Here is a 72,089-nt window from a genome sequence, read left to right as displayed (position 1 = left end):
CATTGGGCCCAGAGCTGATACCATTTTGGTGGGTTGGAGAGCTGGGGAAGAAGCACACGCTTCAAGCTAATTGGGGAATGTGATTTATGACTGTTTATTGGAGGTGGGACTTGTCCTTTGTTACTTTGTATCCAGGGGAGGGGAATTTAGTTTTTGGGTTCAACTATGTAGTGCCGATACTTTGTTTCCCGAATAAAAGATAATTTAAGGTAAACAATGCCTCGAAGTTCTTTTAAAGGGTTTCATCTGACGGAACCATGACAATCTCCTTGAAAGATTTATTAGATTATTTAAACAATAGCTATATTTTTAAGTAACACATTCAACTGCCCCGGACCTTCGTTCATTTCGCCGGGACCTAAAAACCTGGCTCTTTGAGCTATCTGGTCTGGACTGAGGGGTTTTAATGTTTTTAAATTGTGATTTTAATTTTTTGGGGCTAGACTTAATTTAATTTAATTTTTATTTTATATTGTATTGTTTTTAAATTTTGCCTTGTAAACCGCCCTGAGTCCTTCGGGAGTAGGGCGGTATATAAACCAAATTAATAATAAATAATAAATAATAAATAATAATAAACTTTATTATGCTTTTAATAGATGTTTCATGTAATGTTGCTTGATTCAATATAATATAATGTAATGTAATGTAATGTAATGTAATATAATATAATAATATATTACAGAACAATTCTATATTTGTATATGCATACTTTTTATGTGTCCAATAAAACAATAAACTTTTAAACATTAAACATTTACAGAATCATTTTAAAAAAATAAAATGAAACAATAAATGCAATGAAACAATCACAACAAAAGTCATACCATTCATTATTCCAAAGTAGGCAATTAATTGTTTATCTTAAAACAGTCCTGATTATAGGCTCAGAAATTATAAACAATAGAGAAAGGAAAAGCTAAGAAAGATAAAGCCCTGGCATAAGGTATACATTTTCAGATAGAAGGATGAAGTTATGAATATTGTCGGAAATAAGTCCCATCCACCAATGTTTCTTGTTCCCCAGAAAGGATTGTTACAAATAATCCACCCTAATATATAATTTACAAGGTAGTATTTAAAAGTGTGTTCAGATATACCCAAGAACAATTTATTCGGCAGGGATTACAACAATTAATACTAAGACAATAATCAGTAATTACAGAAGATTAATTATACATATTGTGATCACCCAAGTTAGAAGGCTGTACTCTATATTGCTAATTTGAATGAGGGACATCAGGTACCGTAATCAGAAAAACATGTTAATGGTAACTAGGCCTTTAAAGTTTTTAGTCTGGATCCATAGCAGTAAACTTATACAATGAAAGAAAACAACAAATAAAGCAGACACATAGATGTCATTCTTTATAGAAGTTTTTTGTTTAAATCATCTTAATGCAAGCTTAGAAAAATGCTCTATTTGTGTAACTTTGCCACATAAAACTTTTACACTATATATATTCAAAATGAAAAACACAGATCACCTAGACTAAAAATTTATTTATGCACATTCCACACAGGCGGGGCGAGAGGAGAGAAGCAGAGCGCCAAAATTCAAACAGCTGTCAACAAGCCTGACGGAACAAGAACGGGGCAATTGATTACGGGAAGGCGGGAGCCGAACAGACCCGTAACATGCTCATTAGCTAAACGATTGGCTTTGCAGAGACTATAAGAACGTGCTCCTCAATCCTGGCTTAAACTCTGATAATGTCATCACACACTGACGAAAGCTAAGTTTTAAATAATTTTTTAGAATATACCCAAGACTCATATTTATTTTAAATATCCGAGTCCCAGGTGTATTTATTTGTAAAAAGGAAGACAGATTGATCTCCGGGAGAGAAGATATATTTCACACTAAGCTTTCGTTAGCCGCTGCTAACATTATCAAAGAGTAAGCCAATATTGGAGATACACACACAAACACACACACGTTCTAAAGTTTATGTGGCAAAGTTATACACTTTCTCTATACATATCAATATAACTGGGACTTGGTATAACCTGTATGGGCAAAGATGTGTTTTATTTTATAAAGTATAATTTCTGACAATTGTACCATATTAACAAAAAGACAAACTGCTCTACTTATAAATGTGAAATGACTCATACCAAACATTCTTTAAAGCACAGCAGTGCAGAGCTTCTTTAATTTTACACTACCTTCACTATTTTAAAGATTAAGGTTAGGTCACATATATTCACTTAGCATGGACCCCAGTTCTGAAGCTTCACACGGCTTTCTTATAGTTGCTGGGCTCCAAGCAAGCTGCTAGCAGCTGTGGCTGTCAGCAGATGAAGACAACCATCATCTGTTGGTTGGACGATTCAACAAAAAGCAGTATGTTTTCATCTCCTACCACAAAGATATCCAATTTGCCATGATAAGGGGAAAAATGCTGGATTCAAATGGGCATTGACATTTCCAGCAGTTATTCTTGTTTTAAAATTTAAAATAATATATTAATTACCTGTCTGTTCTGGCTCACTTTTATCTTCATCTTCAATGTCAAATTCAGACTCCCGTTCTTCATATTCTACATTTTCATCCAGCTCTTTAAAATCAGGTGCAAAGGCACTCCAGTTTTCCTAAACCATAAATCCCCCCCACCAAAAAAACATTTCAAACTTGTGATGCCATGTAACAGATAAGCACCATGTAAGCAATGAGCAACAGCTTTTCCATCATACCATGCTATATACTGAGCAGCAAACTCACACTATGGCCCTCCTGGTCCAAAAAAGGTGTTTCCAGTGTCGATTGTGACTCACTACATAAAGGTTCTACTCAAAAGCCAGTTTGGGCCAACCCTTCGATCCTGGTCTTTGCACCAAAAGCCTGAAACCTCCTGCTTCCTGAAACAGTCACTCTCCCATAACCTAATAATGTTGTTACCCTGTGCTTTGGACTCTTGTGATTTGAACTTGTTTGATTAAACTTCTGTATGCTTGCACAAAAACCCTGCCTGCTGGTGCTTGTCTTTTGCTTAAATATGAAGTGAAAGTCTAGCACCTCAACTTCTCTGGGTGTCCCTGATTGTTCTGGAACATAACAGAAGAGGTAATCTAAGTCGGGGGTATCAAACTGCCGGCCGGCAGGCCGGATGCGTCATGCGGAAGCCGCACCCACTCCATTGCCAGCAATGGCAAAACCGTCCCGATACATTGCGCGACGTCACGTGACGTCGTCAGCTTGACAGGTCTGATCTAAGTCATCATGGTCAAGTTCTCCTTCAGTGCAAAAAAATTAAACAAGAAGACAAACAGCTGTCAAGCTTTCACCTTAAGCACATCCAATGAAGGCGAGTCTATCATCTCTCTGTATAATTGGTTCTACTGTCAAATTGCTTTCCATATTAGGATTTTTAAAAACATTTAGAATCTAGATGGTTCTTGCGTTCTTTTATATTATTCTGTATTCTGTATTTATTTAGAATACAAATCCTAGTGACGTTTATGCATATTGTAAAAATATTTAGAATAAATGAAAAACAGTCGCCACCCAAAATCCAAATGTAAAAGACTAACAAAATGCAGCAGAATTCTACCTACCACTTGATTCTGTGCCCATATAGATACCACTCCACTGGAAATAGAAGCAATGATTGGTCGGACAGGATGCCACTAGAATTGCAGTAAGAAAGAGAACAGTGGCACATATATTAAAAAGAATTCAGGTCAATTATTCTGACAAAATAGAATGGAAAGATGGAGCACTTACTGCCACATCCAGCAACAGCTCTCCCCTAGTGCCATGCAGGATTTTCACAAGGTTGCCAATACTTTTCTCCCAAATGTACAGAGCATGCTGACGGGCTGACCCTGCAACAATATATTCCCCGTCACCAGAGAAACAGCATTTTTTCCAAGGTGTCCTACAGAAAAGAAATTAGCAGAAAAAGTTAATTGATTCTTTCAAGAGCAGTAAAAATAAAAGATTCCAACCCCCCCCTAAGTCCCATCCCCCTCTAACAAAGCTTTCTCTGGAGACAATGACATATTATTCCGAAAATGCACATTGCAAATTCTGCTATGTAAATGTAACTATTCGAGTCAAGTTATATTTCCCAAATTGATTAACTGGACCATCAATCCTTGGGTGATTATTTAGAAAAGCTATTGCAAAGTGTAATAGAAAATATAAAAATAAACTGCATCGCTGTACTTTTCCAGACTCTAAAGTTCTGCTCAGGACAGATCTGGGCTTACACAAGATTAATAAAAAGAAGGTTCTGTTTCAACAGAAACAGCCTTTAAAATATACAAATGAAAATGGACATAAAAGCAAACAACTCTGCAAATCTGTCTAAAATCATTTGTTGGCTTATCTTGTCACAGAATTATCTGCATCAATAATTTGAGCTTTTTTTTTTATTAAGAGCCACCCAGAACTTGTTGCAAGGTAGGCACTATATAAATTTTTCAAATAAATCAATAGCTAATAGGAAGACCCAAGTGACTGGCTGATCTCAAAAGGCCTAAGCAGCAATTCCCCCAGTTAGGACTAGGATGGGAGACCAACAGCAAATTCTAGGGCAGACATGTCAAACACAAGGCCCGGGGGCCAGATCCGGCCCGCAAAGTGGTTTCATGTGGCCCGCAAAGCCATCCTGAAAACAGTAAGGGAACGGCCCCCACTGCCTTGGCCCTGGCCCAGAGACCCTCCTTCTGCCAGAGACCCTCAGATCTGTCCCACTCCTGCCCAGGCCCCCATACGCACCCTTGATGCGAACGATGTAGAGCTGGCCACGCCCACCCAGCAGGCCATACGCACTCTAGCCATGCCCACCCAGTAGGCCACGCCCACCCTGGCCATACCCACCCGGCCCCTTGAGGGCAACCGCAATGCTGATGCGGCCCTCAATGAAATTGAGTTTGACACCCCTGTTCTAGGGCTATAAATCAAACCAGTAAGTAGGGGAAAAAAAGACACAACCATTTCATTTTATTGTTAAGAAAACAACATGGATAAATCCATGTAATTACTAGAAGCTGAGCCTGACATTTAGAAATTTGAGTAATCTTCATAGGATTATGTTGTAAAAGTAAGTTTCAGTTTTTGAAAGAGTTACTACTAATAATTATACAATCCTACCCATGTAGATTGAGGTCTTCTTTTTGTAAATGGGGGATCAGTAGTGAGGGATCAATGGTCAGGGAAGCCTGTCATATAGGACAAGTTGAATATTTGAATGAATAATTATTGTTTTGGAAGGTCACAAAGCAAACAGCTATGTAAGAGGCTTAACTATTATTAGCTATTCAATTAAATACTGAATATTACAAAGGAAATATATTCTGATGCCTTAAAATACTTAAGCTACTTTACACATTTACCTGTTCACCAAATCTTGCAGTTTTTGCATTGGTTCTGGTTCCCCATCTCTACCACAGGTCAAGATTTCCCGGCCATCATAAACTCGGATTATGCGATCAGCAGTATTTATGAGAAAGCAACTGGAACATGGAAATATATTAATATGCAACAATGATAGCCTAAAAGCTATACGAACAAACTTAGCTGAAGATCATACAATCTAATGCAAACTCAAAATTCTAAAATTGTCCTTATCTAAAAGATGTCTCAAAACATTTCAAAAGGCAAAAGAAAGCCATTCTGAAAAATAAGCCCAAGTATTAATCCATTGATATAAATGGGCATTGAATTTAAATTAAATTTTAGCTGCAGGTGGTACCAATCAGGACATCTGGGGAACTAACATAGCTAATTAGGGAAGGAACATAGCTTTATTCTACGATATATGAGATGTGTAAAGAAACCTTCAAATTCAAGTCCTTGTTAAAAGATAAAGAACTAAGTGACAGGAAATAATACTATATGAGTTTGACCAGAACGAACAATACCAGCCTAGACAAACAAGATCCTGCATACCAGGCAATTTCCTATGCTTTTCTCATAAATCCAGATACTCTCATAATTTAACCTCATTTTGAAATGAATTATTGTCATCGTTGCAGAACACTCACAGAACGTGTGTTGAGAGGAACAGAATTATATTCAGTAATTCCACTCCATATCACAAGTGGGAACAATTTAAAATTGTCTACACAAATGGAATTTGCGGGGAAAAAAGCTTTTCACCATTATGCTTTCAGTGAATAAATTGTAAAGCTCTGACTGACTTCAACTCACCTTCCTTTTCGAGCAAATTCTATAGATTTAATTGCAGTAGTGTTGCTGGTTCCTGTTGTCACTCTGAAGGAAGCAACAAGGTCCTGAGTGTCTGTCCTTAACACTAAGATCTGAAAAAGAAAGAAAAAATGTGTACCATCTTACTACCTAAAACTTGTACGAAAAATCAATGAATTGCAAAGGTATACAGTTCACCCCAACTATATACCCTTGCAATTTTATTTTACTCCATAACTTATCAAACAGTAAGCAAGGATCTTAAAACATTAAAAATGAAACAAAGCTTTACATTTAACATTGCAATATTACAGCAGGTATTAAAAACTCAACATAGGCTGCCAATAGTATAGATATCATTTTGCACAGTAGTATCTTTCCAAATGAGAATAGCATCATTAAGAAATGTTTTACAGAATTACTATAATTACTATAAGAAATTTCAATTGAATGTTTGAACCCAAAAATTTCTGGCATTTTTACAAGTTCACCCTTCATATTGTCCAATGTCAGTTATCTTTACCAGTCACATGCCAACAAACATCCTCACTCCTGAGTAAGCTAGAATTTTTTCTGTATTATATATTACATGTTATATCATAAAACTCAATTGTTAAAAGCCTCAAGTAACAGACTAATTAACAGTTTTGTGAATTCTCTGGAACAAGCAAGACCTAGATCAGCCCAAACAAAACCAGATGTATGGTTATACAATAGCATTTAAGACAGTAGTCATGTAGAATCCTTGATCAATGTAGTAGGGTAATATACTTTTTCTGCATTTATCTATTGTTCATGAATGTGTGGTATCTCTCTGAGCAATAAAATATTCACTGCATGACATCTAGTGGACATATGGCAAATACAACAACCCTTCAAACAAACTGGTGAATAAGTGTGGCCAAACACATTGAATGATTATGGGTCATCAACTCAATGCTGACTTTTTCCGACAGACAGATCTGTCCCCAGCTTTTCCAATAGTTTATCCATCACTGCTGTAATTAAGTCCAAACAACTTATTGCTTGTGATCCCTTTCTTTTCTCTCCTGCCATCTTTCCCAGCATTATAGACTTCTCCAGAGGGCTATGTCTATGCATAATGTGTCCAAAGTATGATCATTCAGCCTTATCATTAAAGCAGACTCCTCTGTGATTATTGAAAAGCTTCATTGAATTCAATGGGATTAATATGACAAGAGCAAGGACTGCATCCCTATGCTGCAGAACTAATTTTTATTTACCAGATACAAATTCCATTTATGTCCATGGGTTTTACCTTTGAGACAGGTTTAGGGTATAGAACAAACAAAACAATATAATTATTTCTCACCTTCCCTTTAGCATTCCCTGTGTAGATATATTCCCCTCGTCGATCAAAAGAAGCTACCACATTGAGATCAGAATCATCATCTACTGGTAGGACAACATGCTTCGAATCAGACAATGTTAGCATTACTGGGGCAGATTTCATTGGACATACTAATACTCTGTTTCTAAAGAAATAGAAAAACAAGAAACAAAGAAAAATTCCCAAACATCAAGCAACACATCATCAAGAACACGAAAGACACAAGGGAAGTATGTTTTTCCCCTGAAAAAAAATGAGTCATATTTTGTACTCATAAACAAGCGGGATTAATAAATCAATTCAGTATCGTTCATATTCTAGTTAATACAATTGTTATATCTGGTAATTATGTTTTCATTTCCCCATACACAGATACATTCATTTCATTTTTATTCCATATGTCATCTAAGAAATCAATAAAATAAAGGGACAAAGATGACATTCTCTAATGAGGAAACCTTCTGAATAACCTTTCAGGTCAGGCCCTCATGAAATGTAACAGTGATTATTCAGCAGAATTAGTGATCCAGTAAAGGTATTTGATGTGATCTGGCTAGGGGATGAGAAGAATGAGGAGAAATGAAGCTAGAAACAATTAAGTGACAGTATTCCTGTCACTCATGATTCTAACAATATTGGAACTAGTGATCCTATTCTTAAACTCAACAAATTCACAGAATCTCTTGCTTGTATCTGTTGACAATAACTGAAAACCAGAGCTTTAGCTATTTAATCATAGAAAGAATTGCTTAATGAAAATCCAGGACTAGGGATTGAGCTTCACAGAAGTGAGAGACTAGTCAATAGGCATGTAAGTGCTGACAGGAGAACAAACTCTGCAGTGACTCTTTAATGAGTCTCTGCTGTTTACTGAGTTTATTTAATGTGCTCACTCACTTTGGGCAGTGTTAAGAACAATTTGTCAATATCTCTTATAAATATCCGGCATTGCTGCATCTAGGAATTTCTCTAATCTTGTTTTTTGCATCTTCTGTGGATTTACTGCCTAGTGATAACATACTAGTTTCAAACCCTGCTTTCCTGTTTGACCATGAGTTTGACCTCAAAGACATTGCAAAATGATTTTTTCATAGGCTGTATTAATACAGTTTGCTGTTACAGAGTCTGAGCCTATTTATACTGGGCCTAAGGCAGATTCTATGCCTGCTATTTTGCCTCCTGGCAACTTGGCATGCCAGCACAGGAAATAATAATAATAATAATTAATAATTTATACCTTAAATATAATAAACACATAGACAGCTGTGCGACCACCCACAATAATAATGTTTAAATGTATGCTGCCTGACTCTCAACTCTAGATGGCTCACTACAATCAAAGAAATTTCAAAACATTTCATGAAATATAATGATAAAAGATGACAAGCAAACAGACCAAGTGGAATGAAGTAATGGTCTCACTTTCTGTCATCAAGGTCCTAGATAAAGACCCAAATTCTCATGGCTATTCTAAACAACAGCAAAACGGGGATGTGAACCTTGCAGGGAACCTCACATCTTCTCAAACTGCCAGATTAAGAGACTTTGTATTTTGTATATTTGCATTTTGCACATTTGTATTTCCATATGTATTTAGGAAAATACATATGGAAGAAAAATCCCTAGGGAAATTCCACAAAGTTTAGAACAGTATCAAGATTCACAAGCAAGAGTAACACAGATATTGATAGTGGGAATGAAAGGCAAGATTTTTCTCTATCACCTAACATGTATGCTGCATGTGCTTCAAAAAACAATACTGAATTCTGAGAACCTTAGATCTCAATGCTATCAACCTACTGATGCACTGACCCACAGTTTTTCAGATATACTTTCTTATTCCTGGAGCCAATATATTTACAGTGGTGATCACACTGTATGCCCAACCTAGCCAATTTTTGTTTTTGTTGTTAAGCTGCATAGTAAAAAAATTGTTTTGACTACAACCCATGAAAAGGTATTATAACTTGCATATACTTCAAAGGAATTATCTAGATTACTACTGTTTTTTTTAAAAAAGGTGTTAATATTACTTACTGATCACGGGGATGATACTGGACTTTCAAAATAGGAGAAGGAAAACGAAACCTCTGATCACAATCACCAGTCAAAACATCCCACTGAGACACCATATTATCAGTTGATGCACTCACTAACTTATGACCATCTCGACTCCAACTGAAAGAGAAAGATCTAGATAGCCTCTCAGTACAACCTTCACCATCCTGATCAAATATGTTGACAAGCCTTCTGCAGCACTCCCAATCTTTAATTTCCAAAAAACATTTATAGAACCAAATGCCTTGTAAGTTCAATGGAAAAATCATGTATTACAACCTTAATGCATCTTTATGTATCACCTATTACAGTGATGGCGAACCTTTTAGAGACTGCAACCCAAAACCCACTTAATGTATCATTGGGTGCTGGGTAGGCATGGCCCATTGGGTGGGTGTGGCCCATTGGGTGGGCATGGCTGCGGTGGTAATGGCAGACTGGTTGGGACTAAAAAGTTCAATCTATCAATTCCAACTTTGCGAGATCTTTTTTTCCCGTGTGAAGTTGAAATTGACTGATTGATTGAACCTTTTTTTTCTTTTTTTTTTTTTTTGCACACGGCAGTGGAAACCTAAAGCGAAAAGGTTTATATAACCCAGCTGAAGGCCAAGGACTGGGGCGATGGCGCGCGTGCCAACAGAGAGGGCTCTGAGTGCCACCTGTGGCACCCGTGCCATAGGTTCGCCACCACGGACCTATTAGCTGGTATCAAAACAAACTGACTGCATATGTATTTGAGAATCAAATTGACTGAAATTTTTATTGGAACAACTTTCGCTACCCAAAATACTGAACACTTCAACCCAATTCATTTTTTGGTACAGCTGCTAATGTAAAGTTCACCCAAAGTTTTGAGCTGCCTAGCTGTCATCTATGCACATTCCTGAACTGTAGCATCCAGTAATAAAAACTAGTAATATTCTAATAAAATGCCCAAAGTTTAAATGTATGAAAATTGTACAATAAATGCATGCAGAGTTCTTTTTTCTGACCTCATCTGCAGGCACATCATCCATAAAGCAAATTAAATTTGTATTAGCATAATTCCTTACCATAATGAACAAACTGGGTGAATATGGGCACTTATTATTTTTGCAATGCCCCTTGTCAAGAAATCCCAAATGACAATTCGACCATCATTACAACCCACTGCTAGAAGAGTGCCCCATCTGTTAAAAGTACATGTAAGAGCCATACTAATACAGTCCAATGTGCCATCAGCTTCCTGAAAACAAAAAAGGGATAGAAACAATGGAGAGATTTCATGTATAGGTTACATAACCATCTTACTTCACCCCATGAAATGCAAATACAGTAAATAACTTGTCGCAATGTTCATGTAATAAGTTGAAGATTTAAGTCACACAGTCTATTTCATGTGTATGAGCATATACCAAGAATTCTCCTTTCTATTTCAGCAAAATAGTCACAAACAAACAATATTACAAAATATTTATACAAGGGTAAATACATATATATGTATATATATATATACCTCTGGATAGTTCTGCCCAAAGGATTCTGAAAAAAAAGAAGGAAATATGAAGGAAATTCAAAAATGCCTCATTGTTGCATGCTATATTACTGAAAATCTAATGATAGGGGAATGTACTGAAATAATAAATCTGACCTATAAATCAGTAGCAATAGTTACAATATTATATCTGCTATCCAGAAATTGAAGGAATTTTTAGCAATGAGGTTCAAGTAATTTAATATGTTTAAATTGAAAAATTAAAATCTTATTTGCTATACTGGTAAAATTAAACAATATTTACTATTATTGGATGAGCAAAATATAAATTCCTTGCTGCAGGAATCTCAACATTTTATCCAAAATTATCTTTTGGATTCCAACAACTATATAATCATCAAAATTAAAGTACTTCTTAAAGTTAGAAATGTTCAAAAATGGAATATTACCATGCCTGAAGGGGAAGCAATTAGTAAATATGAAACTTTTTTTTAAAAAAAGAAACATACATAGGTTTTCTTTTTGACAGATCACTTTGGAAGTAATTATCTAGTGAGGTCCATTAATTCTCATTTATACTCCAAACCCTTTAACCGTAACTTCACCTCAAGTGAAATAGGCACGTACAGGACTGCCTTAACTGGTCTAGAAAAAGATGCACTCCTGTTCAAAATGCTAGGAAAGCTGGTACTTTTGCCAGATATTCCTTTATCACGTAATTTATACTACTTAAATCATTTGTAACTCATCAACACAATACTTTGAAAGTTAAAATACAGTAGTGAAATAACCTGACCTCAATATTACATTAAAGAGGTTCCTCGCTATATATAATGGATTTTTCTCGGGGGGGGGGGGGAAGACCAGCAAAAGAGAAAAGACCCGGCCCATCTAAAACAATTCTCAAAACCGGGTCCATGGGGGTCCCATGCAGGCGCCCGCGGCATAACTCTGCCTGATATATATTTGAATATCAGTACCTCGGATTGGTAGTTAGTTAGGCTGTTGTTTTGAGCTCCAAGCTTGGCAATTTGGTTGCAAACGTTTCGTCAACCAAGTCGAGGAGACGTCGTCAGGGCGCTTGGAATTGTGCTCGTCTGTCGGAGCGCTGGCCTTGCAATACCTTTTATGTGATGAAAATTGGTACGGATGTTGTTTATTCGGATATTTTTGAGTCACGGTCTGATTTCGGACTGGGGTCTTCAAACTTGGCCCTTTTATGACTTGTGGACTTCAACTCCCAGAATTCCTCAGCCAGGCACACTGACTGAGGAATTCTGGGAGTTGAAGTCCACAAGTCATAAAAGGGCCAAGTTTGAAGACCCCTGGGTCACTAAAATATCCGAATAAACAACATCCATACCAATTTGCCTCACGCAAAAGGTATTGCAAAAAAGGCCAGTGCACCGACAGACGAGCACAATTCCAAGCGCCCTGACGACGTCTCCTCGACTTGGTACGGATGTTGTTCATTCGGATATTTCTGAGTCACGGTCTGATTTCGGACTAAAACAGGGGTCTTCAAACTTGGCCCTTTTATGACTTGTGGACTTCAACTCCCAGAATTCCTCAGCCAGCGTGCCTGGCTGAGGAATTCTGGGAGTTGAAGTCCACAAGTCATAAAAGGGCCAAGTTTGAAGACCCCTGGGTCACTAAAACATCCGAATAAACAACATCCATACCAATTTGCCTCACGCAAAAGGTATTGCAAAAAAAAAAAAAAAAAGGCCAGCGCACCGACAGACGAGCACAATTCCAAGCGCCCTGACGACGTCTCCTCGACTGGTTGACGAAACGTTCGCAACGAAAATTGCCAAGCTCGGAGCTCCAACCAACAGCATTAAATCTGCTTCTCGTCTCCTGGACTCTTTTGCATTTCAACCGCCCCAAATGGTTTTGAAGCGACCGGGAGGGAGGCAGCGTCCCGCCGTTTCCGCATCGCCGGACAGCTGTGCCCGCTTCTGCAAACGGGATGAAGGGAAATGCGCCCCGCCGCCGCCGCTTCCCGCGTTCCGGTCAAAGAAGCAACCCAGGGGCCCTTTCTTCCCCCCCCCCCAGCCAGTTCCAACACCGCGATGCTTTACCGCCCACAAACGCGCCTCCCCGGGTTTATCCCGCAGCTCGTCTGCTCATCGTCCCCGCCGCCTGCCCCGTCCATGCATCCCAGCCGCAAGTAAAGAGCGGCGACCAAAGCGCCTTCTCCCCACGCACCGAGCAACTCCAGGTTCATCTTGCTCACACTCTTCTTCCGTCCGATCCCGCTTCGGACGCAAAGACCCGAAGGCCCCCACCCGAAGGGGATGCCGCCTTAACTGAGCCTGATGAAAACGTTTTTTGCTTTTTTTATTTCCTCACGGCTTCCGTCCTTCTCTGCGTCGTACAAAATAATCGCTCACCGTTTGCGTACCCAAACATTTCCTAAAAGCGGAGAACAACATGGCGAGAGCCATTTTGGCGGGGGTGGAGAAAACAGGCAGCGCCGTGGACAGACCGGCATCAGCACAACCTACTAATATAAACCGTGCTGAAACAAAGCGAGGTGAAAGGAGTTCCGATTACGGATTCGAAAGAGGCAGAGAGGGAAGTGGAAACAAGGGATAATGAAAGGAGAAAGAGAGCAAAGAGGAAGAGAGATGGGGAACTGGCTGGGGAAAGGAGTCAACCGAGGTAGCCGCGGAATCTAAAATTTAAACCAGGGGTCTTCAAACTCGGCCCTTTTATGACTCATGGACTTCAACTCCCACAATTCCTCAGCCAGGCATGCTGGCTGAGGAATTCTGGGAGTTGGAGTCCATGAGTCATAAAAGGGCCGAGTTTGAAGACTCCTGATTTTAAACAGTTCACGATCGTGAATGAATGTCAGGAACTATGTGTACCTCTGAGCTTTGGGGATGCCGCTAACAGTGTGCAAGTAAATCTTTATACAATATTAGAAATCTTGTGCAGAACACTGTTGAGTATGCTTTGATTAAACGTGGGGTTGTGCCACTCTTGTGATTTACTGCCCAAACGGGCCAATAATTTAGACATAGCAGGGAATGCTACATGTGACACAGCTACAGACAATGCTGAAAACCTAGTCTATCTTAATGAAAAGCGCTGTAAGAAAGCTTCATTGAACAAGGCCTTAATGAGCAGTGGAAGTCAGTGTTTATGGACCTAGTATTTGGCTTAAAATATAAGAAGCATAAGTAATGTCTGAATAATAAATCAAATCAAAGCCACTGTGTAGGTACCTAAAACTTTAAAAAAATGGGGAAAGGGTACAACAGATCTAAATGAAAGTTGCCTGATTTTGTAGAATGGAGTTAAATATATGCAATGAAAGAAGGTGTAGGTTTAATTCTGTGTGTTGGGAGGGGGTGTCTGTAAATTTGATAAATACAAAGAAATAATTGTGAAAGAACAACACTGAACTGGTATTGTGGCAGCTTATGATTGCTGATAATTGCATGTTATGCTCTTGTGAAAGTAAATCAAAATTGGTGTGAATGGGATATATAAGTTGTGTGGTAGACCAAGGTGAGATGGGGTCAAGAATGAATGTGGTGAACAAAAACTCAGTAGTCTGAGTTGGAACAAGATATGAGTCACTGTAGCCATGTCCTCTTAGCCTAGGTCAGGGGTCGGCAACCTCGGCTCTTTTATGACTCGTGGACTTCAACTCCCAGAATTCCTGAGCCAGCTATGCTGGCTCAGGAATTCTGGGAGTTGAAGTCCACGAGTCATAAAAGAGCCGAGGTTGCCGACCCCTGGCCTAGGTAATGCCATAATTGTGTACTAGCCAAAGCTGGTCTAACGCTCCTTCTGCCATGATTTCCACCTATGGGCAAACAGGAACCACAAGTCCAGGAAGACACGTTACCTAGAAACTCAGGCAGTTGAGTTTGGTGTGGAACTGATAAAAATCTAATCCCTAAATTTGAAAGACTAGTCTTGTAAAGTGGCTTTTCCACCCTTACCAACAGCACAAATCACAAGTAATTCAGTCAAAGAAACAAAGCATTTATATGGAATTTATTTATTTCTATTTCACATTTTTAAAATATCCATCTTTTGAAATAATACATGCATTTGGTATATGTGATGCAACATAAAGCAGCAAATCAAACAATAGAAGAGATTAGATACGAGCATTAGACAATAGAAACCATTGATCTTAGATAACATTCCACAAGTAGGAACTTTATGGGTTACATCAGGGGTGTCAAACTCCCGGCCCGTGAGCCAGTTTCATCATACTGAAGCCGCGCCCACCCCATTGCTGGCAATGCAAAAAGAGTCGCGATACGTCGCATCATGTGACGTGGCAAGTTTGACACCCTTGGGTTACATCATCCCCTTTCCCAGCCAAGTTTGTATTTTTCTTAATACTTGCAAATGTATTCACGAACTTCCATAAAATACTCACTGTTGTTTAGTTTATAGTCTAGTTTTTGCATGTAAAATGGCTTTGGCTAAAAAGAAAACATGGTTTCCTGAACTTCAAAAGCAGACATGGGTGCCACGCTAAATATACCTTTATTAAAAAGCTAATAATGAAGCTTGAAATTCCAAGTAACAGTCCCACAAATTATAAATCTGTTCCATCAAGGTTAGTGTTTCTAATCACTACTGGAGCCATCAAGGCAAGCAAAACCTGTGTTATTAGGATTTAGTTTAAGCCTGTTCTCTTCTGATGATACATTCACCACTTCCAAACATTGGGGCAGGACCTCAGCAATCTCACTTGAATACAGATAGTTCTCATTTAGTGACCACAACTGGTACCAGCAACTTAGATGATAAGTGAAGTGGTTACTAAGTGAAAACATGATTTTGCTTATGATCATACTTCAGCTTTCCTTTGCATTGCATATCTTTTGAATGTTGTAAATATGAAATATTTCATCACTACAGTATTGTAACTATGAACAATTGCTTAAAAGACAGTTGCTAAATAAGAACTACCTGTATGAATATGGTAGAAAAGAGTGAGGTGAAACAGTTCAAAGATAAGATAACCTTTATTGTCATTTTTTTTACTGTGGGCACAACAGTTCAAAAAGTATGATGATCTAAATTAACTATTTTTGCTGTATCTCCAGAACATTTTCACAGACCCCCAAATAAATTTACTGCTGAAAGCTTAGTTACAGTTGAAAATGTACTAACCCATTTTGTTTTGGTTGTTCCAAGTCTTTCTGAACAAATGACAGTTTTGATGAGGATTTTGAGGCAGGCAGGAATAGAAGCAATTATCAACAAGTCACAGATACAGGTCCTATATCCAAACAAACAGCAAAATCATGAACCACTGTATTATTTATTTTATTTATTTATTTATTTGATTTGTATACCGCCTTTCTCCCCAAGGACTCAGGGCGGTGAACAGGGACATAAATATCAAAATGCACAAATACAGTATTAGTTGTATCCATGGCAGATTATTCAGTAAGAATTGGACAAGATGATATTGTGAGGCTGACCTCTAAATAAGGTAAGAGAGTTGTTAGCCTCTCTGATGTCTAGAAGAACATAATTAAATATTGTGCTAAATTTATTGGCAAAGATATTTGTTACAACTTAAGCTTTCATGGGTAATGATTAAAGTATTTGTAATGAACTCTTTTATACCAAATTCATTAACTTTTCCCCCCAACAATATTCCTCAGATGCTGTAATTTTCAGGGTCAACTAGATGTACTGGAAGCAGAATGATATTGGGACAAGTGGATGCCATTTTTTTTTAAAAAAAAATCATGTTGCTTAATTTAGATCATTGGGAGACTTCAAACAACAGATTAGAGATATAGATAGAAATCTATGTATATGGTCACTAGGGGTCAAAACAATTTGATAACACATAATCAAACTTAGACTGACCAAAAGAAGGACTGAGGAAGGGAATCAAATACAAGGAAATGGTTATCATAGCATGTTTTGAATAAAAAAAATATTATACTCCCTTTTATAAAGTTGTATAACTTGTTCGTTTTTGGATTATACTGTTCTCAGTGTTAAAAATCTTTTCCAGTCCTGTGTAGTTTAAGAATCAGGACTGGTAACTTTTGTATGCAAAATCTATGTATTGTAAGCAAACAGTTCATGCTCCCAGCTCAAATTCCATGTTATACCACTTTGGAAGCAGTTTAGTTAGCTCTTGAATTTAATATGCTAAATCTCTGACTCTCAAAAAGTTAGCCTTTAAAAAAAATGAACCATTGCTTAAGTTAGTCTAAGGAAAATGTTTTATGGGACCTTAGGCTTGTGCCATTCTGTCTCACATTCCTCAGGAGAGTCATAGAACATAGAATCAGGCTGGAAGAGACTTCAGAGGTCTTCTAGTCCAACCCCCTGCTTAAGGCAGGAGACATTATATCATCCTAATCAAATGGTTATCCCAGGGGTCAGCAACCTGAAACAGTGAAAGAGCCACTCGGAACCGGTTCCCTCACAAAATGAAAACCTGGGAGCCGCAAAAAATATGTGCGCACGCACATACATGCACACATGCGCAGAACAGGTTTTGACTGAAGAGTGGAGCCAAGGTGAGATATGCACCTACCCTGCATATTTGAATTGATTGATTGAACTTTTTTAGTCCCACTTTTTTTTTTGACTGCACATGGCAGAGGACTGGGAGCCACAGGAGACGGCTGAAAGAGCCACATGCGGCTCCGGAGCCGCGGGTTGCAGACCTGTGGGTTATCCAATCTATTAACAAAAGTATTGTCTCACTATATTCTTGGTGTTTTACTGTTGTTAATTTTAACACTTTTATATTTGTATGCCTTTGTAAGCTGCCCAGTCTCTCTGGATGGGCAGCATATAGTAAAGCCTCCTCCTCCTCCTTTTCCTCTGACTTATGGAACTGCTTGCCACCTTGCTAGCGGGAGGGGGGAACAAAGAATGGACCACTGCACTCCCACTTCCCATTACAGTATGTCCCAAGGGCCCATCCCTCCAGGGAGTTGTTGCCGGCCAGCCGGCCAACCAAGTTGCTCCTTTGTTTCCTCATTCCATATATGAATGATTCCATATATTCCTCATTCCATATATAGCACTATTTCCCTTCCCCCCCATAATTCCCAGGAGAGCAGCAATGAAGCCGCCTCGTCCTCCTCTGCTTACTCTGCCAGGGAACTGCCTGCCACTTTACTGGGGCGGAGGGTAAACAAAGGGAGGAAAAGCTGCACACCTCCTTCCCATTCCAGTGTGTCCCTAAGGAAAGGGCACATCTGTCAACCAGCAGCCCCCCACCCACCCCAGTCAACTCTACTTTGCCAGCAGGCATCCAAATCTCTCCTTCATTCTTCTCTCACATAACTGCCATTGCTGTTAAGAGATTTCAAATTTGGGTCTTGGTTCCAAAGCAGTTAATGGCCACTCACCTGTTGGGCCTTGCTGCCATCCAACTGTGCACAGGGGGCAGATGGAGGTAGAAAAGAGGGTGGGGATAGGCCCCTTCTATCTTCTTGTCTTGATTTTGGAAACATTCTGTAAATTAGCCCACTTGAGGTATGTTGATTCAAAAATTGTTGCTCTATGATGCACCATTTCACCCAATTGGTTAAGAAGTATCAAACAGATGCAACAGTATTAGTAACCAGCATCTTGAATTGCATTCATAAAGAAACTGGGAGCTAATGCAGGTTGTGCAACAGGGGTATAATAGATGAACCTAGGAGTGCCCAAAATTGTGTGCTGCTGCTACTGCTGTTTTAGTTTCTGGGTTGTCGTCAAGGGGTGCTCCATGTAGACCATGTTGCCGTAATCCAAATGGGAAGCGACCAAGGCATCAGTGACCATGAACAAAACCTCCCAATCAGTGAACAAAACCTCCCAATCCAAGAAAGATGCAACTGGAACACAAGAATAATTTTCCTAGCAATCACTGTCAATTGCTCATTGAGCAGGAGCTGTGAGTGTAGAGGATATAGAAGGAATGTAGAAGGATCCCCAGATTGCACACCAGCTCCATCCAAGGAAGCGTCATCCTGTCCATAGTCAAAGCTGGCATGTCACCAGACCCTGGGACCATAAACCCAAAGACATTCCATTTTGCCAGAGTTGTGTCCAAATAGGCTTCTCCCTATCCAGACCCTCACAGCCTCCAGACACACAGTCTGCACTTCAATAGGATAACTTGCCCAACCAGGGGTGATGTGTAGCTGAGTTATACCTTATACTGACTATACCGTACCATCTGCTGGCAAATGACTTCATCCAGGGTTTCATATAGATGTTAAAGGATGGAGATAGGACGAAAATTGTCTGAATCCAATGGCATATTAAGAACGGGTTGATTCACCTCGTCTTTCAAAGTAAATAGAATCATTTCCTCCTGCCAACAGGCAGTAACCACTTCTTAGACCCATCTACAAGCCACCTCCCAGGAAGCCTCAACTCTTTAAATCTGAGTCTAAAAAACAGATGGCCAAACTACAGCCCCAAAACCTTGTCTACTTCCATGCAACCAACCAATTCAAACTCCTCCCAAATAACAGGGCTTAAACATGTCTCAGTCACTTCCAAAGAATTTGCTCAGTTGGAATCCCACTCTGAGCAAAGTTGACCTACTTTGTCTAGTAGATGCTGAAACTATTCCTCAGAGGAGCCTGTAGGGATTCCCCAGCTCCTCCTTACTCAGGAGGAACCTGGTCTATCTGCAGGTGCAATAAGGATGTAGAAATAAGTGCACTTTTTCCCCACAAAGTAAGTCCTAATGAAGGCTCTTATCTTTGCTCAATTGACTTCATTCTGTCTTCCTGGAAGACACCTCATCATGGAAGGAAGCTTATAATAAAAAAGTGGAAAGAATAAAAAGTAGGATTGATTGATTTAGGGTAGCTACTTTGTTACAGTTATAGGCATAGAAACAAGATATGTCAGTACCAGCTGTCAAGTAGAAAAATGCTATTAATGGAAGCAACAAAACTTAAGTAAATGAAACGTCAATTTAAGTCATCAGTGTTACTACAATTTGTCTCTCTCCTCACCACAGCTGGTGATGTCACAGATTAACACTATAACAATTACTAAAAGAATAAACCACACCAGTAATAAAATGTTAATGAAATCTTTATTATGTAACAGCACTTCAGTGCATTCTATCACCTATTAAAACAGAGCTTCATTTTGGCATTAAATGAAGTCTTAATCAATTCTCACATTGTTTTAAAATACATGTTATGGAGAGGGGCAGCAGTGGAAAAGTAATATTACACAATACAAGGAAAATACTTGTCTTTAAATCTTGAATTTCCATATTATTGCACTTTTCCTATATAATTGGTAAGTTTGTTACCTTGCCTTTAACACTATAATACATCATTTAAAAAAAATAAAAAGTAGTACAAAATCTACAGGCATTACAGTGGAACTATACAACTCTCTCCTGTTTCATCTGCTGCTGATCAAGTGTAACAGTTGACCATCAATTTAACAGACCTAAATGTAGATGTTTGCAGTACTGTTTAAGCCCCTGAGGGAGTTTCATATGCAAATATGCTCTTATTCTCTCCCTGGAGAAAAATAAACCAATAATATTTTTAAAAGGATAACTTCTGACTAAGAGGCAGTGGATATAGACAAAGCATTATATACATCTCTAAAAATGAAAGGAGCTCAGCACAAAAACACGTTAAATAAAGAAGCAGTGCTGATGTTCCTCTCATTAAGTCTATCGCTCTGGAAATAGAAGAAGAAGAAAATGATGATTCAAGTATCTCTCCTGACTTTCCAAATCCTGATAAGAGGAGGGAAAGGAACTAACAAAAAGGAAGTGCTTATAAAAACTGTTACATGGTAGAGTTTGTTTTTTAATTAGAAAAGCTAGAACAGTGCACATTGCATAATCAAGCTATAAGCAATAAAAGGTTGAGGTGATACAAAAAAAAATGTCAGTCCACTTAAATAGGAATGTGACTGGTAGGAGCAATGCACCAGCAAGCTAAGGCTAGGACTTCAGCACTACAACAATGCAGTCTTACCCTGAATTCAAGCCTTGTTTTGTAAGCTAAAATGTAGCTCATGTAACTCCTATGTAGTGTTTGTCCAGAACTTATATGGCCAGTTCCCAAATCAAAACAGACTATCCAAGCAATGAAAACTTCAGATAGTTTCACCTAAGAAGCATCAATTACTAGCACCAATGTAAATAATTTAACCTGCCAGCTGTAATTTCTGCAGTTGTATCTGTTTTGTAAACTAGCTGGATTTCCTTTGATCTGCATACATAGCAGTCTAATCTTCTGGAGCACCTGCTTTAGCCATTCAGTTGGTAGTAATATGTAAACGTTGAGTAGTACAGTTCAATAAATAAAGTATCAGAGTATGGAATAATTGGGATAAAATTAACCATGTTTTAATGGAAATGGAGTAGTTATAGGCTATCATAACTGGAAGATTTTAGAGAGATCTGATAGTATACTTTTGTCAAATCTCTTTGACTTTTTTATACTCATTGACAGTTGTAATCATCCATTACAATATTATGGATAATACCACATTTTGCTCCTATACCTTCACCTTTGAAAATATTTAGTGTTTACAATATATATGCTGCATTTCTTATGCTACAGTAGTAGTAATAACACTAGGAAAACTCATAAACTTTCTAATGTGAAATGGAATGTATCTTTTAAATCCAAACCTAATGTATTTTACTAGTAGCATCTTTAGGAACAAAAACATTCATCTGGTTTTTGCAGGTACATCATCTGTTTGTGGGGGCTGATAACAGCACAAATAAAAATATATTCCCAGCAGAAAAGTGCATGCGTGTTTTATACTGAGAAGTGATACAGCCAATTTTACGTCAACAGGGAAGACAGCCTCAAAAGAGCATGATTAATTTTTAAAGGCACAAGATAAACGGTGAAAAAGTAGCTGATTGGTAAAAGCTATGCACAATGTGTTCAAAAACAGCTTCATTTTATATTACATAAACTATTTCTCTACTTCCAAAAATACTGACCGAGATGCTCCTAATTCTAAACAATATCACTAGCCACCATAGTACAAACAAAAGATATAAAATAAGTAATACTGTCAAGTGACTGGAATGGTACTCCAAAAATACATCTGTGACAATATTTGAACTTCTTATTTGAGAAAAGGTGCTTTTCTGTAAAGTTCACAGCTATGGCTGCCTATTTTGGTAAATTTGCCAAATGCTACAATTGTTGGACAGAAGTGCCAAAACAACTTTAGACTGTAAAAGAACCATAAATGCAACTAAGTAAGAAGCAGTTATTTTAAAAGAATTATATCTGATTTTATGGCGCACACACAAAGGTTTATCTCACTACTGAGTAACACTGAGGGGCTACTTTTGTTTTTAGTGATTTACGTAACTAGGAGAAAGGCCCCATTTCTGCTTTGTACAAAAGGTGCCTCCTAGAAAAAATGATTAGGTTTGCACAGCACACAGGTTGTCCTATGTCAATGGGACCAGTATATGTCTCATGGTATACAGATGAAGTAAAATGTTTTTTCCCATTCTCCAAACAACTGAAGGAATACTGGTACTGGTAGTTCGTCCCATTCTATATCTGTGCCAGAAACACTGCATTTCAGGCTAAACATTCTTAAAATATTATTGTGCTATGAAACTAAATTGTGTATAAACAAATGAAAAGGAATCTTTGTGCTGGAGTATGTAAATTACATGGGAAATATTAAATAATTAAGCCCAAAGAAGAAAATGATGGTCAGACACATCCACAGAAAAGTGGCAGGTTTCTCTTAAATAGTCTTCAAAGGAATGACTTAAAAATACAAAGCTGACAAAATGTTTTAAAATAGCCAGTCAACATTAAGAGTTTAAAACAGTCATTGCCTTTCTTTAGATTCAAAGGGAGAAAAGCAAAGCAAAATCTGCTATGATTAAAAACATTTGGTTGTCCATTGGTTACAGGCAATAGTTGTTACTTGTCTTTTTATTTCAATATATCAACAACCTTTGAGTGAAGTATTGTCTTAAAGTTTGTAAAGTAATGGTAATAATAAAATAAGGCCATTGTAACCTATTTGTCAATTTCCCCAAAAGCAATTTGGTTCATAAATGACAGTGAGCTTATACTTCGGGATATTCTTGCAGTGAGACTTTCCCATTATGAGGTCTGATCCCATTGTGCAAACAATACCACATATCATCAGAAGTCCAAATTAATTCACAGCTCTCTCCACTGCAAAAATTAGAAGTTTACCCTCCCTTTGGAAGGGACACCATCATATTTCTTCCAATCATCCACATTCATACGTATGACATTCAGAAAGGCCGATGTACATGCATCTAGCTAGTAGGGACTGTAGCTTAAGATGCAGTTGTGTTGACTGCCAGACTTCTGAACTTAACAGTGCTTTCTGCCTCTACTGGAACCTGAACAGATAAGTAAAACCCCTTACAGACTGGGGTCTAAGTTCCCAGTCTTCTAATTTATTTTTAAGGAAGAAGGAAGCACTGGCAAGCTGCATTAGTAGTGTGTATTGAAAACAGAAGTCTCTGGCTACTATATAAAGGTGGAGTTTCAATCATCTCACCTGAACCCTCAATTTTTGGCTGATTTGTTCCAGGGAGCCACTGAGTTGCCAGTGGCAAAGTGGAGACCTGGGTTCTCACATAACTGAACAAATTCACAATGTCTTCAAGTGGAATCATCCAGTCCTTTGTTCAACTGTTCAGAGTACAATTTGCAAAGTCTATCCATTATTCTTTGCAACATAGGTTGGACTATGCCCAAGAGAGGGCGCTGAGAAGAGTCCCCATCCCAACAGGCTTCCATCAACTGCCAACATTCCTCATCAAAAATGGGAAGACGTTCAGGGCGAACACCTAAGAGAGAGAGGAGAATGTGGTAATGTAATGAAGGTGCAAAGTTAATCCTTTGGCCTATAAATTGCGGTGGTTTTGTTCTGTTATTTCTGGAAATAAGTTTCATCCAAAGTTTTATAAAGAATAAAAGGTTTTCAGGTAACACATTATCTGTTGGAATCTGGATGGGGAATAAAAGACTTGAGGCTCAATCCTAACAAAACTGAGTGGCTGTGGATTTGGAAGCTACTATGTTCTAGAGAGCTTCCACTATTAATCTGGACTGGGTTGCACTTCCCCAGATAACTAGTGCAGAATGTCAAAGTCTTGTACTCTTAGGGCTCCTGCTTAAAGAGCAGTGGCAGCCATGGTTAGTAGGGCCTTTGCACACATTCATTTTATGTACCAACCGTGCCTATTTCTGGATTGGGAGGCCTGACTGACAATAAGTCAGTTACTAATGTTTCATTCACCTCTCACTTGGCCTATGACATACATGGGGCTGTCCTTGAAGACCTCTAAGAAGCTTCAGTTAGCCAAAAATACAGCAATACAAGTTGTTGAAGATACAGCTTAGGAGGCCTGCATAACACTACTACCTTTGACCTGCATTGTGGTTATCTATAAAGCCCTACATGGCACAGGGCCTAGATATTTGACTGCTCTGTGAATAACATTTCCCTGCTTCCAAGATTTAGATGGCCCTGATCCTATCAGGCTTTAGTTCCCCCCCACCCCCAGGTATTGTGGCAATATATTTTACGTGCCCAATTTAGTGTATGCTATATGAATTATTTTTATTTATTAGATTTGTGTGCCACCCATTGTCATCTATTTACCCAAGTAGCGTCAGTTTTTATTGATTCTTACTTGTGTTTTGCTGTTTTTAATCCTCTATTAGCAGGCCAGATTTGACAAGTGACTAACCATACAAATTGGGAGAAAGAGAGAAACATTATGAATATTTTGAATATTCTCAAATATGTATGAATACTTACGCAAGTAGTCTATTTAAAATTACAGTAACAATTTGCATAGGCAGAATGGAAAAGGAAACAGAATTTTCCTAGTGTGTAGACATTTATAGATAGATTTATACATACAGCTGCTGATGCTCTAATTAAGTAGCTTATTACAGTGTTACAGTGTACATATTAGTGGACCATTTACATGAGTAAACATTAGTGTGATTCACTTTTAATACTGTATATTTAGCGCTAGCTATATCTCTGTCTTCAGAAACATGACACAGTTCCCATCTTAAGTATACAACAGAAGCACGTCCTTCTGACCATAGCAGAGATACACTGGATAGTATTTAGGAATAGCAATTTAAACTCTATCTAATGTCAGGCGCAAGCAACCAGATCCACATGTGTAGGGTTCAAGGTAACAATTTTATTATATTCTGCCTATAACACAGAAATCTCTCCAGACTGTTTGCTTCCCTTGGGAAAACATAAATAAGGTTCCATGGAGCTTGGGGGAGGGGGGGTATTAGTCCTGCATCTTGACTCAAGGCTATAATTCCCTGCTTGATTCTTCCTCCATGCCTAGCTGGCATTTCCCAACACTTCAGAGTGCTTCAGATTCAAAGTTCCTGAGGAATTGGATACCAGTAAGATATAATGAGGTTAGAATTACATTTCCCTCATTTTCTAAAGAGAAACTTATGTGGCTTATCTGAATCATTCCCAGATTTAGGGTCCTGATGGAAGGTTGAAAGACCAACAGGCAGCATTACCAAGAAATGCAAGAACATTCTATTACTCCAACATTGCTTTAAGCTTTTTATAAATTGTTATTGGTATACATTTCTAGAAGAATGATAAAACAATCTACATGATTTGTTCCTGTAAACACATCAAGATACTATAATGAAGTATACACTATTATATGACATATCGATAGTTGCCACCGTATTAAAATGAGTGCTATGGGCCCTTCTATTCCATTCTTCATGTCTGTTAAAATAAGTTTCCACTAAGATAACTTTAGCATAAGTTGATGTAAGAAAAGAGATCCAATACTTAAAATACTTACCCACCAATCTTTTTCTGGTTTGGATTTCATTCACATTCTGAAATACTATGAAGACAGAATCTGACCAGCAAACCTCTGCTTTAGGAAATTCTATGTATTCACCATCATTTCACAATTTGATATAATCTATTTGTGTTGCAGCTATGCCTACCTCTTCGTACATTGTTCCAAAGATGATCTTTGCTTGCACATCTCTCAAAAGCCTCTGGTAATTTCACTTGTCCTGAACAGATGTACCAGAATAGGATGCCAAACGCGTACACATCCACAGAGTTATCATATTTCCCTGTGAAATATGAACAAGAAATATTGGTTAAAATCTACCTACATATATCCATCCTCCATTAGGTAATCTAGTAGGACACGAGCAGCACAATGAATGGAGGCTGGCACAAAATGTTATACCACAAATGTGACAACTTGGGCCACATATACACTTAAGTATTTTTTTATCACTCTCTTGGATCAAGTAATAACCAGCCAAACAGAAATGCTCTTTTTTAGACTAAGGAGCACTGACATGACTGATCATGTAATTTCATAGGTTTGTATACCAAGAATCTACATACCATATTCCAAGAGATAAGACATTTTGGGTATAAAATAGGAAACATTTCCCTCAAAAATGTTCAGTTGAACCAGAAACTAGGAAACACTATAATTGAAGTGCAAATTGGTTTATTTACGGTGCTGGAAGCAAAGACAAGCCTAAAGAGAGATGGAGCTACAGACTATATTTATAGACTTAAGCAAATTATAATTTACATGGGATTGGATTTGGCAGCCAGATATTTCAATGAATATAACCGATCATCCGCCCAGTAAAGTCAGGAAGATTATTAGGGTATAACTATGAGGTAATGGGACAAGACTATAAAGGTGGAGGTGAGTGGTAGTCTGAAAGAACAAAGAGAAGTAACATAGTTTCTTTCTAAGGAGTTACTTTTCTTTCCTAGCATTATGCATTCCTTAGCCTTCTAAATTTACTAAGCAGTGTAGTTTTCCTAAGAAAGTGTTTTCATAATGAGATAGTTGCCCATTTTGGCACCGGATAACCAAGTCAGTGCTTTCCCTTGGAGGATTGCATTTGGGTTAAGGGCTTTTAATTTGCCCTCCCCCCATCTCCTAAACCCACAGTGTTCACAAGCAGCTTCTCGGAACACAGTGATGAAAATTAGATTAACAATACCATTCATGGATTATATTTTCACATTCTGATAAAATGCTAACATTAAGCTAAATCGTTTTGTATTTGTACCAAGGATTACCTAGGTTCGTTCAATTATTTCATTTGTTTCGTAGTTTCAGAGAGCAAAAGAGAGAATCTCTCTAGTGGCCCCAAATTATGAAATTTTGTTGTCCTTGAAATTAACTCCTTTTTTAAAGTTTTGCAAGATTGAGATCTATGTAACAGAGTTCTCAATGTGTTTACTTCTCCTTATCATACACACATGAACTTTCCTGAAAGAAACAGTACTTTTTCTGATTTTCTTGGATATAGAGTATTTTACCAAGATTTTACTTCAGAATTCTTCATTGCTAACAATCAATAAGATTTTCAAGATAAGTTCACCTGTGAAGAGTTCAGGAGCCATGTGTATAGGTGTCCCAACAATGCTTCCAGACATCATTGCTTCAGGTTTACAAAATCCCAGGTCAGTGATTTTAGCTCTATTGTTTTTATCCAGCTGTAAAGAATATAAAATGTAATATACAATGATTGCACAACAAGCAATACGATTATCAAAAACATCCTGCCATCAAATCTCTTTAGCAAGCAGTAACTTCTACAACCAATTCCTATTTTCAAGTGTCTTTGCTGAATAAAGTTAATGAAGTCTCATACTTCGACCAGTGGCATCAGATACATGGTCTTAGAAGTAATTAACTAGTATACAACAAGCCACCCTTGTTGTTCCTATTATAACTCTAGATCATATCAGGTTTGATACTAGAGGTTTTGCTTTTAACTATTACATAGAGTCTCATACCTCATTAAGTTCTTAAAAAAATGTCAAACATGAGGTGATATACAGTTGTAGTCTTAACCACTGACTAGATGGAATTTTCTTATGAAAGAAAAGAAATTCTTTCAAATCCATTCTGTTTTACTGCTAGTACAATAAAAAAGATATAGTGCTTTGGATACTGGAGATCCATGAATACCAACAGTTAAATCTACACTTAGTCATGGAAATTTACTTGGGTGATGTTAGTCTAGTCTCTATCTCTATACCAGATACTGTTATTCTTGGAGAAAAATGAGGGAAGGAGCCCTATGCATCTTCCCTGGGAGAAAAGGGAGAATATAAATAACAAACTAATAAATAAAAGCATCAGGTAAATTTGATATAATTATTTTTATTTTACATGAAAGGGATTATGAGCTGTTAATCTTCCTGAGTAAACTACATATAGTGATAGTTTATCCATTACTTGGTTATATCACATATTGGTTATTGCATCATGCTCTACATAGATTACTCTTAAAGAATTATGTTACAAATTGTATTACAAATTGTAATTGCACTGTTAGCTAGTACAAAATATAGATATTACAAATCTGAAAAGGTTACCAATTGCTTATTGGTCACAACCAATAAGCAACTGGTAAACTTTTCAGATTTGTAATATCTATATTTTGCACTAGCTAACAGTGCAATTACAATTTGTAGTACAATTTGTAACATAATTCTTTAAGAGTAATCTATGTAGAGCATGGTGTGTGTGTGTGTGTGTGTGATTAGCCTTTAAATAATTTACATGCACAAACATATATAGGGGTGTGTGTGTATATTTCTTCAACAGAACAAGAGGACTTTGCTCCATTTTACAATCACTATAATTTCTACTTATTTATTTGTAAAAGCAGAGGCATCGTCTTAGAGAACGATTTAAATAAAACCCTTATTTTACCTACTTATATTTAATTTCACTTGAGCATAGGGATTAAAATTACAGGCACAAAGTTATTCCTTACCAGTACATTTTTAAGTTTGATGTCTCTATGAACAAGCCCCTGGCTATGAAGAAAACGAATCCCTTCAACCACATCCAGTGCAATCTGTAATCTTGTCTCCAGTGTCAAACCAGCCTAAGTGAAAAGAAAACTCTCCTTTAGCAATCTCTTAATGTGATTAGTAGTCCCAACTATTAAGAAGTGATTCTTGTATATGACAAAAGGTTTTCTCAGGAAAAAGTTTCTTAAGAGAATAGTTCCTCTCAGAAGATTAGTTGAAAACGTCATGGCATGGTTCTGCTTGTTCTATTTCATTCTGCTAGGCTGAATATGAGAATTCTAACCGGAATACACACACACATTCTCAGGGAAGTCTATATTTGCAATAAAAGGAGGAAGGAAAAGGTTTCAAGGGCAGCCCAATGAGAACTCAACACTCTCAGCACCATCTGAAGCAACTGAATATTGAGGGTGGCAACTGAATAAGTTAATTGTTCTTTTGGTATCCCTGAGACAATAGTGTGGGGAAAATTATGGTCTCCTCCTTGCACTTAGCAGAAGGTTCCAGAGATAAGAAAGAAAGAAAGAAAGAAAGAAAGAAAGAAAGAAAGAAAGAAAGAAAGAAAGAAAGAAAGAAAGAAAGAAAGAAAAGCATTTTTTCTCTCTTTCCCATTTCTCAATATAATAGTGATATCTATTTATTTAGCAAAATGGGGTGGGGAAATATAGGACCCAGCAAATAAAAATGTTGCTTTTTGACTCCTTGCATGAAACCTAAATAACCCTACTAAATTCCCATTTCCTTATTGGCTGGCATAAGCAGAAAACATGGAGATGCTAACCTAATGTGATCTAATCTAAACTAAATTAAACCATACTATCACAACCACACTTTTGAGTGGAAAGTGGAAAGGATTACACTGAGATTATCGCTATCACACAGGGCCACTAGTCACAAAGGCATTTCATTTTCTTTAAAAACAGTTTTTCCTGTTTTGAAAGAGTTTCTCCTTACCTTTAATCCAGTATAGAGGTCTCTGTGTAACTGTTCCATTATCAGTAAAACAGCAATGCTGGAACCTCCTCCATAGCTATAATCTATCACGGATCCATGAAGGTCTACCAACCGCTCATGTTTTGGCAGTGACCTAGAGGGTATGTCAAAAGTAAGATCCAAGTAATCATTCTACCTATTCAATTTCTTAGGAACAGACAATTACTAGCAAAAGAAGCAAAGCAGTTTTTCTAACCTAGAACATTTCAAGATTATTTTTCTTTAACCTATACTTTCAGAAATATGCACTTTATTTAAACTATTGTTTTTCATCAGTGTTAGGATGAAAAAATTACAGATAAATATTTTAACTATGAAAATCTGCAAATTACAGCAAATCTGCTAAAAGGTTTGACACTTTGCCAAGTTATATTGATTTTGATATATTTTTGAGATGCGAACCTAAGGGGGCTTGCCATTAAAGTCACATGTTATGACAGACGTTAAACGAAATGCGCTTCTTAATGATCCTCACCCCCTGCTTTTCTTGATGCGGCCATTAAATGAAAGACCAGGTCATTAAATGGAGCATAAGGTGAAGGAAGGAAGGCCTTTGTCCGCCTCCCAAAGTCTCCCCCATCCTCCTAGGACACCTCGTCTCCACTTCCCACCAGTTGGGTCCCCACAGGCCTTTTCTCACTCCCCCGGGACCCCATAGGCTTTAGGTCCAATTCCTACCCTACCAGGACAACACTCTCCTCATCACTTACTTTTTCAAGAGCTCCGAGGCATTTCAGAGACTGGAAAGGATTGCTTCATTGCACAGCCATGTGACATAATTCTGGAAGCAGCGACAATATTTACAACTACCAAAATGTAATTCGGCTACTGGAAACATGGTAGCCACCTCCTGAATCATGCAGCAGAGGTACAAAATAACCTTCACTAATGTAGTCTGCTTTTTGGAAATCTCTAGGGCCTTCTGGTATCACTGCCACTTCCAGAATCATGCTATGCGTTCAATGGATAAACTGCTCTGTTTTCCTGCCTTATTAATGCAGTCTGTACAATTGGGATGGGGAGAGGCGGGTGTGTGTGTGTGTGTGTGTGTGTGTGTGTGTGTGTGTGCGTGTGCTGCAGCATCCCTGCAATCAGTCGTAAAAGCAAATGAGTACAGGGCACTGCAGTGGCCATAACTTAGAAACTAGGTTGTATGTAGGGGGTCTGTTGTAACTTCGAACAGCCATTAAGTCACCTTTCTTATTTTAAGGACTACCTGTAGTTTGGCAGGCGTTTCTTGCTATTTCCTGCTCATTAACCCCAAAATGTAATTATACTAACCTCATATAGTGGAATTCCAGTGCAAGATCATTCCAATGCTTCTCATCTGGTGGAACAACAGATTTCAGCGCACATGGGAAGTGTCCCCCCCAGGCATTACATAGGTACACCACTCCATATTGCCCTCGGCCCAATTCACGGCCTAGCTTTGGTTTACCTGAAATAAATATCAACTTTATCAAACTAAAGTATTTTCTATGGTCCTTTCTAATAGTACGTATTTTTCTATTTTTATTAATAAAAGTTAATGACTATACTATTAATTAATTGTATAAGTTCAATTATACAATGAACTTCTTCACGGTATAATTTATATAATTTATAATACCATACTGAATCAGATTTAATCAAATGTTACACTGATATAATGTAAAGGATATCTGCTTCCTGACATTTGCATTATTATTTGGTATGAATTATAAATGTATTCTGTTATCTCCTGTTTCATCAGATCAGGCTGTATTTTTAGATTTATTACATTTTCAATAGCTGCTCTGAAACTTAATAAAACTATACCAAGGTATATGTACAATATTTCAGTTCTTTTTCTATTTTGCTTTCACTATTATTTCCAGGTCTTAGGACAATGAAGTACTGGACAGTATTAGATCTAGAGTTATCCTTTTACAAACTAAAGGGATGCCTCCTACTAAAAGAAGAGGGATTAAGTGATGTTTTTTATTTCTGCCAGTACCCTTCCAGAACTTATTTTCAGATGAAATAGTGGATTCCAGGGGGGAAAAAGGGCAATTTCCCCAATCCCGCAGAAAGAATCCTAGGAGTGAAGTTTCATTAATAAACACTCTAAATTCAAGAATAATATGTTTATATGTTGCTGGATCTACTTATGTCTCTTAGTGCAAATTAAATGAAGTTTGTATTTAAAAGTAAATTCCTAATTTTAATTTCAAATCAATCAATTTTAACTTATAAGATAATTAAAAATGCAAAACATTTTAAACCTTACTGATCACTTGATTTGGGGGAATTATTGTAATAAGAATAAGCTAAGCTATATAATGTCTTCTACCTGCAACTCCCACCAGATCACACAGTCATTGTATTTTTCTTCAATCCATTAAACATTAATTTAAAGAATTGTGTTCTGTTAACGTTGTTTCATACTATGTCTACCGATTTATACTGAAGTTTCAACCCTTTGTCTTTAACTCCAACTCTATAGCTCATCTGAATGCTATATACAGAAAGTCCTCAACTTACGAATGGTCGTTTAGCAACCATTCAAAGTACAGATGGACCTACCTGGGAGTACCTACAACCCGAATTCGAAACCCTGTTCAGGGTCCCATGATCACATTTCAGGCATTCATCAGCCAAGCTGCATTTATGGCTATTAGCAGTGCCTTACAATCATGCAACTGCATTTTACAACTCCATTTTCTTCTAGTTTTTGGCAAACTCATGACCATAGTGAACCAATGGTTTGCTTAATGACTGCCCCCAAAAAAACTGTCATATGACTGACCCATTTTACAACCATCACGAGTTACAACCATGATGGGCAGGCTTCATTACAGTTGTAACTTGAGTCCCTTTATTAAGGGACTTAGTTGCTCAACACAAATAGCTACCACTGGCAAACACAGATGTCAGCAGCTATGCAAGCCATGGGCTCAATTTAGATCACAATTTGATTTATTTAAATATGAGTACTAATTGCATGAATGTCTTACTGTCCAGAGTTAGAATTAAAACATTAGCCTTTTAAGTTATGGTGACCTCTAACTTTTCCAATCATTCCAGTTACTGTGTGTACATAATATAAATAAAGGACCATCTACTTGTAAAATTGAAAATATTGTAGGAGAAAATGAAGCCAAACCATTAATAAATAATAAAAAAAAAGGAATGTGGCAATGCTCACCATATAACAAAACATCTTGCAAGGACCTGCTTTCCAGTGACAGACGGGCAAGGCGAGGGGCATGGTCTTTCCGCACCTTCAACCAAAGATCTTCTGTTTTTTCAAGCCTACCTGAATGGCCAGCCTCTAGCTAATACAAAATTGATCTAATATAAGTACATCTGTGCCATCCTTTGGATAATATTTAGATAGATTACTCACACAATATTCTACTTCCTTCCATTAAAATTAATATTAAAAAAATTGAATAGGACCAGTCATAAATCCTTTCATTCAGTGCCACTATAACTTCAGTCACTGAAAGAATGTTCGTAACTCAAGGACTCTATAATTATCCCTTGAGCAGGAGATAATAAGCAACATCTTCTGCTGTTTCCGGTTCAATTTTCAGTTTCTGCCCATGTTGAAGCTGGTTTATCTACTCTTTTAATGTAACTCTAGATGCAATCCACAATATCAAATGCAAAATGTTTATTCCCCAGTAATTTTTAAGAGTTGGCAAATGAGCTCTACAGTATCGTCACCTCCATTTCACCCATTTTAATGGCTAGAATAGCTGTAACGCAGTACAACCCTCCAGTTCAATGGAATTAGCAGAGTTGTGTTTTTATAGCTGTATCTCCTCTTGTTAAAAGGACTACAAGACATAAGATGGTGTCCAAGTGTTCTTTATGTTGCCAAAGAGAAGAGAGATGAGCAATAGATGTCCTTCATAGTGTTGTGACTCAGGGTCAGCCTGTGGGTCCGACAGCCGGCTCCGATGTATCGGAGGACTCAGATGTGGGGGAGGAGGGAAACGAACCGGCTGATGATGATTTGGAGACTTTGCAGAGTCCTCAGCCGGGAACCTCTGCTCAGCTGTGTGAGCCCGAGAGTGCGGAGGATGATGACCCACAGCTGGCCCTGTTCAAGGACGCCCGACGCAGGAGGCAGTCGAGCAGGGACAAACAAAGAAAGGCTATGGGACTCCTCGGGAGGAGGCACAGGGAGACCACGCCCTGAGCTCTCTATAAAAGGAGTGTTTGGGGAGGGGCTGGTTGCTGAAAGCAACTCTTTTGCTTGAGAAGATTAGCTCTTGTGTGTTTACTATTAAATCTTGGCAGAAGCCTTTTAGCCTTGGACGCTTTCCAGTCTCTTCTTTTGAAATAGGGGTTGAGAGAAGAGGGCTGGTTCAGAACAGTTTGCTTTCAGCCACCCACCCCTTATTACTACGATGGAGCAGCTTCTTGCCGAAAATGCCCAGCTCAACCAGCAACTCACCTTGCTGGCCACTCAGGTGGCACAACTGCAGGCTCAGGTACATGCTGCCCCCCCACCCAGGAGGAAATGTCAGATAGCTATGCCGGATAAATTTGCTGGTAATCCAGAACTGTTTCCTGCCTTCCTGGGACAATGCCAGCTTTATATCAGCGTGAGAGCAGCTGATTTCCCCACTGACCGAGATAAGGTGGGATTTGTGTTGAGCCTTCTGTCGGGAGATGCAGCTCGTTGGGGCACGCCTCTGTTGGCACAGCCTAGTCCTTTGTTGGATAACTTTGGGGGGTTTTGTGACCATATGCGCCTCATGTACGAGGACCCGATTAAGGCACAGACTGCCACCCGACGCCTGAAAGCTTTGAGGCAGGGTCAGCGCCCTCTACAGGCCTATATCAGCGATTTCCGGCTGCTTAGCCAGGATTCCGCCTGGAATGAGGCTGCGCTCGTGGATGCCTTTCAGGATGGCTTGTCAGAGGAGATGTTGGATGAGCTGGCCCGCGTGGACATTCCCTCAGACCTGAATGGGCTGATCCATCTTTGTCTGCGGATCGATGCCCGGCTGCAGCAGCGTAAGAGTCGCCGTGCCACCCCACAGACCCCTGCCGCCCCTGTTGTGCGTGAGCCCCCAGTCCAGAGGGAGGAGCCAATGGAGCTGGGTGCCGCCAGGTCCCGTCTATCGGTGACGGAAATGGACAGACGACGATCGGAGGGGTTGTGTTTTTACTGTGGGGACCCTGGACATTTGGCTGCTTCTTGCCCGAAGAAGCGTCAGCGGGCGTCAGTGACCAAGCCTGCCCCGAGAAAGTCCCCCGCTTTGCTATCGGGAAACGGCCCGAGCCCGATCTAGACGGTGTGAAAGATCGGGCGACCCACAACAACCACACCGAGCGACGCCGTTCCGATGGTGCCTGTGAACCTCCACGGCATTTGATTTTGGAGGCACGTCTGATCCTTCCTGGCAAGCCAGAGGGGATTCCAGTCCATGCCTTAATTGACTCTGGGGCTACCACTAACTTTATGGATTCGGCCTTTGTGGCCAAATGGGCTGTTCCCCAGTGTCCAGTGGATCCGCCCATGCTTGTGGAGACCATCGATGGTCGAGTGCTCCTGTCCGGGCCTATCACGGCCGCCACGCAACCCGTGTGTATGGCCATCAGTACCCATGTGGAGGCCATTCAGTTCTACGTCACTTCGGATCTGCACTTTCCCGTGGTCTTGGGACTGGCGTGGCTCCGGGCGCATGATCCACAGATCTATTGGTCTCAGAACTTGGTCACCTTCCCAAGTTTGCAGTGCGTGGACCACACCCGCCATATCTGTGCCGGCCAGTTGGAGGGTTCCCCAGGGGTTTCCTTGCCTCCCGAACTGTCCGACTTTGCTGACGTGTTCAGCGAGTCAGAGGCGGACCAATTACCCCCGCACAGGCCCTACGACTGCTCCATTGACCTAGTCCCTGATGCGCCTCTCCCAGTGGGGCGTTTGTACTCCATGTCGGAGCCCGAGTTGGCTGCATTGCGGGACTTCCTGACGAAGAACTTGGCTCGTGGTTTCATCCGGCCCTCGTCCTCGCCAGTGTCTGCGCCCGTGCTCTTCGTCAAAAAGAAGTCGGGCGAGTTACGGCTTTGCTGTGACTACCGGAAACTCAACGCTATCACGGTGCGTAACCGCTACCCACTGCCCCTCATCCCCGAGCTCTTGGACCGACTCCGGGAGGCTAAGATCTTCACGAAACTGGACCTGCGTGGAGCTTACAACCTCGTCAGGGTTCGGCCGGGTGATGAGTGGAAGACGGCGTTTGGTACTCGCTATGGACATTTCGAGTACACGGTGATGCCGTTTGGCCTGACCAACGCCCCCGCTGTGTTTCAGCATTTTATGAATGACATCTTTCGGGATCTGTTGGACCAGTTTGTTGTGATTTACCTGGACGACATCCTGATTTACTCCCCGTCGCGTGAAGCGCATCATCAGCATCTCCGTCAGGTCCTGCAGCGCCTCCGGAAACATCGGCTGTTTGCCAAGTTGGAGAAGTGCCAGTTCTACCAGGTGACCATTGATTTCTTGGGTCACCGCATTTCTCCTGAGGGCATCGCCATGGAACCGAGTAAAGTTGAGTCGTTGCAGAGTTGGCAACCCCCGCGTCGCGTGAAGGATATTCAGCGACTTCTTGGATTTGCCAACTACTATCGGACATTCATCCCTGGCTTTGCTGCCTTGACAGCCCCCCTCACCCGGCTCCTGCAGAAGAAGACTCGGTTCCAGTGGAACGCCCCCGAACAACAGGCGTTCCAAGCTTTGAAGGACGCCTTCATGAAGGAGCCCATCTTGAAGCATCCTGACCCGCAACGGCCGTTTGTCGTGGAGGCGGACGCCTCCGACATTGCCATTGGGGCCGTGTTGCTCCAGGCAGCGACGCCCAACGGTACCCTTTTCCCTTGCGCGTATCACTCTCGGAAATTGAATCCCTCGGAGCGCAACTATACCATCTGGGAGAAGGAGCTGCTGGCCATCAAGGCGGCGTTCGAGGCTTGGAGGCATCATCTGGAGGGGGCGCGGCATCAAATCGAGGTCCGGACGGACCACAAGAATCTGGAAAGCCTGCAGACCGCTCGGAATTTGAACCAACGCCAGATCCGGTGGTCCCTCTTCTTTGCGAGGTTTGACTTCCGGGTGCGGTACATACCAAGCGGGCACAACCAGAGAGCGGATGCTCTGTCCAGGAAGCCCGAGTACACCCGAGTGGAAGACAAGCTTCCGCCCAGGACCGTGATCCCCGTCGAGTCTTTTGCTGCGGTGCGGGAGCCGGTGGATATACGGGCTCGGATCCGGGAGGCGCAGCAGCAGGAGGCGTGGGTGGCTCAGCGGAAGGAAGAGGTGGGGCCAGATTCGCCTTGGTCGGTCACGGATGGACTCCTGTATTATCGTGACCGGCTCTATGTTCCAGGAGGGCCACTCAGGGGACTCGTCCTCAGCCAATGTCATGATAACCCGGCTGCGGGGCATTTTGGCCTGTTCAAGACTCTGAACCTGGTCTCCCGTACATTCTGGTGGCCCCGAGTCCGACACGATGTCCAGTCTTATGTCACCTCCTGCGTCCCATGCAGGCAGGCCAAGTCAGCGACAGGGGCCCCGCCTGGTTTACTGCAGCCTTTGCCAACGCCCAAGAGACCCTGGGGGGCTGTGTCCATGGACTTTCTGACGGATCTACCCCCATCCTCCGGCTTCACGACAGTGTTTGTGGTGGTGGACATGTTGACCAAGATGGCGCACTTCATCCCCTGTCGCGGCTTACCGTCAGCTCGCGCCACTAGTCGCATGTTCATCCAACAGGTGTTCCGGCTGCACGGCCTTCCCGATAGAGTCGTCTCCGATAGGGGGGCCCAGTTTACAGCCCGCTTCTGGCAGGAGTTGATGCGGGCGTTGGACATTAAGGTTTGCCTCTCGTCCGCGCATCATCCTCAGACCGACGGGGGTACCGAGAAGGTCATCGGCATCTTAGAGCAGTATCTGCGCTGCTACGTTAACCTGCAGCAGGACAATTGGGTGGACTATTTGGCCATAGCCGAGTTTGCCTTTAACAACTCGCAGCACACCTCCACGCAGATGACACCGTTCTTGGCCAATGTGGGTTATCACCCTCGGTTTTTCCCCCTTTCTCCCGTGGACTCACCGGAGCCGGCAGCGAACGAATTCATGGCGGAGTTACAGGCGATCCATCGGTTGGTGCGACGGCAGCTGGAGAAGGCCAAGGCCGACTACAAGAGGTTCGCCGATCGGTCGAGAAGGGATACGCCTCCACTATCGGTGGGGGATCGGGTCTGGCTGTCCACCAGGAACCTACCATCCACTCGGCCGGCGAGGAAGCTGGACCACCGTTACCTTGGACCGTTCCCAGTCGAGGCCGTCATCAACCCGGTCGCCTATCGTTTAACTCTGCCACGTTCCCTGCGCGTGCACCCCGTCTTCCATCGGTCCTTGTTGGTCCCCGAACAACCGGCTTGTCCACTTCGCCAAGCGGAACCTCCCCCATCAGGACCTCGTGATGGCGACAGCACCCCCGAGTACGAGGTCGCCAGCATCAGGGATTCCCGCTGGCTGAAAGGTCGCTTCCAGTACCTGATCGAGTGGAAAGGGTACGGGCCGGAGGACTTCACATGGGAAGACGCGACCGCCGTTCATGCCCCTGCGTTGGTGACTGCGTTTCACGAACAGTTCCCATCCCGACCGCATCCGGATCGGCAGACCCGGGGGAAGGGCCCTGCGGTGCGGGATAGTGTTGTGACTCAGGGTCAGCCTGTGGGTCCGACAGCCGGCTCCGATGTATCGGAGGACTCAGATGTGGGGGAGGAGGGAAACGAACCGGCTGATGATGATTTGGAGACTTTGCAGAGTCCTCAGCCGGGAACCTCTGCTCAGCTGTGTGAGCCCGAGAGTGCGGAGGATGATGACCCACAGCTGGCCCTGTTCAAGGACGCCCGACGCAGGAGGCAGTCGAGCAGGGACAAACAAAGAAAGGCTATGGGACTCCTCGGGAGGAGGCACAGGGAGACCACGCCCTGAGCTCTCTATAAAAGGAGTGTTTGGGGAGGGGCTGGTTGCTGAAAGCAACTCTTTTGCTTGAGAAGATTAGCTCTTGTGTGTTTACTATTAAATCTTGGCAGAAGCCTTTTAGCCTTGGACGCTTTCCAGTCTCTTCTTTTGAAATAGGGGTTGAGAGAAGAGGGCTGGTTCAGAACACATATTACTTGAAAATCTGAGATTAAATATGCTAAATTTGTTTTCTCTGCGGTTCTTTTCACATCAAACTGACCTGTCGCAAAGAAGCAGCAAAAGCTTCATGAGAACTATTTAGCCTTGTTCGGAACTGGCTGCAGATGCTCTTTGCCAATCTGGATGCACTAAGACTCTCAATGGCATCCTGAGCTACCTTCCTTTTCCACTCCCTGGTGATAGCAGGAGGGCTCACCCAAGTGATCCGTTGTATTATCTAAAGAAGAAAAAATACATGTATCTTACTGTTGGAACTCGAGCATTAAAGTGCTGCTTTCATCTTAGCCAACACTAACTTTGGATCTGGCAAGCACCAATAAATTAAGATAATGGATGAGACTAGATAAATGTGGCTGTTGTTGTTGTTGTTATAGCCAACACACTTGCCCTATTTTATCTCTGCGTTTTTAAAATCAATTGACTTTTATTCCAACATAAGATGCCTCTGAATCTTAATGCATAATAGATGTAGCTATTTTCCACTTATGCAGATGGTGATAATATGAATTAATAGAAGACAATGTACTTAAGATAAATTTCATTACAATGAATCAGTGCTGTTAAAATATTTAATACCTGCTTGATCTGTTCCCACAGCATCCGTGATACTGTTGAACCAGAGTGAAAAGTAACTTCTACGTGGTAGGCTGCATTCAATATCTGCAAAGAGATTAATTATATACCTGCAAATTGAAATAACTGTCCACTATATTTAAACAACTGAGTACCTTGGAAAGAGCTTCATAAATAAATTCCAATACATGGACTCTTTGTGCCAAAAAGCAAACTATTTTGGTCTATGTATGAATTCAGTCCATTCCCAATTTACCCAAGAGGAAGAAGAGTCTGAATTTAAGGCAAACCCATTTCCCAGAGGTCATGTAGATCAAAACAATATACATACATAATCTTGTGCATTGCCGAACTTCTCTAATATGTCAGTTAGAATTGCCAACTCCAATTGAAATCAATTGTGCAGATTAACTGCTCACCCAACTGTGTTATGCTGCAAACATAGCATGCACACAAATACAATGGGAAGAGGCCACACTTTAAAAAAATCAATAGGATTGATTTTAATCAATATTAACTAATTTCTTATAAAATATGATACCCTATATGTAAAATTAATTGGTCACAATCTACACACACATGCATAATTCTCTCACACACAAATGTTCACAAAGTCTGAAGAAATCTGGATTTGGTAAGCAACATCTATACATACTTACTCCGCCTTAGATTCCATTAAGTCTAGTGGTTCATATCCCCAGGTAAGTATGTATAGACTGCTGCTATGCTGATAGAATGATTGGTATAGCTCAGCTTATTTCACATATAATGGAATGAAAATTGAAGAAAAATTAGAATTTTTCTTAAGAATATTAAGGGTTTTTCCCCCCTTTCTTTTTACAGAGATAACAGATCGATACAGGCCTTTGTGCTGGGCTTCCAGCACAAGGAAATCTGTGCACGCTTACTCTATATTAAGTTTTGTTTAGTTCAATGATTGATACTCCTAAGTAAATGCATGTAGGACTTCATTCCTGCTCAGTCACTGTCATTCTATTCCAGATGCTGAGGCCAAGTATCTACTTGGAAATCTCTTATCTATGGAGGTTATCTGCAAAGTGAGGATACTACTATCAAGAGTCCTTATTGCGTTACAAACCCCCAGTTTACAGAGGAGACTTTCTATGGCAAACATGCATCCCCTTACACATGAACAACAAAGGCAGTGGTTTGTCCACAGTAGTCTCTTTCGCTTGAAGGGACAACTCATTCCCTTACTATTCTTCTGCCATTTACTCATTTTCAACAACATAATGCTCCATTAGCATGTTCTCAGCAAACATAGAATGAAGTCTTCCAATACATAGGTGGTTATTAGGAAAAAAAAACTTCTTTCTGTATATGTTACTTCAGTATCTTTGTGTGCGCACTCTTTGTTTATTAAACTTATATTCCATTTTTTCTCTAAGTGTTCAAAGAAGTTGTCTTTTTTTCAAGACATGCACTTTTAATCTCCCAACAAACTTGTGAGGCAGTTATTGGAATAGTGGTTGACCTATAGTCATACCCAAGGGGTTGTGATTCAACCCAAGGTTCTCCAATCCAAATCAAATTGCTTTTGCATCACATTGCCTCTCAATCAGCTAATATCCTAGAAAAAGTTCTGTAAAATGATCTCAGTAATTTGTATTGCTTTACCTGTTTTAAATAATTGCTTGTAATATGTACTGAAACATCCTGCTGAGATTTTTCCAGACTCTTCAGACATCTTTCCAGAGTGCCTACAAAACTCTCTCGCAAGTAGTCCACAGAACTTATCAGTTTATTAGCAACTGCTTGGTTTAACCTTGAGATTATCAATTCCTGAATTTGCTTAATACAGCACTTAATGTCTTTAGAACTTATAGGCTCCCCATTCTCAGGAATAATTATATCTAGGAGAGAGATAAAGAAAAAAAATCAACATTAAAAGAAGTTTAAGCAGCTTCTAAAAACAAATGTAATGTTACATTTTGTGTATGAGTGCAATTAAATATAACATGCTAGCTAAATTGGGTTTTAGTAACATATCCCATAAATTAAGCATTTTGTCCCTTGAAGTTAGAAGAGTTAAATACTTATTTAACTCTCCTAATAGGACTAGTTTAGATATTGTAAAATCAAACTCACCTAAAAATAAGCCCTATCAAGCTTTCTTATGGAGTAGAAATTTTCAAATCTGCACTGGTAAACTGTTCAGATTAATTGGACTCTTTCACTAGATTATTCCCAAAGTAAATAGTGAAACTTCAATTTAGCAACCCTGATTTAATGAACTTTGGATGCAACAAATAACAAATAAGATTTCCATCCAGATATCCCTCAAAAACAATATTCATTATGTTCACAATTAAGAAGGTAATAAATTTGACTTCCGGTGGCGACGCCGTGCCGATGGTGGCTTTCTTCTGGCCGCCAGCCCTGCGATTGTGTGAAAAGCGCGCGGAGACAGCGAAAATCAGCTGTCCCGCGGCCTGAAAACCTCCCCCTCGGGAGAAGAGGTGGAGGAGAGTTCTCAGGTAGAGGTAGAGCTCCCCTTGTCCCCCTTAATTATTTGGGGGTCGGAGGGTGAGAGCTCCCTCGGAGCCCGAGGCTTCCTCCGCACTCCAGGACGCCTTTGCTCCGAGCTTCAGAAGCGAAGCAAGACACCACATCCACATCTGCAATTTAAAGGGACTTGTAATTTAACAGCAGACAGAGCTGACCAGGAGAAGTAAAAATTGCAAGTGCTGGAAACTAACTCAGGGAGAATTAATCTTCTCCATATTTTAAGTTGACTTAAAGGGAAAAAATGGCGCCAGAATGCTGTTTCTTTGTTTGAAAGGACAGTGTCAAGAAAGAGATACATTTGGCAACAAAGTTTAAACAACGTATTAGACTTTGTGTATTTACAGTTTCTTTCTTTCTTTAAAAGAAAGAATTCTTACAGAATATTTTTTTTCTTTTTTCTGGGATTTCACTTTTTTTTCTCTTTAACTGCTGATTTTGTTGAAGGGGAAATTGAAACTTATAAGTGGATTTATATAAGCAGGAAAATGGCTTCAAAGCGTTTGGGAATTTCTGCTGTTTCTAAAAGTACAATCTCTTCTCCTGTAGCACAGCCTGCAGTGCAATCTAAGCCTAAATCCCCTCCACCTTCTCCCCCACCACCTGCATTTACACTTAAAGAAATTCAAGATGCTTTAAAGCAAGCAACACAAGAAATAAAGGAGGAGATGGCCGATCTCCTTGACAGTAAAATGAAAGAGATGGCTGACCTTCTTGAGAATAAAAATAGAGAAATGAGGGAAGACATATTGCTTGCACTTCAAGGGTTAGCTACACATATTGAACGTTTGGATGATCGGGTGGATGAAGTTGTGGAAAATACTGAAAAATTAGAAAACAGAGTTGTCAAAGTTGAAAACAAGATTGATATAACAGAGGATGAAGTGACCATCTCACAATATACAGATATGGAATTTGCATTGCGAGTAAGAGGATTAAAGGAGGATCCACGAGAAGATCTGAAAGAGGAGGTGGCAAAAGCTATAGCTCCTACTCTGGGATTTGAACCTGAGGAGTTATCAAGAGAGATGGATAAGATATTTAGGGTCAATTCCTGGATTGCAAGGCATAAAAATTTACCCAGAGATGTGGTTATTTATTATTCCAGGAGATCACTTCGAAATGCAATTATTCAGGCTTTTTACAAACAGAGATTTCAAACTGCAGACCAAAACATTATAATTTTAAAAGAAATACCTCCAAAAATTCTTAGAAAAAGAAAATATTTCGCCTTTCTGTCTGAGGAGCTCAAAAACCGACAGGTCCAGTTTAGATGGGAGATACCTATTGGAATAGTGGTGAATTATGCAGGGACACGATATAGACTTAATACAATTTCAAAGGCAAAAGATTTTTATACTTATGTCCTGAAAGCAGGTTCACCACCATCTCCACGACTTAAGAGAATAGAAGAAAGGCTGGAAGATAAACAACCAGTTGAAGGTGCAATGTCACTGGTTGTAGGAGATTTACCGCAGGCTGAGCCTATTGGAACAGAGCTTGGAGGTAAAGGATGATCCAAAGGAACAGAGGATAACTTGGGCTGCGTATAGATGTAAAGAAAAGGAGCAGAAGCAGAAGGCTAATTCTGGACCAACAATACAAGGCCCGATTACTACAGAACCTGTGGGAGGGGCATGACCGAAGAGATCAACGGCTGATCTTCAAGCAGTGTTCCAGAGGCTCTAGGCCACTAAGGATGGCAAAGCTTCTGACATGGAATGTTAATGGCCTGAATTCACCACAGAAAAGAAAGAAAGTATTTCACTACTTGAAACAACATAAAAATGATATTGTTTGCTTACAGGAGACTCATATTACTGCGAAAGATCAAAAGTATTTGATTAGTTCTCAGTTGGGATCACATTTTATAGCTTCTGCCCCAGATAAAAAGGGGGAGTGGTTATTTATGTAAGAGGAGATTTATCGGCTAGATTAATTGAATCTGATATACAAGGAAGATATGTTATTATTGAATTAGTGCTACAAGGCAAGAAAGTTCTTCTTATTGGATTATATGCCCTTAATCAACAGCAACAAAAGTTTTATAAGTTTTTACATCACAAACTAACTCAATTGGATTATAAATCTGTTATTATGATGGGTGACTGGAATGGTGTTTTGGATTCAAGTAAAGACAAGAAGGGATCTTTCAAAAATTCTCCTAATCATTCTAAATTGCCTAAAGCTTTTTTTGATTTGAAAGATGATTTCGAATTAAGAGATATTTGGCGAGAACAGAATGTGGAAGATAGAGACTTTACTTTTTTTTCGGATAGGCACCAATCGTTTTCCAGAATTGATTTTTTTTAATTACTATTGATTTTTTCTCCAGGGCCAAGAATGTTAAGATCTTTCCTAGAACATTGTCAGATCATAGCCCTGCATGGTTGGAGTTATTTGCTGAAGATGGGAACAGAAGATCTTGGAGATTGAACAAAAATTTATTTAGATATGAGGTGCTTTTGCAGAAATGTAGAGAACATTTGAAAGAATTTTTTGCTTTGAATATGCATAAAGGCACATCGATGGCAATGGTTTGGGATGCTAGTAAAGCTTATATGAGAGGGGTTTTGATTCATATGAATAATGGATATAGGCGTAAGCAGTTGCAAAAATGTAAAGAGCTTGAAGAAGAGATTAAATCGAAGGAGAAAGCTTTTATTTTGAACCCATCAGATAATAGATTAAGGGTTTCCATAAATATGTTGAAAGAGCAATTTAATATGTTATGGCTGATCAGGTTGCAACTAATTTGCGTTATGCGAAACATAATACGTTTTGTAATGCAAACAAGCCTGGTAGATGGTTGGCTTATCAATTAAGGAAGAAACAGAAATCACGTATTATAGAGAAAATAGAATATAAAGGTAAAGAGGTATATCAACAAAAGTTGATTAAAAAGAGTTTTTTAGATTTTTATACAAAATTATATGCTAGTGAAAATATATAAGCTTTAGATATAGATAAGTACCTACAGGCAGCACATTTCCCTAGACTTTCAAATGAACAACGAAAGGAGATGAATTGTTTAATTACTTCTGAGGAAATTATTTTAGCAATTAAGCAGTTAAAAGTGGGTAAGGCTCCTGGTACAGATGGATTATCAGCAATTTATTATAAAATATTATCTACAGAGATGATAGAACCATTAAAGGAACTTTTTAATAATATCCAGATTGGAGGAAAAGTGCCTTCGTCTTAGAGAAGGGCTTTTATATCGCTGATTCCAAAGGAGGACCAAGACCTTACCCAGCCTAAGAATTATAGACCTATATCGCTTTTGAATACAGATTATAAGATTTTCTCAAAAATATTGGCAAGTAGATTAATGCAAGTTTTGAAGCAAATGATTCATAGTGATCAGTCTGGATTTATAACTAGAAGATATATGAAATATAATGTAAGACAAATTGTTAATTTAACTGAGTATTTGGATAAGAACAACCAAGTCCCTGCGGCATTGATATTTTTGGATGCTGAAAAAGCTTTTGATCAGTTGAATTGGCAATTTTTATTGAAAGTTTTTGATAAAATGAATTTTGGGGACAAATTTTTATATTCTCTTAGGGCTATATATCAACAACAATCGGCACAAATTATAATTAATGGGGGATTAACAGAGACATTTAAAATTGAAAAAGTTAGAAGACGGGGATGTCCACTATCACCATTGTTGTTTGTTTTAACTTTGGAGATTTTACTGATCAAAATTCGCAAATCAACTATAATAAAGGGAATAAAAATAAAACAGAATGATTATAGGTTAAGAGCCTTTGCAGATGACTTGGTTGTGACATTATCTCAACCGACTCAATCGGTTATAGACTTGATGGAAATTATAACTCAATATGGGAAAGTTTCTGGTTTTAAGGTAAATAATAATAAGACTAAAATATTATCTACAAACATGACTATGAAGGAAAAGGAAATGTTAGTTAAATTGACAGGTTTTGAAATATTGAAAAAGTTTAAATATCTGGGAGTATATATTACAGCCTCTAATGTAAAATTATATAAGAATAATTATGAGACATTATGGTTAAAAGTACAAAAGGACTTAAATAATTGGAAAAAATTACAATTATCTTTGTTGGGGAAAATTGCAGCTGTTAAAATGAATGTTCTACCAAAGTTTCTCTTCTTGTTTCAAATGATACCTATTTTGAAAAAAGATGCTAATTTAGCAGAAGGGTATTAATAAATTTATTTGGGCGGGGAAAAAACCAAGAGTTAAACTTAAGATTTTACAAGACGCAAGGGAAAGAGGAGGACTTAAGGCGCGTAATTTGAAATTATATTATGACGCAGTGGTTTTAACACTGGTTAGTGATTGGCTTAATTTAACAAATAAAAGTATACTTCATCTTGAGGGTTGGGACTTATTATATGGGTGGCATGCATATTTGATTTATGATAAAAAAAGTTGACAAGGCTTTTAAATCTCATATTTTAAGAAGTGCTTTATTGCGTGTCTGGAAAAAGTATTATTATAAGTTAAATTATAAAATACCAATTTGGGGGATTCCTGGACACGCGATAGAAGGTGTATCTATGGGTGTGAATTTGGATATGATTTCTTATAAGAAATTACTTAGATTGGTAGGGAATGATTGGCAATTAAAGTCGTTAGCTGAGTTAAAACAAGAAAATATTGTACAGTCCTGGTTTCAGTATACTCAATTGCAAGCTAGGTGGAAGTTAGATCAAAAGGTTGGTATTACATTAATGGATGAAAATTTGGTAAAACAGATTAAAGATCAAAATCGAGCGCACATAAAGAGGATTTATAATGCTTTAATAGAATTGGATTCAGAAACGGAATTAGTTAAAGATTGTATGGTAAAGTGGGCCCAAAATATTCAAGAACCGATCCCATTGGATATATGGGAGGTAATTTGGGTTAGAAATGTAAAATTTACCCAGGCCCAAAATTTAAGAGGAAATTTTTATAAATTGTTTTATAGATGGCATCTGGACCCTAAAAAGTTGTCTTGTATGTATCCTAATTTACAGCCCAAGTGTTGGAGATGTGGCAGTTTGGATGCTACTTATTTTCATATTTGGTGGACTTGTAGAAATATAAAAGCTTTTTGGATTAAAATTTGGTGGAACATTCAAAAGATTTTTAAGAGAAAGATAAAAAGTTTACTCCACAATTATTTTTATTGGGTGTTATTATAGATTGTGATACTAAAGAAACTAACTTGATGTTGAATTTGATAAGAGCTGCAAGGTTATTGGTAGGGCAATATTGGAAGAAGGATTGCTTACCTACTATAGAAGAATGGACGCTTAAAGCAGACATGTCAAACACAAGGCCCGGGGGCCGGATCCGGCCCACGAAGTGGTTTCATGCGGCCCGCGAAGCCATCCTGGAAACAGTGAGGGAATGACCCCACTGCCTTGGCCCTGCCAGAGACCCTCAGATCTGTCCCACTCCTGCCCAGGCCCCCATAGGCACCCTTGATGCCAACGATGTAGAGCTGGCCATGCCCACCCAGTAGGCCAAATGCATTCTAGCCACACCCACCCAGTAGGCCACGCCCACCCTGGCCATACCCACCTGGCCCCTTGAGGGCAACCGCAATGCTGATGCGGCCCTCAATGAAATTGAGTTTGACACCCCTGCCTTAGTGTCAAATTTAGCAGAAATGGCTAAGATTTCTGCTTATTTGAAGGATCATTCACAAGAAAGATACATTTCGGTCTGCAGAAGATGGATAGATTATATTCAGAATAAAAAGTTCCATTTAACCTATGAGTAAATTTTAGATTGTTATTAATAGTTTATTATAGGGGAATTTTTATTTGTTTTAATTATATGGTATTATTATTATTTTTAGTATTAGTATTGTTTAATAACTTGGAGATTGTATTGTTTAATAACTAGGATATTAATTTGTTTATGTTTTTATTATTATGTTTACTTTTAATTTGTTTGTATTTATGTTAAAAGGGAGTTAAAGCACATTATGAACTTGGTTATTTATATAGTTGGTTAATGTTAGTTAGATTATGTTTATTATATTTGTAACCCTGTACTCAGCTCTGGGAAGTAGGGGAGGGAGAAGGGGGTGGTTTAGGGTGGGTTGGTTTTGGGGATTATATTGTAATTTTTATAAAACTTTTCAATAAAAAAGGTAATAAATTTAAAACAAACATGCACACACTTATTTGTGGTGGTATTCATCATTTGTATGATGTTATGTAGTATATCATTACAATGATATACCTTATGATTTAACAGACATTGAGGAAGAATGAATACCCCCTTCCCCCAAATTGTTCATAAAATTAGGCTTAACTCCTTAAAAGTTGTTTGTTACTTACAAGACGGACTAGTGTATTATTGAGGTATATCACATCTAAATATATTGGGGGTTTTTACAATATGCCAATAAATTCAAATTTTTGTATATGTGCTACTGAACAGTATTTGAATGAAGCTGGCTGGTGGCATTTATATATATACTGATAGCAGTTAAAAGGAGATTGGAGGTAAAACAAAAGCATAAAGTTAATTTTAAGATCAAGTACTATTGATTCCATCTTTACATGAAATTTGCTTTTTCAATAAATAAAAAATATAACCATTGCAGAGCCCCTTCAAAAGTGATAAATCACTTCAAACTGCAGTCCTAAGTGGATCTATCAAAAAGTGCTTTGTTCTGAATTAAACATTAAATACGTTAGAATCATTCTACAAATCATTTGTACAAATTAACTTCTGTAATTAAGTCTGCAGAAGTTAACATGTAACTGTACTGTAATAGATTTTCTATTTTTAAAAGTCAATTTTTTACTGCTGTTCTCATAGCTCCTGAAAGCTAAGACAGATTTATCTTTGATTTTTTTCAAAATTAAAGAAGACAGGCCACACTTAATTTTCAGTTTTACTGCTAAGCAATTGAATTCTGCATAGATTATTTAAATCCCTGAATGAAAATATTACTTCTCTATAGCATGTTGATTTTCATATAGTTAAAATTATATTTATCTAAAAGAACCTTGTAATGGAAGCACAGATAAACATAGATCTGGCTCCTAAGTAGTTGTTACCACTGCCCCATCCCAAATAGCAGGTTTGAGAAATGAACAGAATGTAATTCCTGGGGGAAAACTGTCTACTATCTTTTGGATCTTCTCAATTTTTGCCTATTTTGCTACTCAGTGTTACTAGAGCTTCCTGTCGATCTTACCGGGTTGCATTATCTTTTATTACAATGACTGCAACTAAATGCTTCCTATAAGTGAAAACAGTCTCTCGTATATCTGTATGGGAATTCTGACTCACTCCTCCTTTGTAAACTGCTTCAGCCTAGTAACAATTAAGCTTTTCTAGTATGAACTAGGAAAATTAGCATGGGGCCAGGTTATTTGAGGGACTCTTATCTCCCAAATCGTATCTACTCATCCCATCAGGTTTGGTAAAGAAAGAAATATTACAGGAAGGTCATGTAACGGACCAAAGAAGAGAGTCTTTGGACCATTTCCCCAAGAACAGATTGGTCCTGACCTTGCTGGGGCCTTCCAGAAGGGCCTGAAAACTTTGCTTTGCCATCTGGCCTGGACATCCTGTAATGTTAGTATGGAACCTGTGAAGTGCCAAGTGAGTGCGCTCCCCTGCAGATTATGTTTTTTAATAGTTGTTATTGATTTTTGATGACACTTGTTATGGTTTGGGTTATTTTGTAGTATCATTTTTGTATTTTTAACTATGTGAGATGAGCAGCGATATAAATTTATCAAATAAATAAATATGAAATAAACTAGTCATTTCAGATCCTACCACAATTTTTCCTTGAGGTTTAGACTAAACTTTGATTTGGCCATTTCAAAACTCTGAATTTATTGTTCATCCATTCTCTCATAAACCTGCTTGAATGTTTATTACTGTTTTTGTTACATAACCCAAAACTTCAGACAACTGGCCTGATATTCTCTGGTTTAATTTTGATACAAAGCATAATTCATTCTTCCTTCAAAGAAAGCATGTCATCAAATCCCGAGGGCATTTCTTCTGCTACCCACACTAAAAGAATCGGCTTTGTATCTAGTTACTTTTAAGTAAACTTGAGATAACTATTGATATTCTATCACCACTACTATGCTATTTTCCCCTGAATCCAACTTTTACCCTATATTTTCTAATGATGGAATTATGAATGTTTCCCATGTTTAATGAGGGAAGCCTACAGATCTCAGAATGTTTTTCTGAGATTCCTTGAGACTTGTGGCTTAAAATGATTTCACTAGAACAACCATTCAGTATTACCCCAAATCTTTTACATTTCATGACTATTACTCTGATTATGGATCAGCAGAAAGCTTCAAGGCTTTAGAAAAATTTTAAAATCGACTTCTTGGTTGAGGCACCTCAATTCCTCAATTTTATAATGGTGTTCAGAAATATATTCTGAAAAGGGTATGACATTCCTCTACTGTCTTGAAGAGAGCTGAAGTTTGTGAGATTTATATAAGTCAAGTCTGGTCCTAATTATCCTTTAATTTATTTTAATTGACTGCACTAGGAGGGCAATTACTTGCACACACACATGCAAGAAGCAGGATCCTGTATAACATTCAGTACAAAAATGTACAATATATACAATGTAGAATACTTTTACAGAACATTATCTTAGTTAGAAAGCTGTATCTCTTTCAGTCATAGACAGCCATCACACTAGTCATTTCCCAATGTGAGCACACTTCAGACAATGTAGGTTTCAGCTCCCAGAATTCTTAGAAATATCTATACTACCTGGAGAGTATTCAGCTGGATGAAACTACATTAATAAATTACTCATGCTGATCCAATGTGTATGAAATTTCTATCAATTGTGTTTCAATCCTGATGGTATATTCACTTGACTTGTAAGATTTAAAAGCAAAACATATGAATGAACATTTTTACCTGGACCAACATGGGAATCTCTAACTAGGAGGTTTTCCAGAATCAATATAAAATGCAAAATAGAATACTCTTTGCAGGTCATTATTTTTTATGGTATGACTTGCTTTACCTTTGAATTCCATATTAGCAGCATCTTCCAGGAGCTCTTCTTTCATGTTATTGAGAGTTTCAATTATCATATCTTTCATTTCTTCTTGTTTGCGGTTGGCTATACTCATCAGAGATTTGTACAGCTCATCCTCTTTTTTCTGTGTATATTCTAAACGCTTTGGAGTGATTTGTAGGTCTCGTTGCATGTCAAAGGCTTGGTTGATGAAGATGTCTAAGCAACGGTAGTGTACAATGTTCAAAATGGCGGCAGCGTCTACCAAACGCTGTTGCAGCACTTGTTTGGAGAAAGTGCTAAGCAGACGAATCTTATCAGACTGTTCTACCAACATGCTTTGGGCTTTGGCATCAGGGCTAGGAGCTCCACAACTGCAATGGTTGCTACTAAGATAATCTAAATCTAGCAGTTGCCGAAAAAGGGATGACTTTTCAGTTTCTGCATTTTGAGGAGATATTAGTTCAGATCCCAAATCTAATACTTTGAAAAAGAAGATGGGTAAAGCAAACTTCTCTTTAATCTCTTGCAGCTCGTTCATGTCCAGTGTTGAAAGTTTAGCCTCACTGATGGCAAAAGTGATGACTGGAAGAACGCTGTTGATAGATTCTCCCAAAGTGTCTTCGGCTGACTGGAATCCCCGACATGGAGCTATCACAATATCCATTTCCTGAAGATACCAAAGCATTAAAAATTTAACATTAAGGGCTGATCTGAGCTTTGCATCCTGCACTCCCTCCCTTCCACATCCATAGCAAGAAATGTATCTCTCCTGCTTTCAAGGGGAATCTGAGAAAGATAAACATAATAATAATCTTTAAGTACAATTAAAGTCTCAATTTTGTATAAGTGAAGACAGTCCCTTAATGTTTCCTTTAACTCTCAGAATATAAAAAAACTTACATTAATGACACCAATTTTTCCTCATTTAGATACAGAACATGTTCTATGACAGAAGAGATGGCTTCCAAAAATTGTAGATAATCTGGTGCAATCCTTCAGTGCAAAGCAGATAAACTTATTTAGCTTTCAGTAAAGTGGCTAGCTTAAATATATAGTATACCTATATGGTTTGAGAAAACAGGATGATACATTACCCCTATATTTTTCACAACAGAAAAACAGAACCATATTTAAGGCTATAATTATTTTGTAGGTGTTTCATAAGTAAACTGCCTAGTCTTTGTGCAGATATCTGTGCTCTTCATAAAGCCTTGTCATTGCCTCATGCCCAGTAACTGCACTACAGCTACTGAATTGACTTGGGTTGGCCTGTAATAACTTTATATGTGTGTATTAAACTACATTGGCTGTAAAAAAAATTCTTTTTAAAAATCTATACAGTAATTATGTAAAACTTCAGAAGCTCTATATCTCTATATTTATAGCCTCCGCATATTTTGAAATCTATTCTGATATGCCTGTTTAATTCAGCTCATTTGTTTGATGTCCCTTTGATATTCTGTCAGTTTACAAATAGCAGAATTGTAATAGATTCTGGCAAACACTCCCTGAACTGATGCATTTTGCTTGACTTTTCACAGAAACAATTTGCAACTCATTTTAATCACATTTTCAGCAGAATCAGAACCATGCCAAATATTATATTAAATAACAACTGCAGCCCCCACCCCCATGCAAGTGTGTTGTGAAGAATGAAGTAAAGTGCCAGGTTTAAGAAACATTCAGGTATTAAATATATCACTTGGGTGGATTCGGATTCGTATTACTCTTAAAACATTATATAAGCTTAGAACTGGTAATATAAAAAAGATCAAAGAAAATTACAGGAAGAAGTTGTTTTGTCTCTGAACAAACATCAAACAAATATTCATGCTGTCTGAGACACACATTTCAATGCAAACATCTCAACTGTCTCCACCCCGAACAAGACAAAATTGAGCACAACAGCGATGATAACCCTATAAAGCTATTACTAAACAATTAAATTGGGCAAATTTCAGCCACTTCAATACATCACTAGGTTTTCAAAAATTCTTTTCCTGCAACTCTCAAAATAAACTGTTAATTGTCGTTTGCCTGACTGTCATGGGACTTCAGAACATAGAATACAAAAACTGATGTTGCTAGGCAAAAGTGAAAGTTAAGATAAAGATTCATGTGCAAATCAACATTTGCCATGAGAGTGACTCATATTCATTGCAATAAACAAAGTCAATGAAGTGGAAAGAGTTAGACATCTCAATATGAGAACTAATCTTATTTGATGAACAGAAGCTAAAGTGAGTATTCTTGCTAGCTCTTATCAGTGGTTTTCCTTTAGCTTTTGCCTCTTCTCATACAGGATAACAGTGTTCCTAAGTATAAGTGGAACCTATTTCTGCAACGAGATTTAATATTTGGAAATTAAACTTATAGAGCTTAAGACATTCTCAACCAAATTAACTTTGCAAAAAAAAATGTAATTGATGAGTTAACAACTTCAGGACATCCACTCATTGCTCCAGCTGAATAAAATAATCTGGTGGAAAAGAATTCTTGATATTAAATTAAATATATATTAGAACTATAAATAAAGGAACTGGATAGCAAGTACCATTTTAAAATAGTATTTTTCTTTTACAAGAGGAAACATTGCTAACACAATCTATACATTTTAATCATTAGCTGAAACCTTGTTCACATCTTTTTTAATAGCCATCTCTTTTTGGTATGCAGTCTTTTTAAAAATATATCCATTATATGATAAAAAGCAACCTGAATACAATTACCTACAAATAAGAATCAGCAATATTTGTAGTTAACAGGAAGAGAGAAACTTATATTTTATCCATTCTATCCTGACAATCCACTGGTGTTCTCCCACACTGCACCTTTTTTCCAAAATGTGCCAGAACTGACCAATACTATTCACACTTTATATATGGGAATTAGTCTAATGCAGTTTGAAGAAAAGGCTGGAACACAGTATCAGTCAGTTAAGCAGTCCCAATCTACTTCACAGCTTTTTTTCCCACCCCTCTCAAGTGACTATATAATTGTATAAATGCTCAATTCTTAATAGGGGTTAAAAAGAGTATAATTCAGAACCTTCTTATATCTAATCTCAATGTGCATACAAAGAATTAATACCTTTAAGAATCTACTTTTAAAAAAGCCTAGCAATGTATTTTTTACAATGTTTGAATGAAAAATAATGATTTAGTCAGAGCTACATAGGGCATAAAAACCACATAGTAACAACTGTCAATTCTTTGAATTAGATTAACAGTATCTCTAGCAGTTGGAAACCAAAACAATTTTATTCAAGCCAAACATTTTAAAATCTGGTTAAATAAATTCATATTTTACAATTCTACATTTTCTGTTCCTTAACATTTCTCTGATAGAATTCTGTGCAAAAATGACAAACTTGGCATTAGCTATTTTCACCTACTTATTTTAATTGAAATTTCAATTAATTTCTCTTATTTAAAATTCCATAAATGGGAAATCTAACAATGGTCCTTTGGGGGAATGGGGGGGTTGAATTAAAAAACTCTCAATTTACTATTCCTTATTATGCAAATGCTGAATTTGTCCTAACTATATCCTGATTCTAACAAAAGTATCTTTTTCATTGATTGATTCAAGAAGTTCACAGAACACCTTTGAATTGTCTTCCATAAGTTGACTTACATAAATAAAACTAGATTAACATATTTAGTTGAAATGCATGACATTAAAAGCAATGGTTTTCTGTGCTAACATTACATTTCATTCCATATTAGCAATATTCCAATATGAAGATATACTTAAAAAATAGACTTGTAGGCAAATTTTCTAAGGCTAGTAATAATACAATACGATTCTCATGTAAAAGTTAAGACAGCCCAAATCAAAAGAAACTTTAGTATATATCTATAATGCACTAATACCCAACTGAGGAATACAATATTTAAATACAATAAAGGATAAGGAAAAGAACATTTAAATTTTATAAATGTAAATTCATAATCTTAATTGCAGATAAAACAAACAGTTTTAAATTCAGACACACACATTGAAATTAAACTTAAGGGTGAACTCAAACTCTTATATTTTGAAAGTTGTCATTTGTTCTATCTGTAGAATGTCTTCATCTACATTCAAAATAAAAAAAATGTAACATTAATTAAAAGACTTCTGGCAAAACTACTTTCCTATGTTTAAACATGGAATAGTATGTACAAAGACATTTGTTTTCATTGGTACCTGTAATAAAGTATGATTCAGTGTAACCTCCAACTCTGCAATCTGATGTGCCAGATCCTCATTGTCATCATGGATTTCTAAGTCCTCCTCAGGTATTGTTTCCCAACTACTTTGATGAGCTGCCAAATTATGAACCAATTCATACTGTCCTGGTAGAGCTAAACTGATCCGTGTTTGTCTTCCATGTGTGAAACGAATTCGACGTCTCTTACAATTCTCCTCGCTGCTAATTTTGGTGGTAGGTAGCAGTCTCCTTCCCAAGAGCATGTTGAGTAATTGGCATTTGGCATTACAGTTTTGACCAAAGATTAATAAGCACGGGGGACAGCTTACTGTCAGCTGGAGGTATTCCTCCTCATGTCGGGGAAAGGCAATTGAACTTAGCTGTCCTAAAAAAAAAAAGCATATAAATATTATGAGGAATTTTATGCTGCAAGGTTCTCAGCACAGATTTCCCCAAGATTAACCTTCCCATTGAAGGGCCTCTTATAAGTGTTGGGACTGGCAATTCCCAGAATTAATCAGCAAGCAGAGCCCCTGCAGCTTATATTCCCAATACAACTGGAGCAGATGTACCCAACCTGTGGGCCACGGCCCACTACCGGGTCGTGGCTATTGGTCACTGGGCTGCCTGAGTGGTTGGCCAGTGCGTGTGTGTCAAGCGTCCCCCACTCACACTAATGTCACACAGGCGCTCACAATAGTGAGCATCGTGCAAGCGCTAGCTAGCATCATGAGCACACACACCCCACTTGCGCTAGCATTGTGGTGGCGCCCAGGCACTGTCGCCCAAGCATTGCGCAGGCGCTCATGGCCGCACTTGTGTCACACGTGCAATTGTGGCCCCGTTTGTGCACGTGCTTGCAGCCCCCTTTGCACACGTGGGCAGATAATGGCATCTCTGTCCCGCCCCCCCCCGCACCGGGCCAATGAAGAAAGGTTGGGGACCCCTGATCTGGAGGACTCCCATATTGAGAAGCCTATCTTAGACATATCAATTCTAAAGTAAGAGCAAAACATTATTGTGATATTTGAAGGGGTTTTTTTATTATAGTGTAAGCATTCATGGATCACTGTCCACTTTGTCAAATGTATTATAGCCCTAAGAGAATTTTGTATATAGACAGTGGGGGTTTTTTTAACGGGGGGGAGAGGAAGAGAGAAATGATGATAGAGAAATCAGAGACAGCAAGCTATTATCTCCATAGAGGACTGGATATGGCTTAGGAGCTACTGCTCCCACAGATCAAGTCTGTTCTTCCCATGCCAGCAAATACACATTTTAGGCAGTAAGGAGGATAAAAAGCAGCAATCCAGAATCTTGTGCTTTTAATTTACATAATGGCAGGAAATTGAATAAGCATCGTTTCCACAGGCCCCTTCAAGTTTAATACAATACTAAAACTTGAATTTATCTTTAATACTTTCAGCTGATGAAAGAGAGGCAGCAACAGCAAGGCTCCCATCCATAATGATATTGCCCCCCCTTCTATTCCCTCCAGCTATCAGCTGTTATTTCCAAGGCTACTGGCCCATCCGCTCCATTGTGCACAGATTGCCTGCCTCCATATCCTATTATATTATAGCCTTCAAGCCATTCTATCTGAAGACAGTTAATCTGAAAAAGTGAGGAGGTATGTGTTGAATAACTTATTTTCCCCAAAATGTTTATTTCCTGCCACATTATCAAAATACATAGGCTACTAATAAATTCAGAAATACAAATCTTATCAATGATATGTAGTTTCTAACACAGCGTATAAAATGGAAACAAGATAAAATAGTTGCTTGGCATATTGCCAGTTTTTCAGAGAGGGGTGCTCTTTGAACACTCCTATATTCAAACCATGATTGTGCAGCTTATTTCCTCCGTCATAAGATTTCCCACTGTATCCCAAATAAAATTATCAGTAACCCAAAAATCTAAGCAAGGGCAGACCTTGTTAGCAGTTGGACAGGAATTAATTAGGAAATCCTAAGACTACTGATTAGACTGGGAAATTGAAAAAAGCATCCAGGAGGAAGGCCATAGCAAGCTACTTCTTTATGGCTGCCAAAAGAACTACATCTCCCTGTAGTTAACAGGAATCAAGCTCAACTGAAGGGAGTCTTTAACATTAAAAGCGTTAGACAAAATTAGACACAGCTTAAAAAGTTTGCTATATTTATTTTATTTATTATTTATTATTTTGACTTATATACCACCCTATTCCCGGAGGACTCAGGGCGGTTTACAGGGCAATTAAAATCATACCATACAAAAGTTTTTTAAAAATCAAAACAATTAAATTTAAAGCCCAAAATTTAAAAAGTTAAAACATTAAAACCCAATTAAAACCCCTCAGTCTAGGCCCGACAGCTCAAAGAGCCAAGTTTTCAGGTCCCGGCGGAATGAGCGGAGGCAATCCTAAGTTCCATCGGAAGTTGGTTCCAAAGGGCAGGTGCACCCACAGAGAAGGCCCTCTCTCTGGGAGTCACCCGCCGGCAATCCTTCACCAGCGGTACCCTAAGGCCCTCCCTGTGGGAGCGCAGAGGACGATGGGAAGTTGATGCCGGCAGCAGGTGTTCCCTCAGATAATCCGGACCCAAGCCATTTAGGGCTTTATAGGTCATCACCAGCATCTTGAATCTGTCTTCAACACAGAAATATTAAGTGCATTTCTAAGGATTAAATTATATTAATTTGATGTAAGCCTTACTTTTGTCACACTGATTATAGTGGGACTGGTATGCAAGTCTTTGGTTGAAGCAAGGTGCACATATATCAATAGAAGTTAGTATATCTGTACAGTATATGATTGCAGTGTTAACGTTGGTCTAAAATCTTGCAGGCCATATGAATAATAATGGCTATTATTCAAACTTGTGGTAGCAATTTACTATTGATACACTACACTAGAGCAATGCTTAGGTCCAGTAACAATGAGAAAAGCAGGCACATTAATGTTCACATTCGTAATTGAAGCACAGTACTTTCACTTATAAAAATGTAATTATATAGAAAACAGAACTCTTTCTATACAGTTTATCAACTATAAATGCTAAAATGCAATAGTAGTATTTTGTACGCAGATTAATGCAGTAGAAAGCATATAAAAGCCAAAAGCATTCTGCTGAAATTAAAATGGAATTGCTGTAACACCCACAGTAAAAGGAGAAAGCTCTTTTTTGGAAAACCTGAAAACCAACTTTCAAACTGAAGATGAAAGGTATGTTGAAATATAACTTTAAGCCCATTGTATGCTAAACAGGTTAGTGAGTGTTTTTTTTCCTCTGCAGTTCATCTCTAAAACCACAGGTAGTACACTATGTTGACTTAATTTTTTTCACCAATCTAAAACTGTTTGCCAAGTTATCAAGTATTGTCAATTTCTATTCTTTTGGTAATAAAGTAGCATTTCAAATGTTTTCTGAATCCAAAAATGTAATTGCAGAGAGAAGATTTTCTTATTTTTAGCTAATGTGTGACATGATACCAAATGTTTTTGCCCATAGGCCCTGAAGAAATTTGAAAATCATGATTTTGCAATTGGAAGTGAATTAGTCAGTGAAGATCAAATTAGTAGGTTCCTTTAAAAAAACATAATAGACTTTTCTTTTAAAAGTCACATTTTTTAAAAAAATCATGCTAAAAGTTTATTTAAAAAGAACTATGCAATGATTTGCTTTTATTTATTAAAATCCATTGTAATCAGATTGTTTTTTAAGATTAACATGAGTGATCTTTTACTAATACAAATATAGGTTATTCCAATTATGACAGCAATTGAGACTGGAATTGTTGTTGCTAAGTAATAATCCCAGCAGTCCCTAGCGCCCTTATAACTCCAAGATATGTGAGTTGTTAAGCAGGAACTGATGGAAGTCTCAGGTAAAGAACATGGAGGTGTAGCATGGACAGTTGGGGGAAACCTTGGGGAGGGTGGCTGGCGCAGGCTGGGTGTGTTAGGGGAGGCTGAGAAAGGCTTAGGAAGCCTAATGAAGGCCATGTGTGAATGCAAGAAAGTCAAGACATGGATGGCGCCATAGAATATGAGCACCATAAGGGCTGTAGGCAGGATGTTCCAGTGGGGCATGAGCTCAGGAATGCCAGGGGGCTGACTTACCAGAGACCTTGCAACTTTGCCTGCTGGCTGGCCCATTGATTTTCCTTGTGAGAAGCCAGTGGGGAAGACCACAAATAGTGATCATGTAACTGCAGGACATCACAACCATTATAAGTGACAAATACCCTAATCGTGATTATGTGACTGTAGAAGCACCGTGAGGGCTATAACTTAAGAGCAGGGGTGTCAAACTGCCGGCCTGCAAGCCGGACGTGTCATCCGTAAGTCCTGCCTTAGCCATGAAAGTCAGTTGGCGACCTTGGGCCTGTCACTCTCTCTTAGCCCAACTCACCTCACAGGGTTGTTGTGGGAAAAATAGAAGGAGGAAGGTGTGCTGGATATATTCACCACCTGGGGTTGTTTGTAAAAATAATAAAGGTGGGAGATTCAATAGATAGACAGGGAGACAGACAAAGATAATAAAGGTTTCCCCATCCAGTCATAACCGATTCTAGGGGACAGAACTCATCTTCGTTACTTTGCCCAAGAAGCCAGCATTGTCTGAGCATATTTGGCCAGTATTACCGAGGCACATGGAACACTGTTACCTTCCTACCAAAATGGTACCTATTTATCTACTTGCATTTGCATGCTTTTAAACTGTTAGGGGTATGTGTATATGTGTGTATACATACATACATACATACATACATACATACATACATACATACGTAATTACAGGACCAGCTTGTAAGTGCATATTACATATTATTCAGCACCATTGCAACTTCAAATTATCACTAAACAAGTGGTCACTAAGCAAGGACTATCTAAATACTGAATAAATATTTGACTATCCAATTCTAATGACAATTCTTACTGTTGATGCAACTTGCTTTGCCAGTATCATATAATTCAGGAGACAAAGGATTCACAGGTATTGGTTGAAATTGTCTAAATGTGTAAAGACAGCAAAGCAGCAAGAAGCAATCTAGTGATTAAATTTGCCTGTATAGTACTGGGCAACCACCTTTGCTTTGAATAGATTTATAGAGGGAGACAGAACACTGTCATCAAATAACTCTAGGAAGATGGTTGACTGAAATTAATACCCTTCATGAATATTTTAATTTCCTATCACATATCCGTTGACTCATGGAGAAGAGGCTGTTAAGGTGTATGTAGAAAATACTCCACCCTGCAATCAACATATTTACAGATATATAGTGAAACCTACATAATTGATCACCTCCCTACATTGATCACTTCCTAAGTTGACCTAATTTTTGTAGACCGGACATACCTATATGTACACAATAGAATGCCAACCTCTCTATATCGACCACCTCTGTAAGTTGTATCTCGACCACCTGGACCTTGACACATAGTATTAATTTGCTCTCTATAATTAGACCAGTTGAGTCCAGTCTGCATCAAGGGCAAGAAAAGTGAAATGCAGAATTAGTAGCAAAACCTTTCAAGAAGAATATCAAAGAATACAATATTTTTAACTTTGATTCGGCATTGCTTATGAGTATAGACTCTTTTTCAAGGCAATGCCTGACACTCCTTGTTATGAGGGAGTTATAGGACAAATATAACTGGACAGTGGAAAACTTTCTAAAGAACGTTTCACAGTTCTGCTGTGTGCTAGTTTAACCAGAGAGAAGCTAAAACCTTTGGTGATTGGTAAATCCACAAAGCAATGCTCATTCAAGAACCTGCAGCCCAAAGACCTTCTCATTACCCGGGAATCTAACAAATCTGAATGGATGACTGGTGCCCTATTTTGAGGAGTGGATAAGATGTATTTGACCCAGAAATGAAAAAGGTCCATTCTCCTTATAGTGGACAACTGTCCGAGCCATCCCCAAATGAATCATCTTACAAACGTGAAACTGAAATTTTTGCCTCCAACACTACATCAAAAATTAAACCTCTCAACCAAGGCATAATCAAAACATTCAAAATGCACTACCAAGCCCAGCTTCTGCAGTGGGTCATTGCTAAAACACAATCAGATGAGCTAATTCTACTTTATTGTAAGGCTACATTAACAGAATTTTGCTAGTCTTAAAGTACAGCTTTCCTGCCATCTCCTTTACAGCCTGAGAAAAGAACTGATGAATAAAATTGATTTCAAGATCAAAAGGAAGGTAAAATATTTGTGTATCACTATGACAAATATGACTTGTATGTTTTTTCCCCAAAATAATTATGTGAAGACATGGAATGCAAATTAAAAAATGTTACGATGGGATACAGAACAACTCTCATTATTAGGCAGAATTTCTGTCATTAAGGTGAATGCTTTGCCTAGAATGTTATTTTTCTTTCAGACAATACCTGCTTTGACAACTGATGTACCATGTAAGCAATGGCTAAATTTGTATGATAGGGGAAAAAAGTAAATTAAATATAAGGTATTGAAAGATGCAAAAAGAAAGATGAGAATTGGATCTATCAAGTTTGAAATTATACTTTGGAGCTCATTGTTCAGTTTGGATTAAAGAGTATCAGTAAGAAAAGGTTATATAAAAATTGGAAGCACGTAATCTGACATTTGGGTGGAATGGATACAACAAAGCTAGGTTAATACAGATTTTGAAAATAATTATCTCAGCTGTACAATTCTGAAAATATGTAATAAATATAAACCTAGGTTGTGCCCAAACAAATCTTTGTGGCTCTCAGGACAAGAATCATTTATAGATGAAAACAAACATAAATGGTTTATGTTTATGAAATTACATGAAACTAAATATATTAGAATTTTTTTCAAAGGGAATATAAAATAAAATCAAGAGAAGATCTAATAATAAAAGGATATATTGGGATTAATGGACAAAAAGCAGGGGAAAAGTTATGGAACTTTAGCTGCAAATAAAATTGGCTGCAAATAAATTAGCTGCAAATAAAATTGGAAATTTCTATATTTTCTTCTTTGCACTTTTATCTTTTTTTCTTTCTTCCCTTGTTTCATTACCTTCTATTAATTTTTGTTAGGTTTCATATCGTTTTTAAAACTTTAATATTAAATAATAGTAAAGCAATGCAATGCTTAATATACTTAATTAAATATATCTGTTGTTAAATCCTTTGCCTGCAATTATGACCTTACCACATGCTTAATTTCAAAATGTATAGATGATTTATAAACATTATGCACATCTTTTACTCTATATTCATGTCAAGATTGTACTACATGAAGTAGCTTTCAATCAAATCATGGGTATTGCACACTTTTCTTCCATTTGCATGTAACAAGCCAATTTGTCAATAGATCTATTATTACCATTGAGGATTTCATAGCAAACAATGGAGGGAGCAACCCAGCTCAAAATTCAACCACATATCAATATCAAATCTGTGCTGCTTATTAAAGGACAACCCCCCACTCACAATAAGAAACATATCAAACTAGTTGATCAAATTAGACAAGGCTATCAAGTCACTCTTTACAATATTTATTAAGGACACAAAGGATTGAGATATGAACTTCAGGTAAACCATAGAAAATTACTATAATTTTGAATATGCTAAAAAAAAGCTGTGGGACTTCAGAAATGTATTATTCAATATTTTCCATCCTAATTACAGTATGTTCTACAAAAATCATCCTAAAACTTAGGCAGTGAAAAACTGTAGCTTCTTTTATTAGCTGAGTTGAAGGCACTCAGCACACTTGCAATCAACTAAACATATATTGTTTAATGTTTTGTTACTATTTGATCATACTGACTTTATTAGTCTAATAAGGTTTTGAGGGAAAACTTTTGGAATGTTTTCAAGTTAGGAAACACTTAATTAAAAAATACCATTGTTTTGAGATTTATTTTTAGAAAGATATTTAAAGACATTTTTTCCACAGTGGCAGAGATGCATAGCATGGAATCTTAGGCTATAAGCTTTATACTACAAAAAATTATTTAAATATAATATAACTTGAATAAAAAATAGCTGAAGTTATTAATTGTACAAATGTAAATACATAAATGTATAAAATTTAACTAATAATTTGTTTCATCATTTCAATGAAAACAACATATGAACCATTAATGGTGAACTGTGCAGGAAAAAGTGAAATTAATCTAAATTACCTTTTACGGAAATATTCTATTAATCTCAATATTTCAAAATAAGCTTTTTTCATATGGTAATATCAGGTTCATAGTTGCTTATTCTCTGGTTCCATCCACTTGCAATCATAACAAAAAGGTATTGTATGAACTAGAGCCATACCATTGTTCAGATGTGAAGGTAAAATGGTTTTTCAGGAGGGTGGGGGGGCAGGAATGTACGTTTGCACACCTTTATACCAACTGCACCTTTTCCTATGATCAGATAGCACAAGTTGTGCATGGTCTTAGTATGAACTAGAGCAGTGATGGCAAAACTTTTAAAGACCGAGTGCCCAAACTGCAACCCAAAACCTATGTATGTATCATTGGGTGCTGGGTGGGCATGGCCCATTGGGTGGGCGTGGTGGTAACGGCAGATTGGGTGGGACTAAAAAGTTCAATCAATTCCAACTTTGCGAGATCTTTGTTTTCCTGCGAGAAGTTGAAATTGATTGGACCTTTTTTTTTTTGCACACGGCGGCGGAAGCCTAAAGCAAAAAGGTTTTATAAAACCCAGCTGAAGGCCTAGGACTGGGGCGATGGCACAGGTGCCCACAGAGAGGGCTCTGCGTGCCACCTGTGGCACGTGTGCCATAGGTTTGCCTCCACGGAACTACAGTTTATGCAAATGCTGCAAATACACAAGAAGCATCTCATCTTGGAAGCAGTATTACATGTACAAACTTACCCAAGCCTTTGGCTCCAAACTATAACAAAGCCCCTTTACTTCCATTACCCTTTCAGGTATTATATCAGTTATCAAACATAACTTGGCAACTACAGTATGCTGGGTATACAGCCTGTTTCTATGTATGTTTATTCCATCTAGCAACACTATTTCCCAAGGGACAAGGGAAGGAGGACAGAAATATTTAAATTAACTGTTTAAATTATTAATAAATTGTTTAATATATTAAACAGTTAATAAATTATTAACTGTCTCATTTTCCCATAATAGATATCTGCACACCAGGGAGAATTTATACTGCTTCAGTTGTATATGCAGTAATTTCTTCAAATACAGATTTTCTTAGTATATGTTGGTCTACTCCATGAGGCATGAGCCACAGAAGTCTCTAAATAGACAAGTTATGAGATAAGGATTTTTCCTTAGAGATGACATTTCTGTCTTTGATAGAGCAAAATATTCTACTGACCCTAAAGTAACTGTCAGATCAATTTTACAGCATTGTTATAACTTTCCTATTAATAGCTCTCAACCAAAAATTCAATACTTAATGTTTCTTGAAATGTAACTTACAAGACAAAAGGCAAACAGCCCAAAAGACTTATCTGAAAGTATTTCTTTTATCAGAAACATATTTTGACTACTCATTTACTGAGCATAAATTTATCACATTTTTCAAAGATACAGGTCATATATTCAACTTACACATTTCTTCAGAAATTTGTTCCAATTTGTACAGCGAAACATTATTCTATTAAGTCCTATACAGTGCATCTAGGCTTTGGATATATCCACTTATTCATACATTTCTTCTTCATTAATAGCTCTAGAAATTCTACCACTTCCAATGTTAATAAATGGATGATCTGTTTACCAAAATATCCAGAAGCCAGATTCAAGTATTTTGGGGGATCAAAGAAAAAAAAGGAAGTGAAAAACACACACTATTCTATTGTGATAATTTATAGTTATCTTCTAATCACTACTTGAGAGAGGAGTATAGTATTCAAGTTTGCTGCCTATATATCATGCTTCAGTATATTTGCTTCAAAAGGATGATGGCAACTTTCATCTTTTTTACAAATTTAAAATGTTCATGTATTTCTGATTTGGTCAATTATTTTCCCCTAATAAGCCATACTTTAAATGCTTAAAATTTGCTTTGCTGCATAATATAAATATGGAAGCCACTCTTTCCTTAAATTTGATCAAACATCCATTAATGAATAAATGCGGTTAATTTGGCCATTGCTGCATATTCTCCAAATTTAAGTTCCCAGACTTTTGTTTTGCTACACAATTACTGAAAACAGATCTACAATCCAGCACTGATGATGTTACTTAAGTTTGGGTAATAAAATGTCTGCAAGAAAACAAGCTCAGAGAACACCAAGGACTCCTCCTTTGAAGACTGAGCTACAAATATGATCATTAATCCAAGATATAAAGGAAGGACTTGCACAAGAATCAGGAACCAGGTGAAATCTCCAAACTAAGAGTTTTAAAATATGTTTGTTTTGTTTTGTTTTGTTTAAATATCGTCTGTTCAGAATCACACTGCCCATCCTTCTTTAAAACACAATAAAAACTAGCCACGGGCCAGCCTCAGCAGCTCTTCTCTCAGGTCAGATGCCCTAAGGGAGAACACAGCTGTCATTTGTGCATCCACAGCAGGCCCCCTGCGCTCGGAGGTGTTGTTGTTGTTGTTGTTAGTTGCGAAGTCGTGTATAACAGGCGTTATTAAGCACAGGGTTGTCAACCGTGCTTTCCTGCTGCCTTCAAGGCACCTCCGAAAACACTTTGTCAGTTTCCATCAATTCTGTAGCTGTCTTCCACCTGCCTTTTCTCTACCCCAGGGGTAGGCAACCTCGGCTCTTTTATGACTCGTGGACTTCAACTCCCAGAATTCCTGAGCCAGCCAAGCTGGCTCAGGAATTCTGGGAGTTGAAGTCCACGAGTCATAAAAGAGCCGAGGTTGCCTACCCCTGCGTCTACCCGCTGCTCAAATCTGGGGTTTTCTCTCTCCAGTCGAGCCCACCCCCTCACTTTGCCCACAGGATTTCCGTAAAGCGCGGGCCTTTCCCGCTTCAGTGATGGAGACGGAAAGAACCACAGCTGTCCGGATTTGTCGTGTTTTTTTTTCCCTAGACGTCCCGCTTGATGGGATGCCGGGAACTGCGCCCCCCCCCCCGGAGCCTGAATGCAGGCCTTTCTCCCACACCGTCGTCTCTGTTACGCCCCTCACGCTTACCGGTCTGCAGGGAGGCACCCCCACCAGCAGGGGCGCTATCAACGGCCGAAGGGGCGGGGAGTTGTTCAGGCGGCTCCTCCCCGACAGGCCCAGCATTAGCAACGGGGAAAACAGTGGGCCCTTGGGAATATTTGATGTCGCGGAAGAACTTCTTCGTTTCGCGCAAGTTGTGCTGCAATCGCGCCAGGTGCCGGTTGTAGTGGCCGAACGTGCGGCATAGCTCGCGGTTTAATCCTCCGCCGGAGCCGCGGACGGTGGGACCTCCCCATCCCTCCGACATTTCCTCCGCCGGGGCTTCAATTCCAGAGTCCCCTTCCCACCACGGTGGGGAGTCGGACGATGCCAGGCTGTCGCTGCCGCCTTTTCCCCAGCCTTAACCTCCTGCTCCCCTGCCAGCAGCGACGCATCAAGTCGCACTGCGCACGGAACGGAACCTTTATCCGGGCGCTCTGCCGGGGAGAGGGAGGTGGCCAGGGGCGGACCCCGTACGGATATTTTGGTCGCCTTGAACTATGGGGAATGTAGTCGAATTTGGGAGAACTTCCCTATTATATCAGTTCCTCTCTTTATAGGGCACTGAAAATAGGCACTTTTCCCGAACTGTATCCTGGGTTTTGTAGTTTTCAAGCTAAACACTGAAATGTTTTCCGTTCTCTTCCAGGGTTGACTTGCTGAAATTCGGCAGCAGCTTATTAGAGACTTTTTTAGGCTAAGTATAAATGGAGAAAAAAACGAAAAAAAAAACCAGTGAATGGGAATTTTAAAAGAAGGTTATGCAGGTTTTTTTGTTTTTTTTTTTAATCCCATTTATATCCCGCCCTTCTCTGAAGACTCAGGGCGGCTTACAATCTAAGAAGCACAAATCAATGTGCTTAGCAATAGCCTTCATTCTATGTATATTTATTTATTTATTTATTTATTTATTAGTTTTTATAAACCGCCCTTCTCCCGAGGGACTCGGGGCGGTGTACAGAGGAAGGAAGGTATACAGACCGAACAATAAAATAATAAGAAACACTAATGAACACAAACTGGGACCCCAATTAACGCTATCATGCCAGGCCAGCCTGCTGGAACAAAAAAGTTTTTAAGTCGCGACGGAAGGTACGGAGGTCAGGGGCCATCCGGATTTCGGTAGGTAAGGTGTTCCAGAGGGCTGGCGCACCCACTGAGAATGCCCTCCCCCTGGGGGCCACCAGCCGACATTCCTTGAGCGGTGGCACCCTGAGGAGGCCCTCTCTGTGGGAGCGCACAGGACGGTGGGGTGCTGACATCGGCAGAAGGTGCTCCCGTAGGTAGTCCGGACCCATGCCATGTAGGGCTTTGAATGTCATTGTTAGCACCTTGAACTTCACACGGAAGGCAACCGGAAGCCAGTGCAGCGCACGGAGGAGAGGTGTGATATGGGAGTATCGGGAGGCTCCCAAGAGTGTCCGTGCTGCCGCACTTTGCACCAGTTGAAGCTTCCGAGTGGATCTCAAGGGCAGCCCCATGTAGAGAGCGTTACAATAGTCTAGGCGAGATGTCACAAGGGCATGGGTGACTGTACGTAAGGAATCCAGGTCTAGATAAGGCCGTAGTTGGCGAACTAGTCGAACCCGGGAGAAGGCCCCCTTGGTCACAGCTCCAATGTTGTCTTCCAGGGAGAGCTGCGAGTCTAGGAGGACACCCAGGTTGCGGGCCCTATCAGCAGGGGGAAGTAACTTGTCCCCAATGTTAAGCAGTGGGACGTTCTGAATCTCCTGGCTTGCCGGTACGTACAGCCATTCAGTCTTGTCCGGGTTCAGTTGAAGCCTGTTTCTCCCCATCCATTCCCGGACCGCTTTCAGGCAGCGGGACATCACGTCTAGGGCATCACTGATATTGTTAGGAGTTGAGATAAAAAGCTGGGTGTCATCAGCATACTGATGGTACCCTACTCCAAAACTGCGAATGATCTCACCCAGCGGTTTCATGTAGATGTTGAACAGGAGAGGCGAGAGGACCGACCCCTGAGGGACTCCGCAAGCGAGAGGCCTCGGGGTCGACCTCTGTCCCCCTGTCAGCACCGACTGCGAGCGACCCTGGAGAAAGGAGGAGAACCAACGCAGAACCGTGCCTCCCACTCCCAGTCCCCTGAGGCGTCGCAGCAAGATACCATGGTCGATGGTATCGAAAGCCGCCGAGAGGTCTAATAAGACTAGGACAGAGGAATGGCCCCTGTCCCGGGCTCTCCAGAGATCATTCATCAGAGCGACCAATGCCGTCTCCGTGCTGTAGCCCGGCCTGAAACCCGATTGGTACGGGTCTAGATAAACCGCTTCATCCAGGATCTGAGGAAGTTGGTGCGCCACCACGCTCTCAACAACCTTCGCAAGGAAGCGAAGATTGGAGACTGGACGAAAGTTATTCAAAGAGGATGGGTCCAAGGTGGGCTTCTTGAGGAGAGGTCTCACCACCGCCTCCTTCAAGGCGGTGGGGAAGTGACCCTCACTCAGAGAAGCAGAGATGACCGCTAGGAACCAGCCTCGTGTCGCCTCTCGAGCTGCATAGGCCAGCCAGGAAGGGCACGGGTCCAGTAAGCATGTGGAGGAGCTCAACCTTCTCATAATCCTGTCCACTTCCTTAGGAGTTACAGGATCAAATTCTTCCCAGATGACGTCGACAAGACTGTCCATGTCTTGTTCTTCCATCTCAGCCCAGTTGGAGTCCAGACCAGTTCGAATCCGAGCGATTTTATCCAGCAGATATTGACCAAATTCCTCGGCTCGACCCTGCAAGGGTTCCTCCCTCACCTCTTGGTTTAATAGGGAGCGAGTCACCCTGAACAAGGCAGCCGGGCGATTATCTGCGGACGCGATGAGGGTGGAAAAGTAGTTGGATTTTGCCACCCTTATCGCAGCGAGATAAGACCTGGTGAGGATTCTTAGTCGCAATCGGTCGGATTCGGATCGACTGGACCTCCAACGGCTCTCTAGGCCCCGTCTCCGACGCTTCATCTCCCGGAGCTCCTCGGTGAACCATGGGGCTCGCTGGGATCTGCGCCGGGTCAGAGGCCGCAAGGGTACAACTCGGTCCAGAGCCTCCGTGGCTGCCTTTTCCCAGGCTTCCACTAAGGCTTCCGCCGAGCTGTGAGCAGGGGGTGCATGCGAGTCCCTAAGCGCTGCCTGGAACTTATCAGGGTCCATTAGGCGCCTAGGGCGGTACCATCTGACTGGCACCGTGCACCCACGGTGGGGGGTGGCAAGGGGGAAGTCTAGCCACAGGAGGTGGTGATCGGTCCATGACAGGGGCGTAATAGTTGTGGCACCCCCACCGACATCGTCACGCCACCGTCCAGACAAGAACATCAAGTCTGGGTTGTGGCCTCTCTCATGAGTCGGCCCAGAAATTATTTGCAACAGGTCCATGGCCGTCATGGAAGCCATGAACTCCCGAGCCAGTTCGGACGATCCTCCCAGGGACGGTAGATTAAAGTCGCCCAAGACCATGAGTCTTGGGAATTCAACCACCAACCCTGAGAGGACATTGAGTAGCTCGGGTAGGGCCGCCGCTGCACGATTAGGTGGTAGGTACGCCAGCAGCAGACCCAACTGCGCCCCTGGGCCGAATCTCAGTAGGAGAGACTCACACCCGACCATCTGAGGGACGGTGGTCTCTCGCGGGCTAAGGGATTCCCTGATGATAACTGCCACTCCCCCGCCCCTCCCATGAGCCCGGGGCTGGTGCAGTACCTTGAAACCTGGCGGGCAGAGGTCAACCAGAGGAACACCCCCCTCTGGGCCCAGCCAGGTTTCCGTGATGCAGGCCAGGTCCGCATGCTCACTCTCCACTAGGTCACGAATGAGGTGAGCTTTGTTAGCTGCGGACCTTGCATTCAGGTAGACCAGCCTTAGCATGGGAGGGTGCGCACCTTTGCTCCCGGGTCCTCCGGGGGAGAACAGAGGGTCGGAGCGTCTCACCGCCTGTACAGGGCGGAGATGACACTCCCGGTGACGATACGGCCCTCTGTCTGTGCACCTTCTGCCATTCCCCACCATCCTAGGGATGGGACGTTTGTCAGTACGCCACTGGGTGTTATCGGCGACTGGTCCTCGTTGTACGCCGTCGCGAACGGCCGTGGGCCTGGCATGCATTATGGTGGCTGGAAGGCGTGCCTTTCCCGCGCAACCATAGTCTTCTCCCTCCCCCCTCCCTAACCCCACAAAAAACTTAACTAAGAACTTAATCAGGGGCCTCTTGTTGGGCTTATACTGGAGGCCCCTGACCCTGCCTGGCCATCTCTCAGAGGCCCAGTGGTTGGGCCCGTCATCAAGATTGGATGTGATGCAGGCGGGTCGCACCCAGGAGAGTGGGGAACCCCTGAGGGCGTGCAGTGCTATGCTAGAGTATTGAACGAGCATAGTCACAGGTGGTTCCGGGAAGGCTGTCCCCTGGATGGTGAATTTGCAGGAGGGTCGAGTCGGGTAGGTGCGTATCTGGATCGTCGCCCTGCCACTGCCACTTGGCCGGGCGAACCCCCAGAAGCAGGCCACTCCTCATCCTCTCACGATGGGTTGTGTCTCTGCTTCCGGAGGTGGTCCAGAACGTACTCTGGGTGAGGCATACCCCATAGAGCTCTCACCTCTATGGGGTAGCAGGTGTAAGGCCCAGCCACTCTGCCACTGTGGCTAGCACCCAGGCCCGTTATGTCCTGTGGGGAGAGAATGGGCAAAGATGGGTGAGAGTGGGCAGAAGGCAGGATGGAGGGATCCATTAATTGGCGTCAGCTCCGGTGGTTCAGCCGCCCCAAACAGTTCCCTCCCTGATCCTCTGGGCGTTGTTCCCGGCCGCAGTTCCATGGCCCCTATTGGTTGAGGACCGTCCAGAGCGTGGCCTCCCAGAGGTACGGGAGTCCCTGGTGTCATGCCCCTGGTGTTGCCGTCTCCGATCAAGGTGTCTCGAGGAGGTGGCTCGGGCCGTCGCCTCCATTGTCCAGCGTCTCCTTTGGTGTGAATCTTTCGGAGGCACCGCAGTCCAGGGGCAGCCCACGGTGGTCGAGACGCCGCACCGCTGTTACTAGCGTCTCTGTCAGGGCCTCTGTCAAGGCCCCTCGGAGGACGGTCGACCAGGGCCCAGAGCAGCTGCCTCACCGCCCATGTCTTCGTTGCTGCCGCTACCGTTGTAAAGCTGGTCTGCGGCGTCTCCTTGAGGATTGTTGCAACGGCCGTAGCGGTACAGGGGGCGGGTCGAAGATGCCACGCCGTCAGTGCTACCGCCGCTGTCAAGGCCCCTGGGTGGCGAACGACTAGGCCTGGAGAAGCAGTCCCGGCCGCGGTCGTCTTCGCTGCCGCCTCTTCCACCGCCCAGCTGATCCGCGGCGCCTCCTCTGATCCTCGGAGACGCCGCCGCTGCCCGTTGCTGCTGCTGTTGGTTTCGTTGCCGGCGCCTCCGCCACACAGCTGATCTGCGGAGACGCCGCCCTTGCCCGGTGATCGGCATCGGAGGAGACCGCAGACCAGGGCTCGCTGGGCTCTCACCGCCGAAGATGCCGCCGCCACCCGGGAGCCGGTCAGGGGCAGAGCAGAGCCCTCGGCCCCTCCTGTATGGCTGCGAGGGCTGCC

The 72,089-nt window shown here is 40.0% G+C and overlaps 2 protein-coding genes across 10 annotated transcripts in view; both read right to left on the bottom strand.

Annotated features, from left to right (window-relative positions):
- RBBP5 (RB binding protein 5, histone lysine methyltransferase complex subunit) overlaps positions 1 to 13,357 on the bottom strand; it is a 938,867-nt gene extending 925,510 nt beyond the window's left edge. For all 8 annotated transcript variants that reach the window (XM_083359227.1, XM_083359228.1, XM_083359230.1 and 5 more), the window contains exons 1-10: positions 13,252 to 13,357; positions 11,062 to 11,087; positions 10,619 to 10,791; positions 9,546 to 9,686; positions 7,491 to 7,653; positions 6,161 to 6,270; positions 5,344 to 5,463; positions 3,728 to 3,881; positions 3,559 to 3,630; positions 2,478 to 2,595 (exon numbers count right to left, since the gene is read on the bottom strand). In XM_083359227.1, coding sequence (XP_083215353.1) covers positions 2,478 to 2,595; positions 3,559 to 3,630; positions 3,728 to 3,881; positions 5,344 to 5,463; positions 6,161 to 6,270; positions 7,491 to 7,653; positions 9,546 to 9,686; positions 10,619 to 10,791; positions 11,062 to 11,087; positions 13,252 to 13,270 — 1,096 coding nt within the window. In that variant the 5' untranslated portion in view covers positions 13,271 to 13,357. The remainder of the gene's footprint in view (positions 1 to 2,477; positions 2,596 to 3,558; positions 3,631 to 3,727; positions 3,882 to 5,343; positions 5,464 to 6,160; positions 6,271 to 7,490; positions 7,654 to 9,545; positions 9,687 to 10,618; positions 10,792 to 11,061; positions 11,088 to 13,251) is intronic.
- Positions 13,358 to 20,087: 6,730 nt separating this feature from the next.
- DSTYK (dual serine/threonine and tyrosine protein kinase) lies at positions 20,088 to 66,908 on the bottom strand. Of its 2 annotated transcripts, XM_083358658.1 has the most exons (14): positions 66,508 to 66,908; positions 55,402 to 55,790; positions 51,214 to 51,877; positions 41,300 to 41,535; positions 39,665 to 39,748; positions 39,129 to 39,305; positions 33,062 to 33,191; positions 31,177 to 31,333; positions 29,857 to 29,989; positions 28,863 to 28,976; positions 27,456 to 27,570; positions 26,034 to 26,168; positions 24,710 to 24,761; positions 20,088 to 23,860 (listed from the first exon to the last, which is right to left on the bottom strand). In XM_083358658.1, exons 1-14 carry the CDS (start codon positions 66,785 to 66,787, stop codon positions 23,848 to 23,850), a joined length of 2,679 nt encoding a protein of 892 aa, XP_083214784.1. In that variant the 5' UTR covers positions 66,788 to 66,908; the 3' UTR covers positions 20,088 to 23,847. The 2 variants fall into 2 exon arrangements, with proteins under 2 accessions (XP_083214784.1, XP_083214783.1); XM_083358657.1 differs by lacking the exon at positions 24,710 to 24,761.
- Positions 66,909 to 72,089: the final 5,181 nt, after the last annotated feature.

Source organism: Vipera ursinii, assembly GCF_947247035.1.
Source record: "Vipera ursinii genome assembly, chromosome: 3".
Classification (NCBI taxonomy): domain Eukaryota; kingdom Metazoa; phylum Chordata; class Lepidosauria; order Squamata; family Viperidae; genus Vipera; species Vipera ursinii.
This window is presented reverse-complemented; position numbering and strand designations above follow the sequence as displayed.

Coding starts and splice junctions, on each gene's coding strand:
- DSTYK (XM_083358657.1), bottom strand. CDS start 66,787: ATGTCGGAGGGATGGGGAGGTCCCACCGTCCGCGGCTCCGGCGGAGGA. Junction 33,192..39,128: donor TTGCTGCTTCTTTGCGACAG/GTCAGTTTGATG, acceptor ATTTTGTATTAG/CTAGAGGCTGGCCATTCAGG. Junction 26,169..27,455: donor GGCTCCTGAACTCTTCACAG/GTGAACTTATCT, acceptor CATATTTCACAG/GGAAATATGATAACTCTGTG.